Genomic DNA, 72,089 nt, shown 5'->3' with positions numbered 1-72,089 from the left:
TGGATGAGATAGACTGAGAGTTAGAGTACTCACTAGATGTTTGCTGTTGGTATGCGATTCCACCAGAGAAGTTGTAGAAGGTACAGGCACCGAGGCAGGGAGAGCAGGCCCTCGAGGAGCGAGTACCTGATCCCTGTAGGGCACCTGAAATAAAGCAGAGGGCCCCCGAGGAGCGGGTACCCAGGTTAGCAGTTACCCCGAAGGGCAGAGAGAGAGAGCTTCCTGCGGCAGCACGGAAGTGGCAGAGTAGCGTAGACAGGAACGGATTCGAGTCCTTGCTAACTCGGGGAGCTAGCAAATGAATGAAGGTAATATACCCGGATGGTGAGAGTCAGCATGAGGGAACACCCTCGACGTTCGCGCCAAGGGTGTAACAAAGACGTGGGTTGCACGCGCACCCTAGTAGGTACCTGGGAGGAGCAATGGCAGGAGGCTGCACCATAGCTGTTCCAGGGATGCCAGAGAGGTTGGCTAGTAGATGCAGCGGTAGCCATCTTGCCCAGGTAAGCGGGAGGAGCCGAGATTAAGGTGAGGCAAGTGGGGCAAAGCCGTCGAAGACCGACGGACGCAACACCACACTACCTTATTTTCTTTTAGGACAGCGTATTCAATACTTGCTTTAACAAGTATTGTTATTACTGTTACTACTAACAGTTACTCTGCCATGCGACAGTATGTGTAACAACTCCTCAGGATAGGGTGTGTCTCTTTCATGTGATCTCCACTGCCTTTCATGAAGCGCTCTGAATTCTCAATTTTAACAAGTATTGTTATTACTGTTACTACTAACAGTTACTCTGCCATGCGACAGTATGTGTAACAACTCCTCAGGATAGGGTGTGTCTCTTTCATGTGATCTCCACTTCCTTTCATGAAGCGCTCTGAATTCTCAATTTTAACAAGTATTGTTATTACTGTTACTACTAACAGTTACTCTGCCATGCGACAGTATGTGTAACAACTCCTCAGGATAGGGTGTGTCTCTTTCATGTGATCTCCACTTCCTTTCATGAAGCGCTCTGAATTCTCAATTTTAACAAGTATTGTTATTACTGTTACTACTAACAGTTACTCTGCCATGCGACAGTATGTGTAACAACTCCTCAGGATAGGGTGCGTCTCTTTCATGTGATCTCCACTTCCTTTCATGAAGCGCTCTGAATTCTCAATTTTAACAAGTATTGTTATTACTGTTACTACTAACAGTTACTCTGTCATGCGACAGTATGTGTAACAACTCCTCAGGATAGGGTGCGTCTCTTTCATGTGATCTCCACTTCCTTTCATGAAGCGCTCTGAATTCTCAATTTTAACAAGTATTGTTATTACTGTTACTACTAACAGTTACTCTGCCATGCGACAGTATGTGTAACAACTCCTCAGGATAGGGTGCGTCTCTTTCATGTGATCTCCACTTCCTTTCATGAAGCGCTCTGAATTCTCAATTTTAACAAGTATTGTTATTACTGTTACTACTAACAGTTACTCTGTCATGAGACAGTATGTGTAACAACTCCTCAGGATAGGGTGTGTCTCTTTCATGTGATCTCCACTTCCTTTCATGAAGCGCTCTGAATTCTCAATTTTAACAAGTATTGTTATTACTGTTACTACTAACAGTTACTCTGCCATGCGACAGTATGTGTAACAACTCCTCAGGATAGGGTGTGTCTCTTTCATGTGATCTCCACTTCCTTTCATGAAGCGCTCTGAATTCTCAATTTTAACAAGTATTGTTATTACTGTTACTACTAACAGTTACTCTGTCATGCGACAGTATGTGTAACAACTCCTTAGGATAGGGTGTGTCTCTTTCATGTGATCTCCACTACCTTTCATGAAGCGCTCTGAATTCTCAATTTTAACAAGTATTGTTATTACTGTTACAATTAACAGTTACTCTGTCATGGGACAGTATGTGTAACAACTCCTCAGGATAGGGTGTGTCTCTTTCATGTGATCTCCACTTCCTTTCATGAAGCGCTCTGAATTCTCAATTTTAACAAGTATTGTTATTACTGTTACTACTAACAGTTACTCTGCCATGCGACAGTATGTGTAACAACTCCTTAGGATAGGGTGTGTCTCTTTCATGTGATCTCCACTACCTTTCATGAAGCGCTCTGAATTCTCAATTTTAACAAGTATTGTTATTACTGTTACAATTAACAGTTACTCTGTCATTCGACAGTATGTGTAACAACTCCTCAGGATAGGGTGTGTCTCTTTCATGTGATCTCCACTTCCTTAGATGAAAGGCTCTGAATTCTCAATTTTAACAAGTATTGTTATTACTGTTACTACTAACAGTTACTCTGTTATGTGACAGTATGTGTAACAACTCCTCAGGATAGGGTGTGTCTCTTTCATGTGATCTCCACTTCCTTTCATGAAGCGCTCTGAAGTCTCAATTTAACAAGTATTGTTATTACTATTACTACTAACAGTTACTCTGTCATGCGACAGTATGTGTAACAACTCCACAGGATAGGGTGTGTCTCTTTCATGTAATCTCCACTTCCTTTCATGAAGTGCTCTGCAGTCTCAATTTTAACAAGTATTGTTATTACTGTTACTACTAACAGTTACTCTGTCATGCGACAGTATGTGTAACAACTCCTCAGGATAGTGTGTGTTTCTTTCATGTGATCTCCACTTCCTTTCATGAAGCGCTCTGAATTCTCAATTTTAACAAGTATTGTTATTACTGTTACTACTAACAGTTACTCTGTCATGGGACAGTATGTGTAACAACTCCTCAGGATAGGGTGTGTCTCTTTCATGTGATCTCCACTTCCTTTCATGAAGCGCTCTGAATTCTCAATTTTAACAAGTATTGTTATTACTGTTACTACTAACAGTTACTCTGCCATGCGACAGTATGTGTAACAACTCCTCAGGATAGGGTGTGTCTCTTTCATGTGATCTCCACTTCCTTTCATGAAGCGCTATGAATTCTCAATTTTAACAAGTATTGTTATTACTGTTACTACTAACAGTTACTCTGTCATGCGACAGTATGTGTAACAACTCCTTAGGATAGGGTGTGTCTCTTTCATGTGATCTCCACTACCTTTCATGAAGCGCTCTGAATTCTCAATTTTAACAAGTATTGTTATTACTGTTACTACTAACAGTTACTCTGCCATGCGACAGTATGTGTAACAACTCCTCAGGATAGGGTGTGTCTCTTTCATGTGATCTCCACTACCTTTCATGAAGCGCTCTGAATTCTCAATTTTAACAAGTATTGTTATTACTGTTACAATTAACAGTTACTCTGTCATGCGACAGTATGTGTAACAACTCCTCAGGATAGGGTGTGTCTCTTCCATGTGATCTCCACTTCCTTTCATGAAGCGCTCTGAAGTCTCAATTTTAACAAGTATTGTTATTACTATTACTACTAACAGTTACTCTGTCATGCGACAGTATGTGTAACAACTCCTCAGGATAGGGTGTGTCTCTTTCATGTGATCTCCACTTCCTTTCATGAAGCGCTCTGAAGTCTCAATTTTAACAAGTATTGTTATTACTGTTACTACTAACAGTTACTCTGCCATGCGACAGTATGTGTAACAACTCCTCAGGATAGGGTGTGTCTCTTTCATGTGATCTCCACTTCCTTTCATGAAGCGCTCTGAATTCTCAATTTTAACAAGTATTGTTATTACTGTTACTACTAACAGTTACTCTGCCATGCGACAGTATGTGTAACAACTCCTCAGGATAGGGTGTGTCTCTTTCATGTGATCTCCACTTCCTTTCATGAAGCGCTCTGAATTCTCAATTTTAACAAGTATTGTTATTACTGTTACTACTAACAGTTACTCTGCCATGCGACAGTATGTGTAACAACTCCTCAGGATAGGGTGTGTCTCTTTCATGTGATCTCCACTTCCTTTCATGAAGCGCTCTGAATTCTCAATTTTAACAAGTATTGTTATTACTGTTACTACTAACAGTTACTCTGCCATGCGACAGTATGTGTAACAACTCCTCAGGATAGGGTGCGTCTATTTCATGTGATCTCCACTTCCTTTCATGAAGCGCTCTGAATTCTCAATTTTAACAAGTATTGTTATTACTGTTACTACTAACAGTTACTCTGCCATGCGACAGTATGTGTAACAACTCCTCAGGATAGGGTGTGTCTCTTTCATGTGATCTCCACTTCCTTTCATGAAGCGCTCTGAATTCTCAATTTTAACAAGTATTGTTATTACTGTTACTACTAACAGTTACTCTGCCATGCGACAGTATGTGTAACAACTCCTCAGGATAGGGTGCGTCTATTTCATGTGATCTCCACTTCCTTTCATGAAGCGCTCTGAATTCTCAATTTTAACAAGTATTGTTATTACTGTTACTACTAACAGTTACTCTGTCATGCGACAGTATGTGTAACAACTCCTCAGGATAGGGTGCGTCTCTTTCATGTGATCTCCACTTCCTTTCATAAAGCGCTCTGAATTCTCAATTTTAACAAGTATTGTTATTACTGTTACTACTAACAGTTACTCTGCCATGCGACAGTATGTGTAACAACTCCTCAGGATAGGGTGTGTCTCTTTCATGTGATCTCCACTTCCTTTCATGAAGCGCTCTGAATTCTCAATTTTAACAAGTATTGTTATTACTATTACTACTAACAGTTACTCTGTCATGAGACAGTATGTGTAACAACTCCTCAGGATAGGGTGCGTCTCTTTCATGTGATCTCCACTTCCTTTCATGAAGCGCTCTGAATTCTCAATTTTTACAAGTATTGTTATTACTGTTACTACTAACAGTTACTCTGCCATGCGACAGTATGTGTAACAACTCCTCAGGATAGGGTGCGTCTCTTTCATGTGATCTCCACTTCCTTTCATGAAGCGCTCTGAATTCTCAATTTTAACAAGTATTGTTATTACTGTTACTACTAACAGTTACTCTGCCATGCGACAGTATGTGTAACAACTCCTCAGGATAGGGTGTGTCTCTTTCATGTGATCTCCACTTCCTTTCATGAAGCGCTCTGAATTCTCAATTTTAACAAGTATTGTTATTACTGTTACTACTAACAGTTACTCTGCCATGCGACAGTATGTGTAACAACTCCTCAGGATAGGGTGTGTCTCTTTCATGTGATCTCCACTTCCTTTCATGAAGCGCTCTGAATTCTCAATTTTAACAAGTATTGTTATTACTGTTACTACTAACAGTTACTCTGCCATGCGACAGTATGTGTAACAACTCCTCAGGATAGGGTGTGTCTCTTTCATGTGATCTCCACTTCCTTTCATGAAGCGCTCTGAATTCTCAATTTTAACAAGTATTGTTATTACTGTTACTACTAACAGTTACTCTGTCATGCGACAGTATGTGTAACAACTCCTTAGGATAGGGTGTGTCTCTTTCATGTGATCTCCACTTCCTTTCATGAAGCGCTCTGAATTCTCAATTTTAACAAGTATTGTTATTACTATTACTACTAACAGTTACTCTGTCATGTGACAGTATGTGTAACAACTCCTCAGGATAGGGTGCGTCTCTTTCATGAAGCGCTCTGAATTCTCAATTTCTCAGAGTTCATCAATAATCACAATCACGATCACTCACAATCGAGTATTGAGTCTAATAATTGCTGTAACACGCGGTGCAGCAATAAAGTTTATATTTAAACTTCCCTAAATTACATTTTAGCTTTAGCAGGACCTACAGACACTCACTCTCTCACTCACTCATTCCTTCTTTCCTATCAGTGTGAGTGCTCTTTCATTACTTAGAAGTACTTATTACACTTTATATAGGCCCCTGAAGTCAGAGCACAGTTACAGCACTTCTGATACATTTGGCTTCAGGCTCTTACCTGATGCCTCAGATCCTGAAATTATAAACTGTCCTTCAGCTGTCACTGACCACTGCACTTGTAAGCAGGGAAGCCAGACGCACGCTAGCCCTGGGTACAGCTATAGCCTCCCCTCTTGGAGTTACGGGTGCCCTGCTGCTGTCACCTCTGACATCAGCACAGAGTCCCAGACATTTTACTTCTCCATCAGGGCCTTTCATAGCTCCGCCGTCAATTTCCCTTCTCTTCTTTAAATAAACAAGGTGGCAGCAGGGTCAGAGAGGAACATCAGGGACCCACCCACTCCCTGCCGTCAGCATCAGAGCAAGGAGCGCCCTGCTTCAGTCCCAGGTAACTATTTATTATTATTATTTTATTATCATTTATTTATCTTTTTAATACCTCTATTACAGCCGTGTCCCATTAAACCATGTCTTTCTATGTGCTCAGTGATTTTGATCTTTAGAACACTTCTAAAGATCAAAATCAATAATAAATAGTTACCTGGGACTGAAGCAGGGCGCTCCTTGCTCTGATGCTGACGGCAGGGAGTGGGTAGGTCCCTGATGTTCCTCTCTGACCCTGCTGCCACCTTGTTTATCGAAAGAAGAGAAGGGAAATTGACGGCGGAGCTATGAAAGGCCCTGATGGAGAAGTAAAATGTCTGGGACTCTGTGCTGATGTCAGAGGTGACATCAGCAGGGGACCCCTAACTCCAAGAGGGGAGGCTATAGCTGTACCCAGGGCTAGCGTGCGTCTGGCTTCCCTGCTTACAGGTGCAGTGGTCAGTGACAGCTGAAGGACAGTTTATAATTTCAGCAGATCTGAGGCATGAGTTAAGAGCCTGAAGCCAAATGTATCAGAAGTGCTGTAAATGTCTTCTGATACAGGAAAAATAGTGGAAACACTTTCCACTATTTTTCCTGGCACTGAAGTCAGGCTAACCGGTCTGTAGTTTCCCGGATCTCCCCTGGAGCCCTTTTTAAATATTGGGGTTACATTTGCTATCCTCCAGTCTTCAGGTACAATGGATGATTTTAATGATAGGTTACACATTTTTACTAATAGGTCTGGATGCATCTGGCAGGATAAAAAGGCACGAATCCATCTCTAACAGTTATGGATACCTAAATGGCAAGGGGGCGGCAAGATTGATGTTGCCATTTCTCCCAGTAGCCTCTTTACTCCTATCTTGGCGCGCACTCTAAAAGGTGTGGACTCAGGTGCAGAAATTTCTGAATATTCAGGGTGAAGCTTTGTCCCCTATAATCCCCTATCTATGGGAATGCTCAACTCCTCTAGAGAATTTTCCTGCAAAAGCTCCATCAAGGCTGGGTCAGAACGGCCAGGGCGGGCCAACCAGAACCAACACATTGCCAATATTGCCCAACTATGGGGATGAGGATGGTCTTTTAACTTGTAGTGACTTCCAGGAGGAGTTTGAAATACCAGCTCAAGCACGTGTTAAATACCTACAATTACGAGAGGCACTGGTGAGCCGTTCCAATATCTCCAAGGCTTTGCGGCCCTTGAACAAAATGGAGATCTATCTGAAGGACCCAGATGCATCCTTAATATTGGGATATTTTGCTCAGTAAATTTGGGGCAACAACTCCCTCTCACCTGACTAATCAGTGCAATATGGATCTTAATACCAACTACGATTATAAGGTCTGGAAATGATCTGGGAGGCGGATCATCTTAGCTCCATATGCACTGAACATACCAAACTTATGGATAGATTGCTACATAACTTATTGCACCCCGGTGTTTTATTATACTATTCATTTAACCCAGATAACAGATGCTGGAGGGGGTGCGGGGAAATAGGCACACACTACCATATGTGATAGAAGTGCTGGGGAGTTCGCTTTTTCTGGCAGCTTGTCACGCAAGAAACAGCCGATATATAGGGTTTTCAGGTACAAATTCTGCCATTTACACATCTCCTTGGGAGATGGGCTCGGTCATTGATACTGACAAAATTCAGGCCACAAATGGGTCAGCTTTTGCTGGCAGCCCGGTTTACGATCGCCACGTTTTAGAAGAATAATCTACTCCCAGGAGCTTACAGTCTAAGTTAATAGCACTCATCCTTACTCCTTCTCCAGACTATAAAGTGTATAGAGTGTGCCCTGTGATAGCAAGACCCCCCCCCCCCCCCCGAGAAATGTACAGGAGATGAGGGAGGAGCAAACGGAAAACAGATTTTATTAATTTTATTATTAATATTCCTCTTATCATTGCTGCAGTATCACAGACATCATTTACCACCAATTACATACAAGTACAATGAGTCCCTGCCTGAGAGAGCTTACTAAGTTATTAATACTCATCCCTATCCCTTCCTAGAGTTCAGTGCTTTATAAGTACAGAAGAAAGGCAGGAGAGAGCGAGTGAGGGTGTGGGAGAAGGTGTAGAGATGAGATTTATTCTCTGCATTGTAAAATGAAACTTCCCCTGCCTCATAGTCCAGGAGAATCCCCACTGCCCGGGGGCTCTCACTCCCAGCCTGGCACTGGGAGGATCCTCAGAGCTGCTTTATAAGTACAGAAGAAAGGCAGGAGAGTGCCAGTGAGGGTGTGGGAGAAGGTGTAGAGATGAGATTTATTCTCTGCATTGTAAAATGAAACTTCCCCTGCCTCATAGTCCAGGAGAATCCCCACTGCCCGGGGTCTCTCACTCCCAGCCTGGCACTGGGAGGATAAGTACAGAAGAAAGGCAGGAGAGTGCCAGTGAGGGTGTGGGAGAAGGTGCAGAGATGAGATTTATTCTCTGCATTGTAAAATGAAACTTCCCCTGCCTCATAGTCCAGGAGAATCCCCACTGCCCGGGGTCTCTCACTCCCAGCCTGGCACTGGGAGGATCCTCAGAGCTGCTTTATAAGTACAGAAGAAAGGCAGGAGAGAGGGAGTGAGGGTGTGGGAGAAGGTGTAGAGATTAGGGATGTGAATCATGTGCCCTATCGTCTTAACGATCGAAATCATCTGGCAGGAGAAGAAAATCGTGTTTGGCACGATTTTTTAGTTAAAAAATCGTTAAAAATCGTTTTTTCCGATTAGTGCGCACTAACGGGAGTTAGTGCGCACTAACTCCCGGTTAGTGCGCACTAACAGAAAATGATACAATTTGACACTTTTCAGGTCAGTTAAGGTCAGTTTAGGAATGAATATGTATTCCTATTGGCTGCCCTCTTATTTATTCATGTTACCAAGGTTCCCACTGACAGTATATGGGGGATGGGAAATGGAAACAGTTGGTAGCTTGACAAAAAAAGTAATGTGATCAGTCAATGTGACTAGAACTTGTGCCCTAACCCTGATACCAGGGGTGTTGTGATCTTCCTGCACACAGTGCCCTAACCCTGGCACCAGGGGTGTTGTGATCTTCATGTACACAGTGCCCTATCCCTATTAATACTAGGAGTGTTGTGATCTTCCTGCACACAGTGCCCTAACCCTGATACCAGGGGTGTTGTGATCTTCTTGCACACAGTGCCCTATCCCTATTAATACCAGGAGTGTTGTGTGCAGTAAAGGAGATCTGCCTTATCCCCAAGCTGGAGTCAATGTGTGCAGGAAAGGAGACCTGCCTTGTACCCAAGCTGGAGTCAATGTGTGCAGTAAAGGAGACCTGCCTTGTCCCCAAGCTGGAGTCAATGTGTGCAATAAAGGAGACCTGCCTTTTCTACAAGCTGGAGTCAATGTGTGCAGTAAAGGGGATCTGCCTTATCCCCAAGCTGGAGTCAATGGGTGCAGTAAAGGAGACCTGCCTTGTCCCCAAGCTGGAGTCAATGTGTGCAATAAAGGAGACCTGCCTTTTCTACAAGCTGGAGTCAATGTGTGCAGTAAAGGGGATCTGCCTTATCCACAAGCTGGAGTCAATGTGTGCAGTAAAGGAGACCTGCCTTATCCCCAAGCTGGAGTCAATGTGTGCAGGAAAGGAGACCTGCCTTGTACCCAAGCTGGAGTCAATGTGTGCAGGAAAGGAGACCTGCCTTGTACCCAAGCTGGAGTCAGTGTGGAGTAAAGGAGACCTGCCTTTTCCACAAGCTGGAGTCAATGTGTGGAGTAAAGGAGACCTGCCTTTTCCACAAGCTGGAGGCAATGTGTGCAGGAAAGGAGACCTGCCTTTTCCACAAGCTGGAGTCATTGTGTGCAGTAAAGGAGACCTGCCTTATCCCCAAGCTGGAATCAATGTGTGCAGTAAAGTAGACCTGCCTTTTCCACAAGCTGGAGTCAATGTGTGGAGTAAAGGAGACCTGCCTTTTCCACATGCTGGAGTCAATGTGTGGAGTAAAGGAGACCTGCCTTTTCCACAAGCTGGAGTCAATGTGTGGAGTAAAGGAGACCTGCCTTTTCCACAAGCTGGAGTCAATGTGTGAAGTAAAGGAGACCTGCGTTTTCCACAAGCTGGAATCAATGTGTGCAGTAAAGGAGACCTGCCTTTTCCCCAAGCTGGAGTCAGTGTGCTGTAAAGGAGACCTGCCTTTTCCCCAAGCTGGAGTCAATGTGTGCAGTAAAGGAGACCTGCCATTTTCCCCAAGCTGGAGTCAATGTGTGCAGTAAAGGAGACCTGCCTTGTCCCCAAGCTGGAGTCAATGTGTGCAGGAAAAGAGACCTGCCTTGTCCCCAAGCTGGAGTCAATGTGTGCAGTAAAGGAGACCTGCCTTGTCCCCAAGCTGGAGTCAATGTGTGCACATAATGCAATGCACAGGAAGCAATGATGTGACTGCTGGAGTGGTGCACTGCCTGCCTACCTAGGCTTGAATATATTAATGCTGCAGTACTAATAAAAATAAATTATAATTCAGCTAAAATGCCACTAGCCTCACCAGTGACACTAGGCTAGTAGCCTAGTCAGTCATTCACCACCACCTAATAATAATTAATTATTAATTCAGTGATATAATAAATCATTTTAAAAAAATTGAGTAGGTTAATATAATAGATGACTGTAGTAGATTGAATAAAGATCTGATGTTTCTCCCCTCCTCACACCAAACAAAAGCAACACACAAGCAGAGAAGCCCTTCTTATAAAGCTGAGCTAGTGAGTTAAGTAGGAGGAAAAGTAAACATACTGGTGCCAGTGTGGCTACTTAAAAAATACACTTACCAACAATCAATTACCACATATATTTGAACTGTGTAGTTCCAGCCAGGACCACCTTTCTAAAATGCACAGTGATTGGCAAATTCAACATGCACTAGCATTTCACGTGCCTGCTAACAAAAATAATAAACAAACAAGTTCTAGTCACATGAGTGATGATCATCACATTACTTTTTTTGTCAAGCTTCCAACTGTTTCCATTTCACATCCCCCCAACCATTACCTCAGTGGGAACCTTGGTAACATCAATAAATAAGAGCACAGCCAGCCAATAGGAATACATATTCATTCCTAAGTGACCTTTACTGACCTGGGAAGTGTCAACAATTTGTATCATTTTCTGTTGGTGTTCATGAGTTTCCAGTTCCATTTCCCATCCCCCATCACCTCAGTGGGAACCTTGGTAACATCAATAGATAAGAGGGCAGCCAGCCAATAGGAATACATATTCATTCCTAACTGACCTTCACTGACCTGGAAAGTGTCAATTTGTATCATTTTCTGTTAGTGCGCACTAACGGGCCGTTAGTGCGCACTAACACGATTTAACGATTTTTAACGATAAATCGTTAGAATTTCTATTGTATTGTGTTCTATAATGATTTAAGACGATATTAAAATTATCAGACGATAATTTTAATCGTTGAAAAACGATTCACATCCCTAGTAGAGATGAGATTTATTCTCTGCATTGTAAAATGAAACTTCCCCTGCCTCATAGTCCAGGAGAATCCCCACTGCCCGGGGTCTCTCACTCCCAGCCTGGCACTGGGAGGATCCTCAGAGCTGCTTTATATGTACAGAAGAAAGGCAGGAGAGTGCAAGTGAGGGCATGGGAGAAGGTGTAGAGATGAGATTTATTCTCTGCATTGTAAAATGAAACTTCCCCTGCCTCATAGTCCAGGAGAATCCCCACTGCCCGGGGTCTCTCACTCCCAGCCTGGCACTGGGAGGATCCTCAGAGCTGCTTTATAAGTACAGAAGAAAGGCAGGAGAGAGGGAGTGAGGGTGTGGGAGAAGGTGTAGAGATGAGATTTATTCTCTGCATTGTAAAATGAAACTTCCCCTGCCTCATAGTCCAGGAGAATCCCCACTGCCCGGGGTCTCTCACTCCCAGCCTGGCACTGGGAGGATCCTCAGAGCTGCTTTATAAGTACAGAAGAAAGGCAGGAGAGAGCCAGTGAGGATGTGGGAGAAGGTGTAGAGATGAGATTTATTCTCTGCAATGTAAAATGAAACTTCCCCTGCCTCATAGTCCAGGAGAATCCCCACTGCCCGGGGTCTCTCACTCCCAGCCTGGCACTGGGAGGATCCTCAGAGCTGCTTTATAAGTACAGAAGAAAGGCAGGAGAGTGCCAGTGAGGGTGTGGGAGAAGGTGTAGAGATGAGATTTATTCTCTGCATTGTAAAATGAAACTTCCCCTGCCTCATAGTCCAGGAGAATCCCCACTGCCCGGGGTCTCTCACTCCCAGCCTGGCACTGGGAGGATCCTCAGAGCTGCTAGAAAAGTAGAGAAGAAAGGCAGGAGAGTGCCAGTGAGGGTGTGGGAGAAGGTGTAGAGATGAGATTTATTGTCTGCATTGTAAAATGAAACTTCCCCTGCCTCATAGTCCAGGAGAATCCCCACTGCCCGGGGTCTCTCACTCAGGGGGAGCAGGGTCCAGGGGCAGGTGAGGGCCCAGCATTTACCTCCATACTCCAGCTCCACTCCCCAGTATCCCTCCTCAGGTGTTCGTGAGATCCCCCCCTTCCTCCTCACAGTGTTTCTGCACACCCCCAGCGCACAGTAACCCCCCTCCCCCACCCCCACCTCCCAGTAATGTCTCCCCGAGGTGAAGCCCTTACGCCCCAGCACACAGTGCTCAGTATCAAATCTCCGGGGACTGTCAGGGAGGCTCTGCCTTGTCCCTCCCCATCTGACACTTTTCCCATCCTCAGACAGGAGGAGCTCAGGATGCGCAGTTTCAGGATCCAGAGTCACAGGCACTGCAGAGAGGAGGAGACATTAATAAACATGAGCACACACTCCTCATTGGCTCCTCACACACCTCTAACCCCCATTAGTTCCCTATACACCCGGCTCTAACTCTCATTGGCTCCTCACTCTCCCACCCCCTAAACCTCATTGGCTGCTCCCTGAGTCAGTTCCTTAGTCTATGAGAGGAGCTCTGTTATTGGCTGCCACTCACTGACAGGGCTCATCATACCAGCGATCCTATTGGCTGGCTGCTCTCCAGGATCTCCCATTGGACTGATTCCCCTGACATCATCAGTGAAAGGGAGTTTCTAATTGGCTAATTCACTGCTGGGCTTCCTATAACTCACAGCCCCATTAGCCTCCTCTTCCCATTTATATTTCTTTTCCCTGAAACCCCTCCCCCTGTGACCCCCCTCCATTAAAGCCAGGGGCAGTCCTTAGTTTAAGGGGTGGGGTCTGTGTCACTCCCTGCATCCGCTCCTCTGACAGGAAGTGCAGTAATTGCCCCGTGCGGCAGAAGGGAGCGGTGCTGGCTCTGGGGTCTGTACTGGGAGAAGCTGCACCGGCCACGCAGGCAGGAAGGAGACGCAGAGAGCGGAAAGAGCGGGGCCAGCACAGAGCAAGGGGCAGAGGAGAGTGAAGGCTGCAGGGGTGGCAGATTCACAGCTGAGAGAGGGGAGAGGGCAGGGGGATGCAGAGGTGGAGGGGGAGGATGATTTTAGACAGAAGGTGGGTGAGGGGCAGGGAATGGAGGGACGGTGATAGTGATGGAGGAAGAGCCAGGGGAGCTCAGGAGGCTGTAGGGGCAGCAGATTCACAGCTCAGAAAGGGAAGGGGAGAGGACTGGGGATAGAGAGAGGGGAGTGTATAGATAGTGATTTAATGGAGGATATTCCCAGGATTGCTGTAGAAGGGGAGGTGCTGTGTTAGGGGATTTTAATCTTCCAGATGTTGAGTGGGACATCCGAGCTGCAGTATCTTCCAGATGCAGGGAGATCCTGATTCTCTGCAAGGAGAACTGTTCTGTCAATTGGTAACAGAACCCACACGGGAGGGGGAGATACTGGACCTGCTGATCACTGGATGGCGAGCTTCAGTATTAGAGCTCAGGAGATGAAGGTTCATTGTAAGGCGAGGGTCCTAAACCTCAGCAAAACTAAACTTTCTCAAAATGAGGGGAGAACCTCAAGGATTTCTTAGCTGGATGGGAAAATCTAGGGGGAAGTAGAAGGAGAGTGGGCAAAACTAAAAGGAGATATCATAAGGGCAGGTAAGCTGCTTGTCAGGAAAGCAAATAAAGGGAAAAGAGGCTGCCATTGTTGTGGTCCCGACCACTCCCCTCCTGATAGGGCTCAGGCCCGCCTACCTCCGCTTCAGTGATCACCGCATTCCGCCCGCTCCGGACCCCGGGGGCTTCTTTCACTCCACATGGCGGCCGCCATTACGGGCCTGCTTCCCTCCGGTCTCGCGGGTGCGCGACGACGTCCGTCTTGAGCGACCAGCTCCCAGAAGCCCAGCCCCGCCCTCGCGGCTGACGTCACAGCCGATTCCCGATACAACCGGTGTTCAGACTCTCTCTCAACGCCTTGCAACGAGGTTCACAACTTCTTAGTTGCTTCCAGTTGCGTTCCAGTTGATCTCCACATTGCCTGCTTCTGACTCCGGTTTGCTTCTGACTCCGCTTCAGCCTGCTGCCTGCCTCTGACTCCGGTTTGCTTCCAACTCCGCTTCAGCCTGCAGCCTGCCTCTGACCCCGGTTTGCCTCTTGTGGGAATTATAAGCTTTGCCAGCAAGCCATTTCATCAGGGTTTAAACACTAACTTCCCTTCTCCCTGACCTTTGCCTGAATAAAAGCATCACTTGTGCTTAAGCCTCTCTGCCTAGGAAAGGATACCTGACTATCATGTATTTCTCTGGCTTGTGCTTGGCCCTGAATTCCTGGGGGAGGGGCTGGGTGTTCCCTAGTCAGAGGCAGGACAAAGTCAGGAGGTATAGATTTCAGCAGCCAATGAAATGATCCGTGCACACCCCCTGAGCCAAAGCCAATAATGTAGAGACATGTCTGTTGCTATGGGGAAAGTAGCCAATCATGTGATGACACATCATCTGCCTTTGTATGAATGTACAATAAAGGAGGACTCTGAGGTGTGCTCAGGAGTCCAGGTGTGCTCAGGAGTCCAGGAAATGCAATAACCGTAAAGAGAGTACCTGGAAGGCTATGACCACAAATGCTCATAGTTTGGGAAATAAAATCCCAGATCTGCAGGCCCTAATGGCTGAGGCAGAATTGGACATTGTTGCTATCACAGAAACATGGTTCACAGAATCTCATGAATGGGATACAACAATACCAGGCTACAACTTGTTAAGGAAGGACAGAGAGGATAGAAAAGGGGGAGGTGTGGCTCTTTATGTCAGAAACAACATCCAAGCAACTGAGCTACAAGGAAGTTGGGGTATTGAAGAAGCTCTATGGGTCGACCTAAAAAACGATGACGGAGCATCCATTTATATTGGAGTGGTTTACAGGCCTCCAAACCAAAAGGAAGAGCTGGACAGAGATCTAGTTAAAGACATCCATAAGATAGGTAAGAAGGGAGAAGTGGTGATCGTGGGTGACTTTAATATGCCAGATGTAGACTGGAAAATCCCATCTGCAGAAACTAAAAATAGTAGAGCGATAGTGGATGCCATGCAAGTATCTTTGTTCAAACAAATGGTGTTGGAACCCACGAGAGAAGGAGCTATACTCGACTTAGTGCTCACTAATGCAGATAATGTCTCAGATGTCCAGGTGGGCGCCCACCTCAGCAGCAGTGATCATCAAACGGTATGGTTTAATATCACTAAAATAATAGGGAAAAGAACCACAAAGACCCGAGTTTTACAGTTCAAAAACACAGACTTTGAGGAAATGGGGAACTACCTGGAGGAAGAACTTAAAGGATGGGAGAACGAGAGAGATGTGGATCAGCAGTGGACCAATCTAAAAGGAGCAATCACCAAGGCAACTGCTCTATATGTTAGAAATGTAAAGAAAAGCAAAAGAAAACTGAAACCTATCTGGTTCTCAATGGAGGTGGCTGACAAAATTAAAGCTAAAAGAACAGCATTCAAGAAATATAAAGGATCCCAAAGGGAGGAGCACAAAGAAGAATATTTGTATCAACTGAGGGAGACAAAGAAATTAATCAAGTTGGCAAAGAGTCAAGCGGAAGAGAGGATTGCCAAGGAGATAAAAAATGGTGACAAAACATTTTTCAGATACATCAGCGAAAAGAGAAAGGTCCAAAATGGTATAGTGAAATTGAAAGGTGGTAATGATCAATGTGTAGAGAGAGACGAAGAAATGGCAGAAATATTAAACGAATACTTCAGCTCTGTGTTCACTAAAGAAGACCCTGGAGAAGGACCATCTCTAAACAACAAGAAACTGGAGGGAAGGGGAATAGATGAAAATCCTTTTACAGTAGAAAATGTGTGGGAAGAACTAAAGAACCTGAAAGTGGACAAAGCCATGGGGCCTGATGGGATTCATCCAAGGATATTGAGGGAGCTCAGAGATGTTCTGGCGGGTCCGCTGTGTGACCTGTTCAATAGATCCCTAGAAACGGGAGTGGTGCCGAGTGATTGGAGAAGAGCGGTGGTGGTCCCGCTTCACAAGAGTGGGAACAGGGAAGAGGCAGGCAACTACAGACCGGTTAGCCTCACTTCGGTGGTGGGAAAAGTAATGGAGTCACTGCTGAAAGAGAGAATAGTCAACTATCTACAGTCTGGAGAATTGATGGACCAGAGGCAGCATGGATTCACCAGGGGAAGATCCTGTCAGACAAATTTGATTGACTTTTTTGACTGGGTAACCAAGGAATTGGATCAAGGAAGAGCACTAGATGTCATCTACTTGGATTTCAGCAAAGCTTTTGATACGGTTCCGCACAGGAGACTGGTGAATAAAACGAGAAGCTTGGGAGTGAGTGCCGATGTGGTGACCTGGATTGCAAATTGGTTGACGGACAGAAAACAATGTGTGATGGTAAATGGAGCCTTCTCTGAAGAGAGAGCGGTTTTAAGTGGTGTGCCGCAAGGATCGGTGTTGGGACCGGTCCTGTTCAATATCTTTGTGAGCGACATTGCGGACGGGATAGAAGGTAAGGTTTGTCTTTTTGCGGATGACACTAAGATCTGCAACAGAGTGGACACGCCGGAAGGAGTGGAGAGAATGAGACGGGATCTAAGGAAACTGGAAGAGTGGTCGAAGATATGGCAGCTGAGATTCAATGCCAAGAAGTGCAAAGTCATGCATATGGGGAGTGGAAATCCGAATGAACTGTACTCGATGGGGGGGGAAAGGCTGATGTGCACGGAGCAGGAGAGGGACCTTGGGGTGATAGTGTCTAATGATGTGAAGACAGCGAAACAATGCGACAAGGCGATAGCAAAAGCCAGAAGAATGCTGGGCTGCATAGAGAGAGGAATATCGAGTAAGAAAAGGGAAGTGATTATTCCCTTGTACAGGTCCTTGGTGAGGCCTCACCTGGAGTACTGTGTTCAGTTCTGGAGACCGTATCTACAAAAAGACAAAGACAAGATGGAAGCAGTACAGAGAAGGGCGACCAGGAAGGTGGAGGATCTTCATAGGATGACGTACGAGGAGAGATTGAAGAATCTAAATATGTACACCCTGGAGGAGAGGAGGAGCAGAGGTGATATGATACAGACTTTCAGATACTTGAAAGGTTTTAATGATCCAAAAACAACGACAAACCTCTTCCGTAGGAAAATAATCAGCAGAACCAGGGGTCACGATTTGAGGCTCCAGGGAGGAAGATTCAGAACCAATGTCAGGAAGTATTTCTTCATGGAGAGGGTGGTGGATGCCTGGAATGCCCTTCCGGAGGAAGTGGTGCAGACCAGAACTGTGAAAGACTTCAAAGGGGCGTGGGATAAACACTGCGGATCCATAAAGTCAAGAGGCCACCAATGAAGAGTGGGTGACTCGCCAGAATGATGGCTATTGACACAATACCCTTATTAAATAAACATACACATGCTTACTGTGACTCCTACATCGCTCTAAGCTTCAACAGCAAGAGGTAATGGAAAAAAGGATTTGCACTCATAAAGAGGGGAGTAGCTGGCTTGTTACGGCGGTTACTACCCCAAACCAAATATGCCTGATACTTCACTTTCAATGCATATACAGCATAGCTCTCTGCTTCAATGACAGGGGAGAAGAATAACTGATACTTCACACATCCAGCAGAGCTCTCTGCTACAACGGCAAAGGAGAAGAAAAAGGGTTCGCACTCAAAACGCGGGGAGTAGCTGGCTTGTTACGGCAGTTACTACCCCAAACCAAATGTGCCTGATACTTCACTTTCCATGCATATCCAGCATGGTTCTCTGCTGCATCGGCATGGGAGAAAGACTGATACATCACGCATTTCCAGCATAGCTCTCTGCTTCAACGGCAGGGGAAAAAAAAAAAAAAAAAAACAAAAACAAAAAACTGATGCTTCACGCATATCCTGCATAGCTTCAACGACAGGGGTGAAGAAAAAAAAGGATTCGCAATCACAAAGCGAGGAGTAGCTGGCTTGTTACGGCGGTTACTACCCCAACCAAATGCGCCTGATACTTCACTTTCAATGCATATCCAGCATGGCTCTCTGCTTCTACAGCAGGGGAGAAGAAAAAAAAAAAAAAAAAACCAACAAGAGCTGTACAACATAGTCTAGGTAAAACAAATAAGCATGGGTGTAGCTTGCTTATCGCGGCGGTTACTGCCCCTACTACCCCTAACTAATCAAGCTAGATATTTCACTTGCATGCAGCTCCATCACTGCTCTCTACATTAATGGTGGGGGTGGAAGGGGAATAGAACAGGGAGCTAAGAGTAACAGATAAGAATGAGAGAAAAAATGTGTGAGGCTTGCTGGGCAGACTGGATGGGCCATTCGGTCTTCTTCTGCCGTCATTTCTATGTTTCTATGTTTTTACCTGCCTGCCATGAAAGCTGCCTGATGCGTCTTCATTACTGCTACATCTGGTGACCCCGACGTGATGATATACTCCCTGCTCATTCGGCTGGACATAGCTTAGGTACGTACCGTTCAACAGATTTGCAATCGTAAGTATTTTAAAAGTACTTTTTAGTATTTTTCAGTAAATTTGTTCCCCACATTCGTGAGCATGGGAAGTGATTTATCTGTACAGCAAAGGCTACATGCCAGGGAGCTGCAGAAAATCATCAAGAATCATTATTTCATCACCAGAAGAAAAAGCACAAGTCAGCCTGGGGGACTTAGAAAAATTAATAAGTGAAATAGCTTGCCGTTGCCCTTGGTATTCAATGGAGGCTGGAACTCTGAATATCCAGGACTGGATTTTAATAGGCAAGAGTCTTCATATGGCTCCCAGAGCTCCCATAAAGCAAATATTAATCTGGCAAAAATGTACAGAGGCCATAGAACACATAGAAAAAAAAAGTTTCAAGACAGCATTTTCAAACCATGTGCTTTTAGAAGCAGGCAGACTCAATCAGAATGAGCACAATTGAACCACAACCTGGCCTGGGTGGGGCGATTAGCATTGAATTTCAGCAGAAACAGCAGAAAGAAAACCTTACAGAAAAAGAATTATTAGGGCTTCAAGCTGTGGCTTCCTCTGCGTCCACCTCAGAGAAAAGGCCCCAGGAAACTGAAAACACTGAGGTCAGAAAAACTATCCTCCCTCCATCTTGCCTGCAAGCCCTTCCCCCACCAACCACCGACTCCCTGTACCCCCATTTGCCATTGCCTGAGACAGTCATTGATTCTGCATCACCAATTTGTCCAGGTAAATTACCATCTCAAACCGCTGCTCCCGGTAACAATTTATGTGCCGCGGTCAGCATGGGATTTCACCTAGAACATGGAAATCTCACAAGGGAGGAATTATTGAAAGGGATTCAAGCCTCTCCTATTACAAAAGGGATTAAAGAGCTGGGTGTGGCAGCAATATAGTTGAGTGCCGCCCGGAGTGCCATGAGCAGTGGCTATGCCCCCAGGTCTTCAAAGAAATCAGCGTATAAGACCTTGGGCCAGGCAGCTGCACTCCTGCGTTACAAGCAAAGAAAATATCACTATGAAAAAAATGATTTAATTAGACTCCTGCGTTACAAGCAAAGAAAAAATCACTATGAAAAAAAATGATTTAATTATACACTTCAATGACCTATTGCAGTCCAGATTAAACAGAGTAATTGAACAGACAGTACAGATTTGGAAAAAATGGTTTCTCTTGGTCTTCGATGTTCAGTTGCAGAGGGACTGCATGCTTAAGGAGTAGTTTCTCTTTGAATTCAGTTACAAAAAATCTGCATACTTTGAGAGTATTTTCCCCCACAAAGTGAATGCAGAGCCTTATGTTAAAACTGTACTGATATTTGAACAATATACTGTGTAAATTACATGTGAAATGCTCACTTCTTGCAAAATTAATTTGGCTCACATTTAAAATGACTCCATTTCTCTGAGATTTAAGTTTATAAGCAATTGCTTGAATTGCCAGCGCACAGATTCTTATTGTAATTTTCCCTACAGGAGAAAGATAGAATCTGTCTGCAAGAAATCAGCAAGTCCTTGCCAGCCATTGTTTCTGGTTGATGTTATCTAAATTGTTAAACAATGCTATCTTTCAGTTCCTATTGACTGAAGGATTAACTCCTTGGGTACAGTTCTTTTCTTTTGAGAAACACTGCTCCTCCCCCCCTTTTCTGTCTTTCTGTTAACTCTTGCTTGCCACTCATGGGGGAGGGAGGGAGAACTTTTGAAAAGAAAAAAAAAACTGGACTTAGTCCTGCAGTTTCTCTCTCTAGTTTCTATATGTTATAACTCAGCATTCCTGTATTAGCCCTTCCTCGTCTCACTCTCTTTCTGTTAATCTTTTAATACTTTCAAACTTTAGCATGCAGCAGACAGAGCTGAGCGAACAGCGTGTTTAATTTCCTATTCTAATAATTATGTGAAGAAACTGTATTCTGATATTCCACATTGAAAGTAAGCTCAGAGTATTATTGATTGCAACCTGGAACAATAGTTGCAATCTATAAAGTAATGATGGGGTCTCCACTAGGAGGCGCTATGTTATTCTACCAGTTATATTATCTTATTGTTTTAATAATTCTGTTGTATAATAGTTTTTATTTTTCAGGCCTACAGACCTTCTGTATTAAAGAAACTTCAGTTTTATTTTCTTTTTCACAAAATTTTATACAGAATTCTGAACCTTAAAATTTTTACTGATAGAGGTTGCTACATCTAAAGCAATCCCTCCCAAGCCTTTTCTTGCAAATCCAAATTGATTTTATTAAATTGCATGATAGAATTGATTTCTCCAAGGTTAAAAAAGTAAAAAGCTCACTTTAATCCTTACCTTAGTAAATTTTTTGCTGTATGCCAGTTTTTGATATTTTCCAGATTTACAGCCTTCCTGCCATGAGAGATGTGAAGATGAACACTTTGCAGTTTATTTTAACATTTTTCTAACGCCTTTTGACTTTTGACTTTTGATCCTTGATCTAATTTTGTTTTTGATACTTTTTTATAAGATTTTTAGCTTAAATTATGTGTTATCTGTTGCCTGTCTTGATGTCAAGAAGACTATGAATGAACAATTGCAGGATGGATGAATGTGTCAGTTTTGTGTAAATTAATATTTGCAGGATGAATGAATATATGTCAGTCTTGTGTAACATATGTTTAATGTAATGTCTAATATACTTGTCATTTGTGATTCAGCTTACTACAAATGACTTTTCCTTTAAACGATTAATTTACATTTATGCTAATTTACTGAATGAAAATTGATCACTGCATAAAAACTTTCTTGATAATGGGGTTACCCTCTGTTCTGAAAACTGATAATGGCTCTATTTACTGCAGCCATTCCTTTGCATGAATTTTGTCAATAATTGAACATTAAATACTTTTGGCATCCCCTACAACACCACAGGGCAAGCCATTGTGGAGAGAGCCAATCATACCCTTAAGAGCTCTTGACAAAACAAAAAGGAGGGAATGCCCCTGGATTTTCCCCTAAGCAGGACTGGCTGAAGTATTGTTTACTTTAAATCATCTAAACATATCAAATTTAAGACCACAGCCATGAGTAATCATTATGGGACTAGGGTTAGTCACCCACAGCCATCAGTTTTGTATAGAATATTTAATGTCTGGTACGGTCCCGTCCCCTTATCATAGGGACGAGGATATGTTTCTCTGCTTGCTTCCACAGGTATCAAGCTGTGGAAAGATGGAAAGGTGTCCAGGTCTACAGGACCCGATCCCCAACTTCTCCATGAGCCTCCACAGCCCTCAGAAGGACAGAGACCGGACTCCTTGCAAAAAGCAGCACCACATGACCTGGGAACAGATCAAGGCCCTATCCAACCAATCTGCACAACTCTTAGAACAGCAAGGCCTTGAGAAAACTCCAGAGAACTTATTAGCTGCCTTTTCTTGCCTGAATGCCAACTCATTAACAATTGTGTTCTGCATCCTCCTCCTTTGCCTTATTTCTCCAGCTATGGCGATTTCAGAACAAGGACTCTGACAGGACAACATGTACATCCTCGATGCACAGAACTTTTCACACCTGTTGAATCGAACAGACTGTTGGATCAGCGCACACATGCCAACCCAAGCCTGCGGAGAACTACTGATGCATGCTGTACCATTTAACCTTACAGTATGGACTAATTATCCTTTACAGAGAGGTGTTTTCATTAACTCTCCAGTTAATAATACCATACTACACATTGGTAGCCGTATTCAAGAGACTGCCGCTCTTTGTTGGGACTATGATACAGGGGATGGGAAGGGGATTCAGGTGGGAAATATCCATATTGTAACTGAACCTTTGTATTAATCACTGAACACTTACATAATTATACCACATATATGTGCAATTGGCAGATTTCAGGATGTGCAGTGGGAGACCCAAGCAGGTGCAGAGAGTATAGAGGGGATGAAGGATTTTCCCAAAGCAAGGCTCCATAACAAAAGGGAGGTGATAAATAATCCCATAGATATGTATACAGAAACTCAGATAGCTAGAAGCCTGTTTCCCCCAATGGGGACAGCTATGAATTACAGAGACTTACACATCCTAGCTAACTGGACGACTGCCCTATTTAATCAGACAGTCCATGCATTAAAACTACTCACAACAGAAGTTTCTCAGATTAGAGAAGTAGCATTACAGAACAGCTATGCCTTAGAAACCATTTTAGCTTTTAAGGGTGGTGTTTGTGCATTAATTGGATCTCATTGCTGTGTGTACATATCAGACTATAAAGCAAACCTCACACATACCATAGAGCAGATAGAAACCATGGTTGCTGATGCACCACTTTCAGACAGAATACCAATTTCTCCATGGGACTGGCTATGGTCCTGGCTCCCTGATATTTCTGGTCTCAAAAGGGTGATTTCTATTATTATTACTGTAATTGTCTTAATTATTTGCCTGTGCTGCTGTATTCAGTGCATACCCAACCTCATATCCATATTGAAACCTTGCTCTCAGCCCGAATACAAAGATGTCTTGTAAGATGCCTAATAGGGAATCCTGAGCTCTGCAGCCGTTGGCACACCACGCTGCACCAGCTCTGGGTGATATGGAGATTCAGGAGCTCATCGGCAGCTGGCACACCATGCCGAATCAGCTTTCTTCCCTCCATATCCCCCTTTTCCTATTTCCAGCCCATACCAAGACATAACAGAATTCCGTAGGGGTCTAAAGCTTTATTGAGCTGCCTAAACAAAAACAGAAAGGGTGAGATGTGGGAAATATGCGCTTGCCAGCAAGCCATTTCATCAGGGTTTAAACACTAACTTCCCTTCTCCCTGACCTTTGCCTGAATAAAAGCATCACTTGTGCTTAAGCCTCTCTGCCTAGGAAAGGATACCTGACTTCATGTATTTCTCTGGCTTGTGCTTGGCCCTGAATTCCTGGGGGAGGGGCTGGGTGTTCCCTAGTCAGAGGCAGGACAAAGTCAGGAGGTATAGATTTCAGCAGCCAATGAAATGATCCGTGCACACCCCCTGAGCCAAAGCCAATAATGTAGAGACATGTCTGTTGCTATGGGGAAAGTAGCCAATCATGTGATGACACATCATCTGCCTTTGTATGAATGTACAATAAAGGAGGACTCTGAGGTGTGCTCAGGTCTCTTTTACCTGCCTGCCATGAAAGCTGCCTGATGCATCTTCATTACTGCTACAGCCTCTGACTCCGCTTCAGCCCACTGCCTGCCTCTGACTCCGGTTTGCCTCTGACTCCGCTTCAGCCCGCTGCCTGCCTCTGACTCCGGTTTGCTTCCGACTCCGCTTCAGCCTGCTGCCTGCCTCTGACCCCGGTTTGCCTCTGACTCCGCTTCAGCCTGCTGCCTGCCTCTGACCCCGGTTTGCCTCTGACTCCGCTTCAGCCTGCAGCCTGCCTCCGACTCCGGTTCGCTTCTGACTCCGCTTCAGCCTGCAGCCTGCCTCCGACTCCGGTTTGCTTCTGACTCCGCTTCAGCCCACTGCTTGCCTCTGACTCCGGTTTGCTACAGACGCCGCAGCCGCCCGCTGTCCTGCCTTCAGCCGTCCCTCGGCTCTGCGCAGCCGGTCCCCAGCCTTCCGGGTACCTTGGACTTCCTTTTCACTCTGCCTGCTCCAGTCCTGGCCTACGCCCCACCACAGCCTTCTGGACAGTCTGTAATCAGCTCCCAGTCCCAAGGACCCGGGACCCTACGGGCTCCTCCCGGGGGGTCCCTGGTTCCTGGGTGAACCCTTCTGGCTTGTGGCTACGCCTCCCGGCCTACCCTGTCTCCCTAGGTAGGACGGCTCAAGGGTCCACTATCCTCTCCAGCAGCATCAAACCGCAACAACCATTGTATTCTAAAGAAGTGGCTGAAAGGGTGAGGGAGAAAAGGTCACCGTTCATAACCTACAAGAGATCACAGAAAGAGGAAGACAGGGGACAGTATCTAGGAAAGCTAAGAGAAGCTGGTGCCGGAGGAGGGCCCACCTTCGGTCCCTCCTCCGGCACCAGTACCCAGTTCGGCATCAGTGACTCAGTTACCCACACCGACCCGCTATGCCGGGGATATCAAGACATGCCGTGGCTTTTTGAATCAATGCTACGTGCGCTTTGCCCTTCTGCCTGCGCATTTTCCCTCAGACGCAGTTAAAGTGGCATATATATATTCTCATTACTGGATGGTAAAGCACTTGACTGGGCTTCTCCCATGTGGGAGCATCAGGACCCCTTGTTACAGAATCTACAGGAATTCGTCCTCAACTTTCGTCTCGCTTTTGATGATCCTGCACGCCAGACCACCGCGGCCTCGGAGCTCTTGCACCTCAGGCAAGGGACACGCTCGGTGGCAGATTACACTATAGACTTTCGCACACTGGCCATGGAAGTTGGCTGGCGGGATGATTGCCTTAGGGCGATCTTCCTGGAGGGGCTTGCCAGCCGCATCAAGGATGAGTTAGCAGGCCGAGATCTCCCAGAGGACTTAAATGACATAATTGACATCGCCGGCAGGGTGGATCGCCGCTTTCAGCAGCGGGATAAGGAGACCCGTTCCTAACATAAAACACCACAACTGTCGTCTGCTGCCACCAGAACCCCGGCACCCAAGGGACTTCCTGCCTCTGCCAACAGTGGAGAACCCATGCAGTTGGGCAGATCTCCACTAACTCCCGAGGAAAGGAGGAGGCGCCGCTCGCATGGCCTCTGTCTCTACTGCGGAGGCAAGGGTCACTTTCTCGCCAATTGCCCGGAACGTCCGGGAAACGACCATGCCTAGGTTATACTGAGGAACTACACCTAGGCTTTAAAGGATCAGCTCCTCAATGCACTTTACCAGTGACTCTTAAATACCCCGGTGGGGAACTTCAGATCCGGGCTTTCATTGACTCTGGTGCCGAGGGAAATTTAGTGAACCAACTGTCTCTTCCCACGCAGCAAAAGGTTCCTCCGCTGCGTATTTCCTCCATCCAGGGCACGCTGCTCCCTGGAACCATTACCTGCTCCACGGCCCCCTTGACCCTTCAGACAGGGCTGTTCCATTCGGAAGAAATCTCCCTGCTAGTTTTGGAACGAGCTGTGCACCCCCTGGTCCTTGGACTTCTGTGGTTACGACGGCATTCACCCGTCATTCAATGGGATACCTTTCAACTAACCCAATGGAGACCCTTTTGTTTTGAGCATTGTTTACACCTTCCACATCCACCGAAAACCTTGCACCTCTGTTCGTCCCTCCTTCTGCCCGAGCCATATCGGGAGTTCGCCGACGTCTTCTCCAAGGAGATAGCTGAAATTCTTCCACAACACCGGCCTTTTGATTGCCCGATCGACTTGCTACCAGGCTCCACGCCTCCCCGTGGCCGGGTGTATCCTTTGTCCTTGCCAGAGACTGCTGCCATGTCTCAGTATGTGACTGAGAACCTTGCCAAAGGCTTCATTCGCCCCTCTTGTTCTCCCGCCAGAGCCGGCTTCTTCTTTGTAGCCAAGAAGGACGGCTCCCTCCGTCCTTGTATAGACTATCGTGGCTTGAATGCCATCACCAAGCGGGATCGTTATCCGCTTCCCCTGATACCTGAACTTTTGGATCGCCTTCAGGGAGCACGCGTCTTCACCAAGCTAGACCTCCAAGTGGCCTATAACCTCGTCCGTATTCGCCCAGGGGATGAGTGGAAGACGGCCTTTAACACCAGGGATGGGCATTACGAGTACCTAGTAATGCCCTTTGGACTCTACAACGCCCCGGCCATCTTCCAGAATCTCATGAACGAGGTCCTACGCGACATGCTCCACTCTCATGTTATTGTCCATCTTGATGACGTGCTTATCTTCTCCAGGAAGTTTTCCCCTGCCGAGGCAAATTACTCCATCAGCGACAAAGAGTTGTTGGCAATCAAGCTCGCGTTTGAAGAATGGAGACAATGGCTCGAGGGCGCAAGACACACAACCACCGTATATACGGACCACAAAAACTTAGAGTTTTTGTCCCAGGCCCAACGGTTAAACCCCCGCCAAGCTCGGTGGGCCATGTTCTTTAGCCGCTTTGACTTTATCCTACAATACCGGCTGGCGGCCAAGAATCTCCGAGCTGATGCTCTCTCACGGACCTCCCTATCCGAAGAAGACCAAGAGCCTCCACAGTACATCCTAGACCCTAGTAAGGTTCGCCTGTCCTCCCTGACGGTCCTCTCCCAGGGAAGGACCGTGGTTCCCCGACGAGATCGTCTAAAGACATTGCGCTGGGCCCATGACTCCCTCACTGGAGAGCACGCAGGACAAGAGAGAACATTGGAGCTTCTTAACCGTTATTACTGGTGGCCCAACATTCGACAGGATGTTCGCGTCTATGTAAGTTCTTGCCCCACCTGTGCTCAACAAAATCCCAGTCCTGGACCCCCATGCGGTCTTCTACAGCCTCTGCCTGTTCCCACAGAGCCCTGGACCCATCTCGCTACAGACTTTATGGTTGACTTGCCTCCGTCTCGCGGTCAGACGGTTATCTGGGTCACCGTCGACCGTTTCTCCAAGATGGTGCACCTTGTTCCATTGACTAAGTTACCCTCTGCAACCGAACTAGCTCTCCTCTTCGCCCAGCATATATTTCGGCTGCACGGTCTCCCGCAAGATATAGTTTCCGACCGTGGGCCACAATTCATCGCACGTTACTGGAGGGCTCTCTGTAAGTGCTTCAAAGTGCAACTCAGCTTTTCTACGGCTTTCCACCCGCAGAGTAATTGGCAGTCCGAAAGGATGAATCGATCCCTGAAAACCTACCTTCGAGCCTTCGCCAATGAGAGGCAAGACAACTGGTCCGAACTGCTGCCCTGGGCCGAGTTTGCCTATAACAACCAAGTTCATGCCGCCACCAGGCTCTCCCCTTTCCAGCTAGTATACGGGAAACAGCTGAGACCTCCGCTTCCCATCGCTACACCCAGTGCCTCTCCAGCCGCCCAGCTAACGGCTCAACAGCTACAGACCCTGTGGCAGAAGACCCAGAACAAATTGTCCCGCTCAGCATCTGCCGCCAAACAGACGGCTGATCGCCATCAACGACCGGCTCCCACCTATCAGCCAGGAGACAGAGTTTGGCTCAGCACAAAAAACATTCGTCTCCGCCTCCCCTCACAGAGATTTGCACCCAGGTTCTGTGGCCCGTTCCGGATCGCCGAGAGAGTGGGCTCGGTCTCATATCGGCTGAGGTCGCCGTCCTCTCTTCGAGTCCACAATGTTTTCCACGTGTCCCTGCTAAAACCCGTAGTTCTCTCTCGCTACCATCGAAGACCTCTGGACCCATCACCCACTTCCATCGATGATGATCCTACTTACCAGGTACGCGAGGTCCTAGATGTTCGATTCTACAACCGAAGGTGGGAATATCTTCTCGCATGGGAAGGTTGCGGCGACGAGGACAACACCTGGGAGCCCAGCCGTAATATCCTGGACAAATCCATATTGCAACAGTTCCACCGTGACCACCCGGAGAAACCCGGTCCTGTCAAGAGGGGCCATAAAGGGGGGGATACTGTTGCGGTCCCGACCGCTTCCCTTCTGTTAGGGCTCAGGCCCGCCTACCTCCGCTTCAGTAGTCACTGCATTCCGCCCGCTCTGGACCCCTGGGGCTTCTCTCACTCCACGTGGCGGCCACCATTACGGGCCTGCTTCCCTCCGGTCTCGCGCGCGCGCGTGCGTGCGAGGACGTCCGTCTTGAGCGCCCAGCTCCCGGAAGCCCGGCCCCGCCCTCGTGGCTGACGTCACGCCCGAGTCCCGATATAACCGGCGTTCAGACTCTCTCTCAACGCCTTGCAACGAGGTTCACAACTTCTTAGTTGCTTCCAGTTGCGTTCCAGTTGATCTCCACGTTGCCTGCTTCTGACTCCGGTTTGCTTCTGACTCCGCTTCAGCCCGCTGCCTGCCTCTGACTCCAGTTTGCTTCTGACTCCGCTTTAGCTCGCTGCCAGCCTCTGACTCCGGTTTGCCTCTGACTCCACTTCAGCCTTACAGCCTGCCTCTGACTCCGGTTTGCCTCTGACTCCGCTTCAGCCTACAGCCTGCCTCTGACTCCGGTTCGCTTCTGACTCCGCTTCAGCCTGCAGCCTGCTTCCGACTCCGGTTTGCTTCTGACTCCGCTTCAGCCTGCAGCCTGCTTCAGACTCCGGTTTGCTTCTGACCCTGCTTCAGCCCACTGCTTGCCTCTGACTCCGGTTTGCTACAGACGCCGCAGCCGCCCGCTGTCCTGCCTTCAGCCACCCTCGGCTCTGCGCAGCCGGTCCCCAGCCTTCCGGGTACCTTGGACTTCCTTTTCACTCTGCCTGCTCCAGTCCCGGCCTACGCCCCACCACAGCCTTCTGGACAGTCTGTAATCAGCTACCAGTCCCAGGGACCCGGGTCCTTACGGGCTCCTCCCGGGGTGTCACTGGTTCCTGGGTGAACCCTTCTGGCTTGTGGCTACGCCTCCCGGCCTACCCTGTCTCCCTAGGTAGGTCCGCCCAAGGGTCCACTATCCTCTCCTGCAGCATCAAACCGCAACAACCATTGTATTCTAAAGAAGTGGCTGAAAGGGTGAGGGAGAAAAGGTCACCGTTCATAACCTACAAGAGATCACAGAAAGAGGAAGACAGGGGATAGTATCTAGGAAAGCTAAGAGAAGCTGGGAAAGCAGTCAGGAGGAATGACCCTGCCAGTAAGGTCAGGCAGCAGGGAACAGGAGGTGTAAGGCAGGCTCCCACCGTTTCCTGCAGCAGCTCAGGCAGAGATTCTGTGGCAAAACCTGACAACATCTGAAGCACATGGGCCAACATCTCCACTATTCATATCACAAAATCTGTATCTGTATAATTTACTATTTCTAATTGGGTGATGAAATGGGATCTTAAGTATCAGTACAGGAAGGAGATCTCAAGGTGGGGCAGAAGAAAAGAGGAGGCTGAGAGAATCAGGAAAGGAGGCAGGAGAGAATGAGGATTAGTAAGAGGGAGAGGGTGGAAGGGGGAGACTCAGGAGTAATCTTAGGAAATATTTCTTACAGAGAGGGTGGTGGAGAGAGAGAGTGAGGATTAGTAGGAGGGAGAGGGTGGAAGGGGGAGACTCAGGAGTAATGTTAGGAAATATTTCTTTACAGAGAGGGAGGTGGGGAGAGAGAGAGTGAGGATTAGTAGGAGGGAGAGGGCGGAAGGGGGAGACTCAGGAGTAATGTTAGGAAATATTTCTTTATAGAGAGGGTGGTGGAGAGAGAGAGAGTGAGGATTAGTAGGAGGGAGAGGGTGGAAGGGGGAGACTCAAGTAATCTTAGGAAATATTTCTTTACAGAGAGGGTGGTGGAGAGAGAGAGTGAGGATTAGTAGGAGGGAGAGGGTGGAAGGGGGAGACTCAGGAGTAATCTTAGGAAATATTTCTTTACAGAGAGGGTGGTGGGGAGAGAGAGTGAGGATTAGTAGGAGGGAGAGGGTGGAAGAAGGAGACTCAGGAGTAATCTTAGGAAATATTTCTTTACAGAGAGGGTGGTGGAGAGAGTGAGGATTAGTAGGAGGGAGAGGGTGGAAGGGGGGAGACTCAGGAGTAATCTTAGGAAATATTTCTTTACAGAGAGGGTGGTGGAGAGAGAGAGTGAGGATTAGTAGGAGGGAGAGGGTGGAAGGGGGGGGAGACTCAGGAGTAATCTTAGGAAATATTTCTTTACAGAGAGGGTGGTGGAGAGAGAGAGTGAGGATTAGTAGGAGGGAGAGGGTGGAAGGGGGAGACTCAGGAGTAATCTTAGGAAATATTTCTTTACAGAGAGGGTGGTGGAGAGAGAGAGTGAGGATTAGTAGGAGGGAGAGGGTGGAAGGGGGAGACTCAGGAGTAATCTTAGGAAATATTTCTTTACAGAGAGGGTGGTGGAGAGAGAGAGTGAGGATTAGTAGGAGGGAGAGGGTGGAAGGGGGGAGACTCAGGAGTAATCTTAGGAAATATTTCTTTACAGAGAGGGTGGTGGAGAGAGAGAGAGTGAGGATTAGTAGGAGGGAGAGGGTGGAAGGGGGGAGACTCAGGAGTAATCTTAGGAAATATTTCTTTACAGAGAGGGTGGTGGGGAGAGAGAGTGAGGATTAGTAGGAGGGAGAGGGTGGAAGAAGGAGACTCAGGAGTAATCTTAGGAAATATTTCTTTACAGAGAGGGTGGTGGAGAGAGTGAGGATTAGTAGGAGGGAGAGGGTGGAAGGGGGGAGACTCAGGAGTAATCTTAGGAAATATTTCTTTACAGAGAGGGTGGTGGAGAGAGAGAGAGTGAGGATTAGTAGGAGGGAGAGGTATGCTTTCCAGTCTTTTGCCTCGAGTGTCACATGTATGATTTTTTACCCACCAGTGAGAGATTGTATGTGTGCACTCTGTGCAAAGAGCTCCTGGCTCTCGGGGAACGAGTCCGATCTCTGGAGGCTAGAGGAGCAGACTTGGAGGAGCTGATGAGACCTTCTGGGATATAGTAGCCAAGTCCCAAATCTAGTCTGGCAGCCCCAGTGCTGCCTTGGATCAGAAAGGTCTCCCAGTAGGAGAACATCACCCTGGTGTAGCAGGAAGTGATCCTGCAGCAAGGACCTGCTCGCCATGTGATTTATTGTCCTCTCGCATGGAGGACAAGTCTCCCAGGACTACTGCCCAGGAGGGAAGGGTTAGGTCGGCCATCATAGTTGGTGATTCGATTATTAGAAATGTAGATACAGGGTGGCTGGTGGATGTGAAAACCGCCTGTAACTTGCCTACCTGGTGCGAAGGTGGCGGACCTCACGCATCACCTAGATAGGATTTTAGACAGTGCTGGGGAGGAGCCGGCTGTCGTGGTACATGTGGGCACCATTGACATAGGAAAATGTGGGAGGGAGGTTCTGGAAGCCAAATTTAGGCTCTTAGGTAGAAAGATTAAATCCAGAACCTCCAGGGTAGCATTCTCTGAAATGCTCCCTGTTCCACGCGCAGGTCCCCAGAGGCAGGCAGAGCTCCGGAGTCTCAATGCGTGGATGAGACGATGGTGCAAGGAAGAGGGATTCAGTTTTGTTAGGAACTGGGGAACCTTTTGGGGAAGGGGGAGTCTCTTCCGAAGGGATGGGCTCCACCTTAACCAGAGTGGAACCAAGCTGCTGGCGCTAACCTTTAAAAAGGAGATAGAGCAGCTTTTAAACTAGAACAAAGGGGAAAGCCAACAGTCGCTCAGCAGCGCATGGTTCAGAGGAATGTATCCTTGAAGGATACTAATGAAACAGGAGAGTTAGGGCATCCCGACAGTGAGGTTCCAATAAATGCAAACATAGTCCACGTGCCTAGAAGTAAAGAATCATCTGAACTAAAGATTTCCAAATTATCCCTAACAACTGAAAAGCAGGTTGTTAATACAAACAAAAACCACACTTTGAAATGTCTGTATGCCAATGCCAGAAGTCTAAGAAGTAAGATGGGAGAGTTAGAGTGTATAGCAGCAAATGATGAGATTGACATAATTGGTATCACAGAGACCTGGTGGAAGGAGGATAACCAATGGGACAGTGCTATATCAGGGTACAAATTATATCGCAATGATAGGGAGGATCAACTTGGTGGGGGTGAGGCACCTTATGTCTGGGAGGATATAGAGTCCAACAGGATAAAGATCATACAAGAGACTAAATGCTCAGTAGAATCTATATGGGTAGAAATCCCATGTGTGTTGGGTAAGAGTATAGTGATAGGAGTATACTACAGTCCACCTGGTCAAAATGGGCAGACAGATGATGAAAAGCTAAGAGAAATCAGGGAAGCAAACCAATTTGGCAGTGCAATAATAATGGGAGATTTCAATTACCTCAATATTGGCTGGGTAAAAGTAACATCAGGACTTGCTAGAGACATATAGGGGTAGATTTTAAGAGGCGCGCGAACAGCCTACTTTTGCTTGCGCATCAGACTCAAGCAAAAGTACGCTGGATTTTAGTAGATACGCGCGGAGCCGCGCGTATCCACTAAAATCCTGGATCGGCGCGCGCAAGGCTATCGATTTTGTATAGCCTGCGCGCGCCGAGCCGCGCTGCCTCCCCCCGTTCCCTCCAAGGCCGCTCCGAAATCGGAGCGGCCTCGGAGGGAACTTTCCTTTGCCCTCCCCTCACCTTACCCTCCCTTCCCCTACCTAACCCACCCACCCGGCCCTGTCTACACCCCCCCCTTACCGTTGTCGGGGGATTTACGCCTCCCGGAGGGAGACGTAAATCCCCGCGCGCCAGCGGGCCTGCTGCGCGCCGGGCCGCGACCTGGGGGCGGGTACGGAGGGCGCGGCCACGCCCCCGGGCCGTAGCCACGCCCCGTACCCGCCCCCAAAACGCGGCCGACACGCCCCCGACACGCCCCCCTCCGAAAACCCCGGGACGTACGCGAGTCCCGGGGTCTGCGCGCGCCGGTAGGCCTATGTAAAATAGGCTTACCGGCGCGCAGGGCCCTGCTCGCCTAAATCCGCCCGGTTTTGGGCGGATTTAGGCGAGCAGGGCGCTGAAAATCCGCCCCAAAGTTCCTGGATATAATAAACGACTGCTTCATGGAGCAATTGGTTCAGGAACCAACAAAAGAGGGAGCTATTTTAGATTTAATTCTTAGTGGAACGCAGGATTTGGTGAGAGAGATAACGGTGGTGGGGCCTCTTGGCAATAGTAATCATAACATGATCAAATTTAAACTAATAACTGGAAGGGGGACAATAAGTAAATCTACAGCTCTAACACTACATTTTCAAAAGGGAAACTTTGATAAAATGAGGAAAATTGAAAAAAACTGAAAGGTGCAGCTGCAAATTTTAAAAGTGTTCAACAGGCATGGACATTGTTTAAAAATACAATCCTAGATGCACAGTCCAGATGTATTCCACATATTAAGAAAGTTGGAAGGAAGGCAAAACGATTACCGTCATGGTTAAAAGGTGAGGTGAAAGAGGCTATTTTAGCCAAAAAAACATCCTTCAAAATTGGAAGAAGGATCCATCTGAAGAAAATAGGATAAAACATAAGCATTGTCTAGTTAAGTGTAAAACATTGATAAGACAGGCGAAGAGAGAATTTGAAATGAAGTTGGCCATAGAGGTAAAAACTCATAATAAAATCTTTAAAAAATATATCCAAAGCAAGAAACCTGTGAGGAAGTTGGTTGGACCGTTAGATGACAGAGGGGTTAAAGGGGCTCTTAGGGAAGATAAGGCCATTGCAGAAAGACTAAATTAATTCTTTGCTTCCGTGTTTACTAATGAGGATGTTGGGGAGATACCAATTCCAGAGATGATTTTCAAGGGTGATGAGTCAGATGAACTGAACCAAATCACTGTGAAGCTGGAAGATGTAGTAGGCCAGATTCACAAACTAAAGAGTAGCAAATCATCTGGACCAGATGGTATGCATCCTAGGGTACTGAAGGAACTCAATGTTATGCCCGTTGGTCACAGACGGCTGTGCCCTTTCTGTCTCACCTCTCTCTTTTCTCCTTCTCCGCTCCTCTGGGCAAGATGGCTCCTCCACCTCTCCACGCCGACCTCCCGGTGTCCCTGGTCCGGCATGGGCGATTGCGTTTGTCATTTTCCTACTGAGGTCACCTAGGGCACGCGTGCATGCGTCGCCCCTCCTTTTGAATACATCATGGCGGGAACCTTGGGGGCTTCCCCACCGCATGAAGTCACTACCTCCGGTTACTTAGACTCCGCTCTCCATTCCAGCAATGAGTTAGCAAGGATTCTGATTCTGCTAATTTTGCCTTGCATTCAGACTCTTTCCACTCTGAGTACTCACTCCTACCTTCCGGGGTTACTCTGCTCCAGGAGGGAGGTTCAAGGTACTCACTCCTCGGGGGCCTTGCCTTGCTCCTACCGACCCTCCAGGGTTTTCGCTGTTCCAACACGGAAGCTCAAGGCACCCGCTCCTCGGGGGTCTTGCCTCGCTTCTACCTACTCTCCGGAGTTGCCCTGCTTCAGCAAGGATGCCCAAGTTACCCACTTCTCGGGGGCCTTGCTTTGCTTCTATCTACTTCCAGGGTCTACTTGATCCAGCAAGGCCGTCAAGGCGCCAGCGCTCTGGGCCTTCTCTCATCTCTACTTTCGCACTGCGGAAGTCATCTCATCAACAGCATATCAGCCCTGTGAATACTCCTGTGACTGGGTTCTCGGCCTACCCCACTTCGCAGACCACTACCGGACCTCTCACTCTCCAGCATTGGGTGAGGCTTCATCTGTACTTACAACATCTATCTGCCTGGACTGAGCACCACCATCTGAGACTCACTTCTTCGGCTGAAGAGAGCTACCCGCTCCTCGAGTATTGCCTATTACAGTACAATATAGACTTATTCTCTCAGTGTCTGTTACTCTAGAGCCAGCCAATCGCTACAAGTCCCTGCAGGGCTCCGCCCTGTGGGAGGAGTCACCTCTTGTAGCGACCAAGAGTCCACGACTATGTCAAAACCACAACACTCAAAAATGAAATTTCTGATCTATTAGTTAAAATTTGTAACCTATCATTAAAACCATCCATTGTACCTGAAGACTGGAGGGTGGCCCATGTAACCCCAATATTTAAAAAGGGTTCCAGGGGCGATCTGGGAAACTATAGACCAGTGAGCCTGACTTCAGTGCCGGGAAAAATAATGGAAACTATTCTTAAGATCAAAATCACAGAACATATAGAAAGACATGGTTTAAAGGAACACAGTCAAGATGGATTTACCCAAGGGAAGTCTTGCTTAACAAATCTGCTTCATTTTTTTGAAGGAGTTAATAAACATGTGGATAAAGGTGAACCGGTAGATGTAGTGTATTTGGATTTTCAGAAGGCGTTTGAAAAAGTTCCTAATGAGAGGCTAAGAAAACTAAAAAGTCATGGGATAGGAGGCAATGTCCTTTCGTGGATTACAAACTGGTTAAAAGACAGGAAACAGAGAGTAGGATTAAATGGTCAATTTTCTCAGTGAAAAGGGTAAACAGTGGAGTGCCTCAGGGCTCTGTACTTGGACCGGTGCTTTTCAATATATTTATAAATGATCTGGAAAGAAATATGACGAGTGAGGTTATCAAATTTGTGGATGATACAAAATTATTCAGAGTAGTTAAATCACAAGCAGACTGAGATACATTACAGGAGGACCTTGCAAGACTGGAAGATTGGGCATCCAAATGGCAGATGAAATTTAATGTGGACAAGTGCAAGGTGTTGCATATAGGGAAAAATAACCCTTGCTGTAGCATCTCAAAAAAGATATAGTTGCGATGAAGAAGGTACAGAGAAGGGCTACCAAAATGATAAGGGGAATGGAACAGCTCCCCTATGAGGAAAGACTAAAGAGGTTAGGACTTTTCAGCTTGGAGAAGAGACGACTGAGGGGGGATATGATAGAGGTGTTTAAAATCATGAGAGGTCTAGAACGGGTAGATGTGAATTGGTTATTTACTCTTTCGGATAGTAGAAAGACTAGGGGGCACTCCATGAAGTTAGCATGGGGCACATTTAAAACTAATCGGAGAAAGTTCTTTTTTACTCAACGCACAATTAAACTCTGGAATTTGTTGCCAGAGGGTGTGGTTAGTGCAGTTAGTATAGCTGTGTTTAAAAAAGGATTGGATAAGTTCTTGGAGAAGTCCATTACCTGCTATTAAGTTCACTTAGAGAATAGCCACTGCCATCAGCAATGGTAACATGGAATAGACTTAGTTTTTGGGTACTTGCCAGGTTCTTATGGCCTGGATTGGCCACTGTTGGAAACAGGATGCTGGGCTTGATGGACCCTTGGTCTGACCCAGTATGGCATATTCTTATGTTCTTATGTTACACAATGTTAGGTTCCATATTAGGAGCTACCACCCAGGAAAAATATCTAGGCATCATAGTGGATAATACTTTAAAATAGTCGGTTCAGTGTGCTGCAGCAGTCAAAAAAGCAAACAGAATGTTAGGAATTATTAGGAAGGGAATGGTTAATAAAACGTAAAATGTCATAATGCCTCTGTATCACTCCATGGTGAGACCGCACCTTGAATACTGTGTACAATCCTGGTTGCCGTATCTCAAAAAAGATATAGTTGCATTGGAGAAGGTACAGAGAAGGGCAACCAAAATGATAAAGGGGATGGAACAGCTCCCCTATGAGGAAAGACTAAAGAGGTTAGGGCTGTTCAGAATGGAAAAGAGAGGGCTGAGGGGAGATATGATAGAGGTCTTTAAGTTCATGAGAGGTCTTTGAACGAGTAGATGTGAATTGGTTATTAACACTTTCGGATAATAGAAGGACTAGGGGACATTCCATGAAGTTAGCAAGTAGCACATTGAAGACTAATCAGAGAAAATTGTTTTTCACTCAAGGCACAATTAAGCTCTGGAATTGGTTGCAAGAAGATGAGGTTAGTGAGTTAGTGTAGTTGGGTTAAAAAATGGTTGGTCCATTAGCTGCTATTAATCATGTTGACTTAGGGATTGGCCTCTTCTATTACTGGCATCAGTAGCATGGGATCATCTTGGTGTTTGGGTACAGGATGCTGGGCTTGATGGACACTTGGCAATTTCTTATGTTCTTATGCTCAGAAGATGGTGCTTGAGAGAGACAGAGAGAGAGAGAGAGAGGATTAGTAGGAGGGAGAAGGTGGAAGGGGGTAGGCTCAGGAGTAATCTTAGGAAATATTTCTTTACAGAGAGGGTGGTGGAGAGAGAGAGAGTGAGGATTAGTAGGAGGGAGAGGGTGGAAGGGGGAGACTCAGGAGTAATCTTAGGAAATATTTCTTTACAGAGAGGGTGGTGGGGAGAGAGAGAGAGTGAGGATTAGTAGGAGGGAGAGGGCAGAAGGGGGGAGACTCAGGAGTAATCTTAGGAAATATTTCTTTACAGAGAGGGTGGAGAGAGAGAGAGTGAGGATTAGTAGGAGGGAGAGGGTGGAAGGGGGAGACTCAGGAGTAATCTTAGGAAATATTTCTTTACAGAGAGGGTGGTGGAGAGAGAGAGTGAGGATTAGTAGGAGGGAGAGGATGGAAGGGGGAGACTCAGGAGTAATCTTAGGAAATATTTCTTTACAGAGAGGGTGGAGAGAGAGAGAGTGAGGATTAGTAGGGGGGAGAGGGTGGAAGGGGGGAGACTCAGGAGTAATCTTAGGAAATATTTCTTACAGAGAGGGTGGTGGAGAGAGAGAGTGAGGATTAGTAGGAGGGAGAGGGTGGAAGGGGGGAGACTCAGGAGTAATCTTAGGAAATATTTCTTTACAGAGAGGGTGGAGAGAGAGAGAGTGAGGATTAGTAGGAGGGAGAGGGTGGAAGGGGGAGACTCAGGAGTAATCTTAGGAAATATTTCTTTACAGAGAGGGTGGTGGAGAGAGAAAGTGAGGATTAGTAGGAGGGAGAGGATGGAAGGGGGAGACTCAGGAGTAATCTTAGGAAATATTTCTTTACAGAGAGGGTGGAGAGAGAGAGAGTGAGGATTAGTAGGGGGGAGAGGGTGGAAGGGGGGAGACTCAGGAGTAATCTTAGGAAATATTTCTTACAGAGAGGGTGGTGGAGAGAGAGAGTGAGGATTAGTAGGAGGGAGAGGGTGGAAGGGGGGAGACTCAGGAGTAATCTTAGGAAATATTTCTTTACAGAGAGGGTGGTGGAGAGAGAGAGTGATCATTAGTAGGAGGGAGATGGTGGAAGGGGGAGACTCAGGAGTAATCTTAGGAAATATTTCTTTACAGAGAGGGTGGTGGAGAGAGAAAGTGAGGATTAGTAGGAGGGAGAGGATGGAAGGGGGAGACTCAGGAGTAATCTTAGGAAATATTTCTTTACAGAGAGGGTGGAGAGAGAGAGAGTGAGGATTAGTAGGAGGGAGAGGGTGGAAGGGGGGAGACTCAGGAGTAATCTTAGGAAATATTTCTTCACAGAGAGGGTGGTGGAGAGAGAGAGTGAGGATTAGTAGGAGGGAGAGGGTGGAAGGGGGGAGACTCAGGAGTAATCTTAGGAAATATTTCTTTACAGAGAGGGTGGTGGAGAGAGAGAGTGATCATTAGTAGGAGGGAGATGGTGGAAGGGGGAGACTCAGGAGTAATCTTAGGAAATATTTCTTACAGAGAGGGTGGTGGAGAGAGAGAGTGAGGATTAGTAGGAGGGAGAGGGTGGAAGGGGGGAGACTCAGGAGTAATCTTAGGAAATATTTCTTTACAGAGAGGGTGGAGGAGAGAGAGAGTGAGGATTAGTAGGAGGGAGAGGGTGGAAGGGGGGAGACTCTGGAGTAATCTTAGGAAATATTTCTTTACAGAGAGGGTGGAGGGGAGAGAGAGAGTGAGGATTAGTAGGAGGGAGAGGGTGGAAGGGGGAGACTCAGGAGTAATCTTAGGGAATATTTCTTTACAGAGAGTGTGGAGAGAGAGAGAGAGAGTGAGGATTAGTAGGAGGGAGAGGGCGGAAGAGGGAGACTCAGGAGTAATCTTAGGAAATATTTCTTTACAGAGAGGGTGGGGAGAGAGAGTGAGGATTAGTAGGAGGGAGAGGGTGGAAGGGGGAGACTCAGGAGTAATCTTAGGAAATATTTCTTACAGAGAGGGTGGGGAGAGAGAGTGAGGATTAGTAGGAGGGAGAGGGTGGAAGGGGGAGACTCAGGAGTAATCTTAGGAAATATTTCTTTACAGAGAGGGTGGAGGGGAGAGAGAGAGTGAGGATTAGTAGGAGGGAGAGGGTGGAAGGGGGAGACTCAGGAGTAATCTTAGGAAATATTTCTTTACAGAGAGGGTGGAGAGAGAGAGAGAGAGTGAGGATTAGTAGGAGGGAGAGGGCGGAAGGGGGAGACTCAGGAGTAATCTTAGGAAATATTTCTTTACAGAGAGGGTGGGGAGAGAGAGTGAGGATTAGTAGGAGGGAGAGGGTGGAAGGGGGAGACTCAGGAGTAATCTTAGGAAATATTTCTTTACAGAGAGGGTAGGGAGAGAGAGTGAGGATTAGTAGGAGGGAGAGGGTGGAAGGGGGAGACTCAGGAGTAATCTTAGGAAATATTTCTTTTCAGAGAGGGTAGTGGAGAGAGAGAGAGAGTGAGGATTAGTAGGAGGGAGAAGGGTGGAAGGGGGAGACTCAGGAGTAATCTTAGGAAATATTTCTTACAGAGAGGGTGGGGAGAGAGAGAGAGAGTGAGGATTAGTAGGAGGGAGAAGGGTGGAAGGGGGAGACTCAGGAGTAATCTTAGGAAATATTTCTTACAGAGAGGGTGGGGAGAGAGAGAGAGAGTGAGGATTAGTAGGAGGGAGAGGGCGGAAGGGGGAGACTCAGGAGTAATCTTAGGAAATATTTCTTTACAGAGAGGGTGGTGGGGAGAGAGAGTGAGGATTAGTAGGAGGGAGAGGGTGGAAGGGGGAGACTCAGGAGTAATCTTAGGAAATATTTCTTTACAGAGAGGGTGGTGGAGAGAGAGAGAGAGTGAGGATTAGTAGGAGGGAGAGGGCGGAAGGGGGGGAGACTCAGGAGTAATCTTAGGAAATATTTCTTCACAGAGAGGGTGGTGGTTACATGGAACAGCCTCCCAGTGGAGGTGTTGGAGACAATAATAGTATCTGAATTTAAGATAGCCTGGGATACATACAGGGGATCTCTAGGGAAGTGATGAGAGTTATTGTGCTAAATTAATTGGGTGGATGGGCCATACGGTCTTTTTCTGCTGTCATATTTATATGTTTCTATGCTGAGGTTGGAAGGGGAACAGGAGGAGAATGTTTAGATCAGGCTTGGAGGGGAGAGGGATGAAGAGGGTAAAGATACTGCTGGTGTGTGAGGGAGGAGAGTGCTGGGGTTACCTATGCCCTGACTCTGCCTAGCAGGGGACCCATTGCATGAGCACCCAGTCCTCTGCCCCGTGCCCTGAATCTCAGGTGACAGAGAACTGCCCTCTGCTTCCTGCCCCAACCCCTCCCCTCCCAGGAAGCATGCAGGGGGCAGGAGGAGAAGGCTGAGGCTGGAGGAGACCCTGTAGCAGCTCTCATTCATAGACTGGATCATTTGTATAATTAGTTATATCAGAAGCACTTACCTGCATATCTGGCACATCCCATCCACCACTCTGAATTAAAACAAAGAGAAACACGGATCAGAGGTCAGAGAAGAGAAATAAATACAGTGCCAGGCAGAAATATATTTATCAGACTGTGAATAAACTTATCCAGTCCTGCAGGGTGGGAAGAAACAGTAAGAAATAGAGAAATGTTAGAGCTTCCAGTTTATAAAACGTCCATCAGAGAACTTGTGACATTTCCTCTGTTATAAAGAAAGAACTTGGCATTTTATATGCGCTAGAATAGGATCATAAACAGATATTTATACAAATGATAATTCTCTGTTTTTATCCCAGGACAAGCAGGATGTAGTCCTCACATATGAGTGACGTCAGTAACGGAGCCCTAGTGCGGGAAAATTTTTTGTCAAAGTTTCTAGAAACTTTTGACTGGCAGCCTGAGGCTACTGAGCATGCCGGCATGCCATGATATTCTCTGCCACAGGGGTCTCACTTCAGTCTTCGTTTTTCCGCGCTGCCATCGACATCGTGGTTATAGGAGCCCTGTGAGTTTCCCTCACAACTTTGACTAAAAAAAAGTCATTGATTTCTCAAAAAATTTTCCCCATTTGGGGTCTCCCTGTGTTTATCACCGGACGGTGACAGAAAAATTCTTCTCCGATTTCACATTTTTCACATTTTCTCTCAAGTTTCCATCGACGGCTGTCGATGCAAACATGGCCTCGGGCTTCAAAAAATGCCCAGCCTGTAACCGAACAATGTCCATAACGGATCCCCATTTAGAATGTATTCGGTGCCTCGGAGAACAACATGAAATCGCTTCGTGTCAAAAATGCCAAGAGATGACTCCAAAAGGCAGAAAACTCAGGCAAGAGAAAATGGCACAACTTTTTCAAATTCAATCCGTGCCTTCCCCTTCAACTTCCACAAAATCTTCACCGGTGGGCGTCACGAAGAAAATTCTTATTAAAAAACGACTACCGGAGGGTTCCGGCGATGCCTCTTCACCAGCACCCTCCACTTCATTGACAAGGTCAGTCACTGAGTAGAGACCCAAGCATAAGCATCAACGGCATCGTTCCACGGTGTCCCCGTCGCTTCCTCCGCCGGAAGAACAGCTAGCTAAGCGACAAAAACCGACTTCGGTTCCGTCGACTTCCGTCTCCTCGGTTCCATCATCAACACCATCGACGTCAACGCAGTCATCGACATCGATACCGGATTTGACTACATTGATTAAACAAATTGTCACCGAGGCTTTAAAACAGCAAGTTCTGGCACAACCGCCGATGCTGACACCCATGTCGATGCCGGCGGCAACACCGATGATGGAGGTTTCATCGATACCGGCTTCACAGCTGATGCAGACGGTTACGTTGATGCCGGCGTATATGCCTACACCTCTCTCGATGCTATCGATGCCATCTGGACCTATATAAGAACATAAGAACATAAGAAAATGCCATACTGGGTCAGACCAAGGGTCCATCAAGCCCAGCATCCTGTTTCCAACAGTGGCCAATCCAGGCCATAAGAACCTGACAAGTACCCAAAAACTAAGTTTATTCCATGTTACCATTGCTAATGACAGTGGCTATTCTCTAAGTGAACTTAATAGCAGGTAATGGACTTCTCCTCCAAGAACTTATCCAATCCTTTTTTAAACACAGCTATACTAACTGCACTAACCACATCCTCTGGCAACAAATTCCAGAGTTTAATTGTGCGTTGAGTAAAAAAGAACTTTCTCCGATTGGTTTAAATGTGCCCCATGCTAACTTCATGGAGTGCCCCCTAGTCTTTCTACTATCCGAAAGAGTAAATAACCGATTCACATCTACCCGTTCTAGACCTCTCATGATTTTAAACACCTCTATCATATCCCCCCTCAGTCGTCTCTTCTCCAAGCTGAAAAGTCCTAACCTCTTTAGTCTTTCCTCATAGGGGAGTTGTTCCATTCCCCTTATCATTTTGGTAACCCTTCTCTGTACCTTCTCCATCGCAATTATATCTTTTTTGAGATGCGGCGACCAGAATTGTACACAATATTCAAGGTGCGGTCTCACCATGGAGCGATACAGAGGCATTACGACATTTTCCGTTTTATTCACCATTCCCTTTCTAATAATTCCCAACATTCTGTTTGCTTTTTTGACTGCCGCAGCACACTGTACCGATGATTTCAATGTGTTATCCACTATGACACCTAGATCTCTTTCTTGGGTTGTAGCACCTAATATGGAACCCAACATTGTGTAATTATAGCATGGGTTATTTTTCCCTATATGCATCACCTTGCACTTATCCACATTAAATTTCATCTGCCATTTGGATGACCAATTTTCCAGTCTCACAAGGTCTTCCTGCAATTTATCACAATCTGCTTGTGATTTAACTACTCTGAACAATTTTGTGTCATCTGCAAATTTGATTATCTCACTCGTCGTATTTCTTTCCAGATCATTTATAAATATATTGAAAAGTAAGGGTCCCAATACAGATCCCTGAGGCACTCCACTGTCCACTCCCTTCCACTGAGAAAATTGCCCATTTAATCCTGCTCTCTGTTTCCTGTCTTTTAGCCAGTTTGCAATCCACGAAAGGACATCGCCACCTATCTCATGACTTTTTACTTTTCCTAGAAGCCTCTCATGAGGAACTTTGTCAAACGCCTTCTGAAAATCCAAGTATACTATATCTACTGGTTCACCTTTATCCACATGTTTGTTAACTCCTTCGAAAAAGTGAAGCAGATTTGTGAGGCAAGACTTGCCCTGGGTAAAGCCATGCTGACTTTGTTCCATTAAACCATGTCTTTCTATATGTTCTGTGATTTTGATGTTTAGAACACTTTCCACTATTTTTCCTGGCACTGAAGTCAGGCTAACCGGTCTGTAGTTTCCCGGATCGCCCCTGGAGCCCTTTTTAAATATTGGGGTTACATTTGCTATCCTCCAGTCTTCAGGTACAATGGATGATTTTAATGATAAGTTACAAATTTTTACTAATAGGTCTGAAATTTCATTTTTTAGTTCCTTCAGAATTCTGGGGTGTATACCATCCGGTCCAGGTGATTTACTACTCTTCAGTTTGTCAATCAGGCCTACCACATCTTCTAGGTTCACCGTGATTTGATTCAGTCCATCTGAATCATTACCCATGAAAACCTTCTCCATTACGGGTACCTCCCCAACATCCTCTTCAGTAAACACCGAAGCAAAGAAATCATTTAATCTCTCTGCGATGGCCTTATCCTCTCTAAGTGCCCCTTTAACCCCTCGATCATCTAACGGTCCAACTGACTCCCTCACAGGCTTTCTGCTTCGGATATATTTTAAAAAGTTTTTACTGTGAGTTTTTGCCTCTACAGCCAACTTCTTTTCAAATTCTCTCTTAGCCTGTCTTATCAATGTCTTACATTTAACTTGCCAATGTTTATGCTTTATCCTATTTTCTTCTGTTGGATCCTTCTTCCAATTTTTGAATGAAGATCTTTTGGCTAAAATAGCTTCTTTCACCTCCCCTTTTAACCATGCCGGTAATTGTTTTGCCTTCTTTCCACCTTTCTTAATGTGTGGAATACATCTGGACTGTGCTTCTAGAATGGTATTTTTTAACAATGACCACGCCTCTTGGACATTTTTTACTTTTGTAGCTGCTCCTTTCACTTTTTTTCTAACAATTTTTCTCATTTTATCAAAGTTTCCCTTTTGAAAGTTTAGCACGAGAGCCATCCATCAGTACATCGATGATTCCTATCTCGATGTTTTCTTTTCTTACATCGATCATGCCATCTGCTACACAGTCGATGTCTCTTTACACAATGGCACCATCCATACCTCCTTTCCAAAAGCCATCCACATTGATGCACAAGTCATCGGGAAAATTTAAGCATACATTGCCAAGACCTTCAACTGCAGCCACTGAAACTACTGGTTCAGAAGCAGCACTGCATAACCTTCTCACTAAGAGATACCAGGAGCTGTTGGCTTCCTTGCCTACCATTCCAGGGCAAGAGGAGGAGGAACAGGAAATTTCACCTGACCCACTGCAGGGACCTTCTGGTACACACCCACCTCAGAAGCCTACACCTGCTCCATACCAAACTCCAACTTCTGATACTTGGTCTGACACCGCATCTGAGCCCTCATCAGAGGAATTTATGTCCGACCATTCACCACCTCAGTCCAGAAAGCAGTCACCTCCAGAAGACCTCTCTTTTTCATCATTTCTACAGGAAATGGCAGAGTCTATACCGTTTCAATTACAAGCTGAGAAAGATGAGAGACAACAGACCCTGGAAATACTACAGTTTGTAGATCCCCCTAAGCACAATCTGGCTATTCCCATCCATGAAGTGCTACTGCAACTCCAGCAGCGGATTTGGGAGCATCCCTGCGCAACTCCTGCAGTAAACAAAAGGGTAGATTCCACGTATCTCGTACAACCTGCACCAGGGTATCACAAAACTCAACTTCCTCACCATTCATTTGTAGTTGAATCTGCACAAAAGAAGTCTTGGAGGACAAGAACCCATGCCTCAATTCCTTCAGGAAAGGACAATAGGTTCTTAGATCAGATGGGTCGGAAAATATATCAAGGAGCAATGCTGAACTCAAAGATCTCAGCATACCAACTTTACATGACAACACCAGAGAAATCTCTGGAAACAGATTGAAGAATTTGTACCATCCCTGCCTCCACAACACCAAGAGGCAGCACAAAATATTATTCAAAAAGGTTTAGAAGCAGGGAAGCACGAGGTCAGAGCCGCCTACGATGCATTTGAAACATCTTCAAGAATAGCTGCATCGGGCATTAGCGCAAGGAGGTGGGCCTGGCTCAAGGCCTCTGATTTAAGACCAGAGGTCCAGGACAAACTTGTTGACCTTCCCTGCCAGGGAGATAATTTGTTTGGTACCAAAGTGCAGGATGCTGTTGCTCAATTACGAGAGCACTCAGAAACCCTGAAGCAACTATCAACTCTCCCTCATGATTCTGCAACACATACAAGTCGCAGACCCCCACGTAGGGAGACAAAACGTCCTTTTTACAGGCCAAGAAGATACTATCCTCCCACATATCGGCCAAGGCCTCCTAGGTCTCAACAAAGACCTCAAAAGAGACAGCAAAGGTCGACTAGGCCCCAACCAGCTCCTCAGACAGGACCTGCATCAGGCTTTTGAAATTCAATCCAGGGAACAGGGCCTATACTCCAATCCCCAATCCACCTTACCAGTTGGCGGAAGAATATCCCAATTTTACAAAGAGTGGATGTCAATAACATCCGATCAATGGGTCCTCTCAATAATACATCAAGGATATCGCCTCAATTTCACATCACTCCCTCAGGATTTTCCACCGAAGTATTCTCATCTCAACAAAAATCACATACTCCATTTACAAATAGAATTATCCGCTCTTCTGAAAGCCAGGGCTGTGGCGCACGTGCCACAAAGTCAGAAGGGCAGAGGATTCTACTCCCGGTATTTCCTCATTCCAAAGAAAACTGGAGGTCTACATCCCATCCTAGATCTCAGAAATCTCAACAAATTCTTAAAAAAAGAAAAGTTCAGGATGGTTTCTCTAGGAACCATGCTTCCACTTCTGCAAAAGGGAGATTGGCTTTGTTCTCTGGATCTTCAAGATGCTTATACACACATTCCAATATTTCCTCTCATCGCAAGTACCTGCGCTTCACAGTAGGCCATCAGCATTTCCAATACAGAGTGCTGCCATTCGGCCTCGCTTCTGCTCCCAGAGTATTCACCAAATGTCTGGCAGTAATAGCAGCACACTTACACAAGCAAGGTGTTCATGTCTTCCCTTATCTAGGAGCTGTCACTTCTCTACATCACACAATTGCTGTACTTCAAAAAATGGGTTTTCTGATCAATTATCAAAAATCCCACACTACTCCTTCTCATCTACTCCAGTTCATAGGAGCAGAATTGAACACCATCATTGCAAAGGCCTTTCTACCTGAAGATCGTGCAGAAACACTGTCCCTGTTGGCAAACTCAATTTATTCACGACAACAAGCAACAGCGCATCAGTTTCTCACCTTACTAGGCCACATGGCCTCCACAGTTCATGTCACTCCTATGGCAAGGCTAGCCATGCGAGTAACCCAATGGACTCTAAGATCACAATGGAGCCAAGCCATTCAACCACTGTCCTCTCCAATTCAGGTAACCCACCAACTACGTTCATCCCTACGATGGTGGACGACCAAGGACAATATACGCAAGGGCCTACCCTTCCAAAAACCAGTTCCACAGATAACGTTAACTACAGATGCATCCACCTTGGGTTGGGGAGCTCACATAGACAATCTCCAAACTCAAGGGACTTGGACAAAACTCGAAGCAACATTTCAAATCAATTTTCTGGAACTTCGAGCTATACGTTATGCGCTGCATGCGTTCAAGGACTGCCTTTCACACAAGACTGTTCTCATCCAAACAGACAACACAGTAGCCATGTGGTACATCAACAAACAAGGAGGTATGGGCTCGTATGTCCTTTGTCAAGAAGCTGCACAGATTTGGGCCTGGGCCTTGAACCACTCAATGTTCCTCCAGGCTACTTATCTGGCAGGCATACACAATGTAGTGGCAGATCAACTCAGTCGTCAGTTCCAACCACACGAGTGGGCCCTGGATCCCTCAGTAGCGACCAGGATATTCCAAAGTTGGGGACAACCAACCATAGACCTCTTTGCGTCACATCTGAATCACAAAGTGGACAACTTCTGCTCTTTACACAAACAGAAGAACCAGCCAGCCAAGGACGCCTTTGCTCGCCCTTGGAACTCAGGCCTACTATATGCGTATCCCCCGATACCGCTCATACCAAAACCCTAGTGAAGCTACAACAGGACAAGGGAACCATGATACTCATAGCCCCATATTGGCCTCGACAGGTATGGTTTCCCAAACTTCTAGACCTCTCGGTCAGGGATCCAATTCGCCTGGGAGTAGCTCCTACTCTCTTAACTCAAAATCAGGGTCGGTTGCGCTATCCCAACCTTCAATCCCTATCTCTGACGGCATGGATGTTGAAAGCTTGATTTTACAAACCACTCAGTCTTTCAACCAATGTATCTCAAGTGCTTATAGCTTCATGTAAACCTTCCACACGAAAGAATTATTCTTCCAAATGGAAAAGATTTACTTTGTGGTGCAGACAAAACCATATTGATCCTTTCACTTGCCCCACTACTTCTCTTCTAGACTACTTATACCATCTTTCAGACTCTGGTCTTCAGACTTCATCCATAAGAGTACATTTGAGTGCAATCTCAGCTTACCATAACAAAATGGGAGATGCACCTATATCCACACAACCTCTTGTCAGTAGGTTTATGAGAGGTTTAACTCACCTTAAACCACCAATTCAGCCTCCAGTCACTGAATGGGACCTGAATCTGGTTTTAACAGGATTAATGCATTCTCCTTTCGAACCCATAGATTCCTGTGACTTTAAATTTCTCACATGGAAGACTATCTTCCTCATAGCCATTACATCAGCTAGGAGAGTGAGTGAGTTACAAGCACTTGTCACATACGAACCTTATACAAAGTTCCTACATGACAGAGTGGTACTCCGTACACATCCAAAATTCCTTCCCAAGGTAGTTACGGAATTCCACTTGAATCAACCCATAGTTTTACCCACATTCTTTCCAAGGCCTCATTCTCACCAAGGAGAAAGAGCTTTACACACTCTGGACTGTAAACGTGCATTGTCCTTTTATTTAAACCGCACTTCAGCCCTCAGGAAATCCAATCAACTCTTTGTTTCCTATGATCCAAACAAACCGGGTAAAGCAGTGGGAAAACATACTCTATCCAACTGGCTAGCAGATTGCATACAGTTTTGCTATGAAAAAGCAGGCCTTCCTCTCCAGGGGCGAGTAAAGGCACACTCAGTACGAGCAATGTCAACCTCGGTAGCACACTATCATTCAGTGCCAATCCTTGACATCTGTAAAGCAGCAACATGGAGTTCTCTTCACACTTTTGCAGCTCATTACTGTCTGGACAAACAAGGACGACAAGATTCAGCCTATGGACAATCTGTCTTAAAGAACTTGTTTCCAGTCTAATCCCAACTCCTTCTACAACCAATCCACTGTGATCTTCGTCTGACTCATTTCCACAACAACACATCACTGTTGCTTCACTACAAAATGACTCAGCCTCTAGCTTGCTAATCACCCATATGTGAGGACTAGCATCCTGCTTGTCCTGGGATAAAGCAAAATTGCTTACCTTGTAATAGGTGTTATCCCAGGACAGCAGGATGTAGTCCTCACGAAACCCACCCGCCACCCCGCGGAGTTGGGCCTCATACCTTTTATTATTTTATTTTTTGCTAAAGCTTATTGCTACATACGAGACTGAAGTGAGACACCTGTGGCAGAGAATATCATGGCATGCTGGGCATGCTCAGTGGCCTCACTGGGCCAGTCAAAAGTTTCTAGAAACTTTGACAGAAAGACTTCCCGAGCTGGGCTCCATCGGTGACGTCACCCATATGTGAGGACTACATCCTGCTGTCCTGGGATAACTCCTATTACAAGGTAAGCAATTTTGCTTTATGTGCATCAGACGTATAACAGAAATCCCTGACAAATTCAAGTTGTTATTTGACAGATAATTCAGAATTGTCAGAGGTTCCTCTTTGGGATTTTATTGATTTCTGAGCCAGGAAGTTCTCTCTGAACTGATTCTACATTTTGACTCCTGTTCTAAGGCTGATGCTGAGGATAAAATTGTTGGGACCTTATAGGGAAATTATCAAAGAGATTTCTAGGGGTAAAAAGCATTAATTGTGTCCCCCCTCAGTGTGGCTGAGTGGAGAGGTTTGCCAGGGTTGGGGGCAGAGAGGTGATACAGTTGAATACGTTGAATGGAGCCATTCTTGGGGTGAGACGTTAAAGCTAAAAACTCTTCCTGTGCTGCTGGGTAACCCTGGTGATGTCAGGGTAAGTCCAAAAATTTTTTTTTTCCCCAAATATTTTTTATTATCATTTTCAGGGGTTCACAGTCAGAAACAGCAGCCCCAGCGCAGCTGAGATAGTACATAGTTCTTCCACAAAGAGTACATCAGCAAGCTAGGACTCAGTAGCACAATAGCGCCAGTACAACACAAGTGCAGTAATATGTGCTATTCCCAACGCGAACCACCCTTTATAACTAAAGTACCCACCACTCACCTTCATACTATAGAGCCACACACACAACCATGCATTCCACCCCCACCCAGGAGACCGAGCCGAATCCCACATCTCAGGAACACGAAGGATACGATGCATTCAGTTCTAGAACTAATGCCAGTCCAAGGTGTATCCAGCAGGACGTAGGCTGTTTTGCATGTGTTGGGGCAAAAGACCAAAAAAGAGGACCCAGCAAGCACAGTAGATTTTGTCAGGTTTACGATGGCCGACAACAAAGTCCAGCCTTTCAAGGTGCATGAGCGACGCCATCCTCTGATACCAGGCTGTAATAGGCGGTTGCATAGTCGGTTCTACCCACATGGATAGAATGGTGCGGCAAGCCAGCAGAACAGCACATCTGCCAAACCGATCCAGGGAGGGGCGATGTGGGTGGGAGCCATGAAGAAGAACTGCGCCAGCTTTTGTGACCGGTGCTCCAGTACATTTTTGATAACCTCCAGCACTGAAGACCAAAACCCATCCAGGGTCGGGCAGTCCAGCAGGCGGTGTAACAAATGTCCGTCATGAGACGCACACTTTATGTAGGATGGGGAAGGTAAACATTTCATGTGGAACCGCCAGACGTCATCACAGATAGTTGTTGCAGTCCCGGTCGCTAGGCTAGCGACCGGGTCCTTACCTTTCTCCTGCCTCCCCCGGTCTCGCTGCAATCCGTTGCTCCTGGGGCCTGCAGGGCCGCATGGCAGCGTCTCTCTCCACGTGGAGACGCTGCCGAAGGACGATTCTGACTCCTCCCACTGCCAGGCAACGCGCGCGCGTGAGCAGGGGGCTCTTAAAGGTCCAGCACCCGGAAGTGCTGAACTGCCCTGTTCCTGACGTCAGACGCTGGCTGGCTATTTAAACCATCGTCTGACTTCCTTGCTTTGCCTTTGCAACGAGGTCGCTCTCCTGAGTGCTTAGTTGCTTCCCAGCGTTGCTTCCAGCTCTGGTTCCTGCTTGTTCCAGCCGTGCCTTGCTTCCAGCTCTGGTTCCTGCTTGTTCCAGCCGTGCCTTGCTTCCAGCTCTGGTTCCTGCTTGTTCCAGCCGTGCCTTGCTTCCAGCTCTGGTTCCTGCTTGTTCCAGCCGTGCCTTGCTTCCAGCTCTGGTTCCTGCTTGTTCCAGCCGTGCCTTGCTTCCAGCTCCGGTTCCTGCTTGTTCCAGCCGTGCCTTGCTTCCAGCTCCGGTTCCAGCTTGTTCCAGCCGTGCCTTGCTTCCAGCTCCGGTTCCAGCTTGTTCCAGCCGTGCCTTGCTTCCAGGTCAGGTTCGGTTTGGTCCTGCTGTGCCTTGGCTCCAGCTCTGGGCTCCACTTGCTGTCTACATATCCTGACTCCAGCTCCGGTTCCTGATTCTCCTTTGTCTTCAGCCAGCCACGAACCTTGGTCTTCTTCACGATTCTCCTTTGTCTTCAGCCAGCCACGAACCTTGGTCTTCTTCACGATTCTCCTTTGTCTTCAGCCAGCCACGAACCTTGGTCTTCTTCACGATTCTCCTTTGTCTTCAGCCAGCCACGAACCTTGGTCTTCTTCACGATTCTCCTTTGTCTTCAGCCAGCCACGAACCTTGGTCTTCTTCACGATTCTCCTAAGTCCCAGCGACTCGGACCCCTACGGGCTCCTCCTGGGGGGGTCTCGGGTTTCCAGGGTGAAGACGCCACCAGTCCGCTCCAGCTGAGTGCCGCCTCCCGGCTTATTAACTCCTGTGGACGCTGTCCACCTCAGCCGGCCCAAGGGTCCACTATTGACTTTACTCATAACATAACAGTTTGCAAAGGCCATGGACTCGGCGGACTCCGCTCCTATGCAGGCCATCCCTGGCATGGCCCAAAGAATCCAGCAGCAACAGCAATGTCTGGAAGTCTTGGCTGCTACGGTGGATCGCCTAGCCAGTCGCTTGGACGCCAATCCTCCACCGCTGGCACCACCCCCGCCTCCACTGGCGGTTCAAGCTCCCGCACAGACTCAGCTTCCAGCGCCTACTCGATACTCCGGGGATGCCAGATCGTGCAGGGCATTTTTGAATCAGTGCTTCATCCGCTTCACGTTGCTACCAGGGCAGTTCCCGTCTGATGCCGTCAAGGTAGCATATATTTTGTCTCTGCTCGATGGGAGGGCTATGCTATGGGCCTCTCCCATGTGGGAGAAACAGGACGCTATGCTGCACAACTTGCAGGATTTCGTGACTCACTTCAAACAGACTTTTGATGAGCCAGCTCGTGCTACCACTGCTACCACTGAAATTCTACAGCTACGACAAGGATCCTGCTCTTTGGCGGAGTACGCTATTGAATTTCGTACTCTGGCGATGGAACTCGGCTGGCAGGATGACTGTTTGCGAGGTATTTTCCTGGAAGGTCTTGCAGGTCGTATCAAAGACGAGCTGATGGCTCGCGACCTGCCCCTCACTCTGAACGGGGTGATAGACTTGGCCGGGAGGATTGACCGGCGATTGCAGCAACGAGCTAAGGAGGGTCGAGTTCCTCGTCGGCCTGTCTCATTGGCACCCTCCTTCTCCAGGTCTCTGACTGTACCTCACAAGACACCATCAGCCTCCCACAGCTCCTCAGAGGAACTTATGCAGCTTGGACGGGCACCCCTAACCGAGGAGGAGAAGACACGACGCCGCACTCTGGGCCTGTGCTTATACTGCGGCACTAAGGGTCATTTCCTGGGTCAATGTCCTGCGAGACCGGGAAATGCTCGAGTCTAGGGAGAGATGAGGAGGTTCCCCTAGGCTATGTTCATGCTACTCCTCAATGTACAGTTCCTATAACGCTGGAATATCCAGGTGGCTCCTTGCAGACTCTAGCTTTCATTGATTCCGGAGCCGGAGGGAACTTTATCTGGAGAGAACTGGTACACCAATTAGGACTACCTACTAAGCGCCGGATACCTCCGTTACGGGTTACCTCTATCCGGGGAACCCCTCTACCTGGATCCATTTCTGAAACCACGATGCCTCTCACTTTACGGACGGGAGTGCTTCACACTGAGACAATCTCCTTTTTGCTACTGGATAAATCGGTGCACCCTGTGGTCCTGGGACTCCCTTGGTTGCAACAACATGCTCCGGTGATCCATTGGGACTCTCTCCAAATTGCGCAATGGAGTCCTTCCTGTTTCCAGAATTGCCTGGATCCCGTTCCTAGACCGGAGATATTACTCTCTCACTCTGCCCTGGACCTTCCTTTGCCGTACCAGGATTACGCTGACGTGTTCTCCAAACAAAAAGCTGAACTGCTTCCATGCCATCGGCCCTTCGACTGTGCCATTGATTTACTACCTGGTTCCACTCCCCCGCGGGGTAGGGTATACCCTCTTTCTCTGCCAGAAACCCATGCAATGTCAGACTACATTACGGAGAATCTTGCCAAAGGGTTCATTCGCCCTTCGCACTCTCCTGCAGGAGCAGGATTCTTTTTTGTGTCCAAAAAAGATGGCTCCCTTCGGCCGTGCATAGACTATCGAGGTCTGAACTCCATCACTAAGAAAGATCGCTATCCCTTGCCTCTGATCCCAGAACTGCTCGATAGACTTCAGGGGGCCAAGATCTTTACAAAATTGGATTTACGTGGAGCATACAATTTGGTTCGTATTCGTCCCGGTGACGAGTGGAAGACAGCGTTCAACACGCGAGATGGACATTACGAATACTTAGTAATGCCTTTCGGCTTATGTAATGCCCCTGCTGTCTTCCAGAATCTGATGAATGAGGTACTCCGAGAGATGCTTCATTCTTTCGTCATAGTGTACCTTGATGACGTTCTGATCTATTCCCAAGATCTCTCCTCCCATCGCCAACACGTCAAACAGGTCTTACAGGCTCTAAGAGACAATCATCTATACGCTAAATTTGAAAAATGTCAGTTTGAGCGCGAGTCGCTTCCGTTCTTGGGATATATTGTTTCCTCGTCCGGTTTCCAGATGGACCCAGAGAAGGTGGCGGCCATTGTCAAATGGCCTCGCCCGTCTGGCCTGAAGGCGCTACAGCGATTCCTTGGATTCGCCAATTTTTACAGGCATTTTATACCACATTACTCCCAGAAGGTAGCTCCTCTCACGGCGCTTACTCGCAAAGGGGTTAACGCTCACGATTGGTCCACCATCGCCTCGGCTGCCTTTGAAGACTTAAAACAAGCATTCCTAGACGCTTCCTGCCTACGACACCCAGATCCACAACGACCCTTCATCCTGGAGGTCGATGCCTCGAATCTGGCTGTTGGAGCGGTGCTCAGTCAACACGATACTTCGGGCAAATTGATGCCATGTTCTTACTTCTCTAAAAAGTTTTCGCCTGCTGAATGTAACTATGGCATCGGAGACAAAGAACTCTTAGCCATCAAGTTGGCCTTCGAGGAGTGGAGGCAATGGCTGGAGGGGGCTAATCATCCGGTGACAGTGTACACTGATCACAAAAATTTATTGTACTTGGCCCAAGCTCAACGACTAAACTCGCGGCAAGCAAGATGGTCACTCTTCTTCAGTCGTTTCAATTTCATCCTCAAGTTTCGACCAGCTGAGAAGAACGTTCGAGCCGATGCTCTATCTCGTACCTATCAGCCGGAAGAAGAGGACGACTCTCCACGAACCATCCTGGATCCTGCCTGTGTTCAAATAGCTACCACTTCCATTGCTTCCTCAAATAAGACTACCGTTCCTAAGAGGCTTCGGAGGAAAGTCTTGTCTTGGGGCCATGACTCCTTGACCGGGGGACATGCTGGTAGACTAAGAACATTGGATCTTATAAATCGTTTCTATTGGTGGCCTGGTCTTCGACGTGATGTTTCCCTTTACGTGAATTCTTGCCCCACTTGCGCCCTGCAGAAACCGCTTAATGGCCCTCCGAGAGGGCTTCTACAACCGTTACCTATACCCACGGAACCCTGGACACATATTGCTACTGATTTTATGGTGGAACTCCCGCCTTCGCAAGGCAAGACTGTGGTATGGGTCACGGTGGACCGCTTCTCTAAAATGGCTCACTTTGTGCCTTTGCCCAAATTACCTTCCGCCACTGAACTGGCTTCTCTGTTCACACACCATGTATTCCGTATTCATGGTCTGCCTCAGGACATTGTATCTGACAGAGGCCCTCAATTCACAGCCAGGTATTGGAAAGCCTTATGCAAAAAATTTAAGATCCAGCTGAGTTTCTCCTCCGCTTTCCACCCGCAAAGTAATGGGCAAACCGAACGCATGAATCGTTCATTAAAATTGTTCCTACGAGCGTTCATTAACCACAAACAAGATAATTGGGTGGAGCTTTTGCCTTGGGCAGAATTCGCCTATAATAATCAAATACATACGGCGACGGGGAAATCCCCTTTTCAAATTGTGTACGGTAAACAGCTCAAACCACCGTTACCTCTACCAGTACCAACCTCCTCACCAGCTGCTCAATTGACCGCGGACCAATTGAGTAAACTTTGGTCCTCTACTCAACACCGACTTCAGAAAGTCGCACGCACTTCTAAACGCTACTATGATCGACACCGAAAACCGGCATTCGCTTTTTTCCCAGGCGATCGAGTGTGGCTTAGTACAAAGAACATTCATCTGAGGCAACCTTCCAAGAAGCTCTCACCCAAGTTCTGTGGCCCTTTCCGCGTTGCAGAGAGGGTAGGGCTGGTCTCTTACCGTCTACGACTCCCAACCACTTTACGCATTCATGATGTCTTTCACGTCTCCCTCTTAAAACCAGTGATTCTTTCCAGATTCCACCCCAGGCCTCTTGAAGACGCTTCCATCACTACGGATGAGGATCCTACGTTTCAGGTACGAGAGGTCCTGGATGCTCGCTTCGCCAACAGACGTTGGGAATATTTGCTAGCCTGGGAAGGTTGTGGAGACGAAGACAATACGTGGGAGCCTGCCCGCAACATCTTGGACAAGACTCTTCTGCAGCAATATCATCTGGACCATCCTGACAGGCCAAGCCCTCTGAAGAGGGGGCGTAAAGGGGGGGGTACTGTTGCAGTCCCCGGTCGCGAGGCTAGCGACCGGGTCCTTACCTTTCTCCTGCCTCCCCCGGTCTCGCTGCAATCCGTTGCTCCTGGGGCCTGCAGGGCCGCATGGCAGAGTCTCTCTCCACGTGGAGACGCTGCCGAAGGACGATTCTGACTCCTCCCACTGCCAGGCAACGCGCGCGCGTGAGCAGGGGCTCTTAAAGGTCCAGCACCCGGAAGTGCTGAACTGCCCTGTTCCTGACGTCAGACGCTGGCTGGCTATTTAAACCATCGTCTGACTTCCTTGCTTTGCCTTTGCAACGAGGTCGCTCTCCTGAGTGCTTAGTTGCTTCCCAGCGTTGCTTCCAGCTCTGGTTCCTGCTTGTTCCAGCCGTGCCTTGCTTCCAGCTCTGGTTCCTGCTTGTTCCAGCCGTGCCTTGCTTCCAGCTCTGGTTCCTGCTTGTTCCAGCCGTGCCTTGCTTCCAGCTCTGGTTCCTGCTTGTTCCAGCCGTGCCTTGCTTCCAGCTCTGGTTCCTGCTTGTTCCAGCCGTGCCTTGCTTCCAGCTCTGGTTCCTGCTTGTTCCAGCCGTGCCTTGCTTCCAGCTCCGGTTCCAGCTTGTTCCAGCCGTGCCTTGCTTCCAGCTCCGGTTCCAGCTTGTTCCAGCCGTGCCTTGCTTCCAGGTCAGGTTCGGTTTGGTCCTGCTGTGCCTTGGCTCCAGCTCTGGGCTCCACTTGCTGTCTACATATCCTGACTCCAGCTCCGGTTCCTGATTCTCCTTTGTCTTCAGCCAGCCACGAACCTTGGTCTTCTTCACGATTCTCCTTTGTCTTCAGCCAGCCACGAACCTTGGTCTTCTTCACGATTCTCCTTTGTCTTCAGCCAGCCACGAACCTTGGTCTTCTTCACGATTCTCCTTTGTCTTCAGCCAGCCACGAACCTTGGTCTTCTTCACGATTCTCCTTTGTCTTCAGCCAGCCACGAACCTTGGTCTTCTTCACGATTCTCCTAAGTCCCAGCGACTCGGACCCCTACGGGCTCCTCCTGGGGGGGTCTCGGGTTTCCAGGGTGAAGACGCCACCAGTCCGCTCCAGCTGAGTGCCGCCTCCCGGCTTATTAACTCCTGTGGACGCTGTCCACCTCAGCCGGCCCAAGGGTCCACTATTGACTTTACTCATAACATAACAATAGTATGGTGCAAAATACGAAATTGCAACTCCCTCAGTCCATGATCTGGGATATGAGAGTACGTGGTTTTGAAACAGGTTCAAAGTGCTCGGGTCATCAGTGGATAACCCAACAGAGCTATCCAATATCTGGCCTGCACTTCCAAATGGCGGTGGGAGCGAAAACGTTTACCCAATTTACTGTGTTAGTGACACATGAGGTATCGAAAAAAGGGTTGCAAACAAATGTTCCGAGCCAAAGGTTTCGGTCGTCCAATGAAATCCCTGTAAGTAGTGTCGAGCATGCAGGTAGGCAAAGAAGTGCAGGGGAGAAATCTAGAAAGTATGCAGCAGGGATTGAAATGCTCGTATGGAAAATAATCAGCAGAACCAGGGGTCACGATTTAGAACTCCAGGGGGAAGACTCAGAACCAATGTCAGGAAGTATTTCTTCACGGAGAGAGTGGTAGATGCCTGGAATGCCCTTCCGGAGGAAGTGGTGAAGACCAAAACTGTGAAGGATTTCAAAGTGGCGTGGGATAAACATTGTGGATCCATAAAGCCGGGAGGATGGGAATGAAGAGAAGAGGTATGGGGGTGGCTTGCGGGAATGACGGCTACTACCTGGTGATTAATACCCTTATTCAATAAACATTCACACGGTTAATGCAACTCCAACATTGCTCTATGCTTCAATGGCAAGAGGAAATGTGGAAAAGAAGATTTGCATTCAGGAAACAACCAACAAGATAGCACAGTCTGGGTAAACAAACAAGCGTGGAAGTAGCTTGCTTGTTGCGGCGGTTACTACCCCTAATAATTTAAGCCTGTTACTTCACTTGGAAAGCATATCCAGTGCAGCTCACTGCTTCAATGGCAGAGGAATGAAGAAATGAGGATTTATATTCAGACAACAACCAACAAGGACTGAATTGCATAGTGTAGATAAACAAATAAGCGTGGGAGTAGCTTGCTTATTGCGGCGGTTACTACCCCTAACAAATTAAGCCTGATACTTCACTTTGAATGCATATCCAGTGCAGCTCACTGCTTCAACGGCAGGGGGAAATGAAGAAATAGGATTTACATCCAGACAACATCTAACAAGGCATTGATCTGAGCAGTATGAGTAAACAAAACATCAGGGTAACTTGCTCGATACGACGGTTACTACCCTCAAACATTAAGCCTTATACTTCACTTTGATGCAGTTCCAACACTGCTCTCTGCATCAAAGGCAGAGGTGGAAGGAAATTAGAGTCAAAAAGTTACCAATAAGGGCCCTGTACTCAGCGGTTGGAGTAACAGATAAGTATGAGAAAATAAGAGTGAAAGCTTGCTGGGCAGACTTGATGAGCCTATTGATCTTCTTCTGCTGTCATTTCTATGTTTCTATGTTATCTATGCTTGTACATCCTCGACAAACAGATGAAACAAAAAGACGATGCCCTTCTGGGCCATTTCTTTTTTTTTTTTTTTTTTAATTTATATTTTATTGAATTTTTCATTATTACAAGAAAACAAAATTACAATATGACTTACAGATAAAAGATAAACAATAGGAAATTTCCAACAAATGTATCAACATTCAAAAAATACAAAGAAATTCTACCATATATCTGTAATCATATTGAATAACTCCCAAAGAATCTGTGGGGAGACCAAGGGGAAATTAGAGCAATATCACTAAGAAATATTTATATCAATTATATGCCAAAATTAACTGAACAATGAGTGACACCATCCATTTCTTTCCCAACTACTATTCATAGTTTCTCTAGGATTGAGAATAAGAATCTAAATACAAACGTAATTGCTCAGGTTCATTGAAAACATACTTTGACTCTCTGAAATTTACTATACATCTACAAGGAAAACGTAAAAAATACTTTGCTCCACGCTCTATAGCTTCCTCCCTCATTGCGAGAAACTTTTTTCTTTTCAATTGGGAACTCTTTGCAATATCTGGGAAAATCTGTATTGTATATCCGTAAAACTTCAATTTCTGAAATCTAAAATATGATCTTAGCACTGTATCTCTATCAATTACACTTGCAAATTGAATCAAAAGTGTTGCTCTAGTTTTTTATTTCAGATTCAAAAGATTTCTCTAGAAATTCAGTAATATTTAAGTCCGAATTCACATCTTCATCTAGTTGATTCACATCTTGATTACTCTTATTAACCATTGAGGTACGTTGAGGCAAATAGTAAATCCTCGATAATAATGGTAAATTATCTTGGGAGTATTTCAAAATATTTATCAAATAACTTGAGAATAAATCTTTCGCTGTCATCATCCTGGTCTTTGGGAAGTTTAATATTCTCAGGTTAGCTCTTTTTATCTGGTTTTCAAGCAGTTCCATTTTACTCTCTTGCATTTTCTCCGATGTTATCAAATTCACTTGAATCTTAGCCATATTGTCTACTTTACCCTCCAACAGGGTTATACGTTTTACCAATTTTTCATTCTGCTCCTCCATTTTCCGAGAATTCAATATTGCTTCTTGTACTGTCATAGTCAGTGCATTTATAGATTTCTGCACAGAGAAGAGTATATTTCTAATTTCTTCCAAGGAAGGAGCTAATGTGGGTGTAGAACAAGTAAGCAGTAAAGATCCATTCTGATTTTCTACCTCTGCTGCTGCGCCTTTTTCTCGTTGGTCTATGCGGCGTGCGGTTTCCTCTCCTAACTTGCTGGAGCCCGGTAACACCGGGCTCTCCGAAGAAGCAGAAATATCGTCTGCTCTTCTCTGCAAGTTAGGGGTATGTAGTTCTTGAAGTAGGAACAACTCTCCACCCGCAGGAGCTTCGGGCGTTGTTGGAGCCCCCGGGCTCAAAGTTGTTTCTAAGGTCTGGGAGCCTGGCAACTGCTCATTACCAGCTGCAGCGACTCCTCCCCCGGGGTTCCTCAATGGCGTCTTAGTAAAGGCTGCAACGATACTCGGCTGTCGGATATCTTCAACAGTAGGTAAGCCTTCTCTTACTTTAGCTTTTCTTTTTGTATGCGGCATGTTGCTCAAGCAGGAAAGTCCAAGGAAATTGTACAGAAAAGCAAGAAACATTCAACAAGTCAGGAGCTGCTACCTTCACGTCCTCATTGATCGGCGGCCATCTTGGTCTCTGGGCTCATTTCTTAAAGTGAAGACTACAATCTTGTCCCGGAGGGAAATCGGTGTTGCCCAATAGAGGGAGCAGCAAAGTCGCTGTGCCCCATAGTCCGCAGGCGGCGCACAGCCAACGCCAAGCTTTTATACACGGGTAAAGCAGTTGTCCTAGGAAAGTTCAGAGTGCACAGCATGGCTGGGTTTGCCTTTAGAAGGAACAGGGGCGACCAGGAGAACGTCATGGAAGCAAGCAAGCCTTTGCACAGTAAATATAAGTATCGGTGAGCCACTCTCCCACAAATCGCAGCTGGCAGGCGGCATTATACAATCTGAAATCAGGGAGGCCGAGACCGCCCTGGTCCCTGGTACTCTCTAAGGTGGTGTACGGTATCCGCCTGTCTGTTGGTAAAACACAATATTCACAGTAAAGTGATGACTTATCTGTAAGTTTCAATGCGTGGATGAGACGATGGTGCAGGGAAGAGGGATTCAGCTTTGTAAGGAACTGGGGAAACTTTGGGGGAAAGGGGAGACTTTTCCGAAAGGACGGGCTCCACCTTAACCAGAGTGGAACCAAGCTGCTGGCACTAACTTTCAAAAAGGAGATAGAGCAGCTTTTAAACTAGAACAAGGGGGAAAGCTGACAGTCACTCAGCAGTGCATGGTTCGGAGAAATGTATCCTTGAAGGATACTAATGAAACAGGAGAGTTAGGGCATCCCAACAGAGAGGTTCCATCAAAAGCAAACATAGTTAATATGCCTATATGTAAAACATCACCAAAGCTAATGATTACCGAATTATCCCAAACAACTGAAAAGCAGGTTGTTAAAACAAGTAAAAACCACACTTTGAAATGTCTGTATGCCAATGCCAGAAGTCTAAGAAGTAAGATGGGAGAGTTAGAGTGTTTAGCAGCAAATGATGAGATTGACATAATTGGCATCACAGAGACTTGGTGGAAGGAGGATATAGGGATGTGAATCGTTTTTTGACGATTTAAAATATCGTCCGATATATTTTAAATCGTCAAAAATCGTTAGGGCCACGATACAATACCAATTCCCCCGATTTATCGTCAAAAAATCGTAAATCGGGGGAAGGGGGAGGGCAGGAAAACCGGCACACTAAAACACCCTAAAACCCACCCCCGACCCTTTAAATTAAATCCCCCACCCTCCCGAACCCCCCCCCCCCAAATGCCTTAAATTACCTGGGGGTCCAGCGGCGGTCCGGAACGGTCTCCTGCAATTGAATCGTGTTGTCTTCAGCCGGTGCCATTCTGCAGTCGATCCATTCAGCCGGCGCCATTTTCCGTACGGAAAAAGATTCGCGGCAGGAGATCGCTCCCGGACCCCCGCTGGACCCCCAGGGACTTTTGGCCAGCTTGGGGGGGCCTCCTGACCCCCACAAGACTTACCAAAAGTCCAGCGGGGGTCCGGAACGACCTCCTGCAGTCGAATCGTGTTAGTCTATGGCCGCCGCCATTTTGCGCCGCGATTTTGCAAAATGGCGGCGCAGAATGGCGGCGCAGATTTGTTAGGCAAGTCTTGCCTAACAAATCTGCTTCATTTTTTTGAAGGGGTTAATAAACATGTGGATAAAGGTGAACCGGTAGATGTAGTGTATTTGGATTTTCAGAAGGCGTTTGACAAAGTCCCTCATGAGAGGCTTCTACGAAAACTAAAAAGTCATGGGATAGGAGGCGATGTCCTTTCGTGGATTACAAACTGGTTAAAAGACAGGAAACAGAGAGTAGGATTAAATGGTCAATATTCTCAGTGGAAAAGGGTAAACAGTGGAGTACCTCAGAGATCTGTATTGGGACCGGTGCTTTTCAATATATATATAAATGATCTGGAAAGGAATACGACGAGTGAGGTTATCAAATTTGCGGATGATACAAAATTATTCAGAGTAGTTAAATCACAAGCAGACTGTGATACATTACAGGAGGACCTTGCAAGACTGGAAGATTGGGCATCCAAATGACAGATGAAATTTAGGGGCGGATTTTCAGAGCCCTGCTCGCGTAAATCCGCCCAAAACCGGGCGGATTTACGCAAGCAGGGCCCTGCGCGCCGGTGAGCCTATTTTACATAGGCTCACCGGCGCGCGCAGAACCCCGGGACTCGCGTAAGTCCCGGGGTTTTCGGAGTGGGCGTGTCGGGAGGCGTGTCGGGGGCGGGGCCGGAGCGCACGGCGTTGCGGGGGTGTGTCGGCAGCGTTTTGGGGGCGGGTACGGGGGCGTGGCTACGGCCCGGGGCGGTCTGGGGGCGTGGCCGCGCCTTCCGTACCGGCCCCCAGGTCGCGGCCCGGCGCGCAGGAGTCCCACTCGCGCGCGGGGATTTACGCCTCCCTCCGGGAGGCGTAAATCCCCCAACAAAGGTAAGGGGGGGGTTTAGACAGGGCCGGGCGGGTGGGTTAGGTAGGGGAAGGGAGGGGAAGGTGAGGGGAGGGCAAAGGAAAGTTCCCTCCTAGGCCGCTCCGATTTCGGAGCGGCCTAGGAGGGAACGGGGGTAGGCTGCGCGGCTCGGCGCGCGCAGGCTATACGAAATCGATAGCCTTGCGCGCGCCGATCCAGGTTTTTTAGTAGATACGCGCAGCTCCGCGCGTATCTACTAAAATCCAGCGTACTTTTGTTTGCGCCTGGAGCGCAAACAAAAGTAGGCTATTCGCGCGCCTCTTAAAATCTACCCCTTAATGTGGACAAGTGCAAGGTGATGCACATAGGGAAAAATAACCCTTGCTGTAGTTACACGATGTTAGGTTCCATGTTAGGAGCTACCACCCAGGAAAAAGATCTAGGCATCATAGTGGATAATACTTTAAAATCGTCGGCTCAGTGTGCTGCAGCAGTCAAAAAAGCAAATAGAATGTTAGGAATTATTAGGAAGGGAATGGTTAATAAAACGGAAAATGTCATAATGCCTCTGTATCGCTCCATGGTGAGACCGCACCTTGAATACTGTGTACAATTCTGGTTGCCCGCATCTCAAAAAAGATATAGTTGCGATGGAGAAGTTACAGAGAAGGGCAACCAAAATGATAAAGGGGATGGAACAGCTCCCCTATGAGGAAAGGCTGAAGAGGTTAGGGCTGTTCAGCTTGGAGAAGAGACAGCTGAGGGGGGATATGATAGAGGTCTTTAAGATCATGAGAGGTCTTGAACGAGTAGATGTGACTCGGTTATTTACACTTTTGAATAATAGAAGGACTAGGGGGCACTCCATGAAGTTAGCAAGTAGCACATTTAAGACTAATCGGAGAAAATTCTTTTTCACTCAACGCACAATAAAGCTCTGGAATTTGTTGCCAGTGGATGTGGTTAGTGCAGTTAGTGTAGCTGGGTTCAAAAAAGGTTTGGATAAGTTCTTGGAGGAGAAGTCCATTAATGGCTATTAATCAATTATACTTAGGGAATAGCCACTGCTATTAATTGCATTAGTAGCATGGGTTCTTCTTAGTGTTTGGGTAATTGCCAGGTTCTTGTGGCCTGGTTTTTGGCCTCTGTTGGAAACAGGATGCTGGGCTTGATGGACCCTTGGTCTGTCCCAGCATGGCAATTTCTTATGTTCTTATGTATATAAAGTTAAATATTACATGGGGTCATATTCAGTAGGAAGTGAGTGACAGATGGACTGAGCTGCTCCCTCTCTTGGTAAAACACAATATTCACAGTAAAGTGAGGACTTATCTGTATATAAATCAATATTACATGGGGGTCATATTCAGTAGGACGTGAGTGACAGATGGACTGAGCTGCTATCTCTGTTGGTAAAACACAATATTCACAGAAAGTGAGGACTTATCTGTATATAAAGTTAAATATTACATGGGGGTCATATTCAGTAGGAAGTGAGTGACAGATGGACTGAGCTGCTCTCTCTGTTGGTAAAACACAATATTCACAGTAAAGTGATGACTTATCTGCATATAAAGTTAAATTTTACATGGGGTCATATTCAGTAGGCAGTGAGTGACAGATGGACTGAGCTGCTCTCTCTGTTGGTAAAACACAATATTCACAGTAAAGTGATGACTTATCTGCATATTTAGTTAAATATTACATGGGGTCATATTCAGTAGGAAGTGAGTGACAGATGGACTGAGCTGCTCTCTCTGTTGGTAAAACACAATATTCACAGTAAAGTGAGGACTTATCTGTATATAAAGTTAAATATTACATGGGGGACATATTCAGTAGGAAGTGAGTGACAGATGGACTGAGCTGCTCTCTCTGTTGGTAAAACACACTATTCACATAAAGTGAGGACTTATCTGTATATAAAGTTAAATATTACATGGGGTCATATTCAGTAGGAATTGAGTGATAGATGGAGTGAGCTGCTTTCTCAGTTGGTAAAACACAATATTCACAGTAAAGTGATGACTTATCTATATTATAAAGTTAAATATTACATGGGGGTCATATTCAGTAGGAAGTGAGTGACAGATGGACTGAGCTGCTCTCTCTGTTGGTAAAACACAATATTCACAGTAAAGTGATGACTTATCTGTGTATAAAGTGAAATATTACATGGGTGTCATATTCAGTAGGAAGTGAGTGACAGATGGACTGAGCTGCTCTCTCTGTTGGTAAAACACAATATTCACAGTAAAGTGAGGACTTATCTGTATATAAAGTTAAATATTACATGGGGGTCATATTCATAGGAAGTGAGTGACATGGACTGAGCTGCTCTCTCTGTTGGTAAAAGACAATATTCACAGTAAAGTGAGGACTTATCTGTACTTAGGCGGGCCTCAAGATAGAACAATGTAAGTGAGTAGTTCAGCCCAGAGTCAGCAGCCAGCAGGTGGCGTAAGTCTATCCAAGACCAGTCACGGGACTGAAACCCAATCACCGAGGAACCAGGAGAGACAGAAGGTGCTTGAGCAAGAAAAGGCCAAAGCCTTAAGAGTCCACGTCCAGAAGATAGAGACAGGAGCTTCACTGTCAAGCTCGGATGGAAGCTGACGGCCAATGGTAGATGTGGAAGTATCATAGAACTCTGGACAAGAAAGGGTCTATAGTGAGGTCGTCCGTAGCAATGGTCAAGGCACGGAGAAGGCAGGCATAGTCAAACTTAGCAGTGGTCAAGGCACGGAGAAGGCAGGCCTCAGACGTAGCAATGGTCAAGGCACGGAGAAGGCAGGCGTAGTCAGACGTACCAATGGTCAAGGCACAGAGAAGGCAACATGGTGAGGCAGGCAGAGGTCAGGCTTGGAGAAGGCAACGTGGTCAGGCAGGCAGAGGTCAGGCTTGGAGAAGGCAACGTGGTCAGGCAGGCAGAGGTGAAACTGGGTAGACAAAGCTGGAGATGAACAAGATGAATATGAGGACCAGGAATCAGGAAACACAGGAACAATGAGGAAACTGCAAATAGCTCTCGGAAATTGGAACAGGGAACCAAGGAGATTTGTTGCAAAGTTAACGCTTAGGAGCGCTATCCGAGCTTAAGTACGCTGAGAGCGATGACGTCAGTATCCAGGTCCGCAGCAAGATTCCCGCTGCAGGCCCTTTAAAAGCATCAGAGTTGCGTGCGTGCGTGCGCCTAGGAGGGGGTGCGACGACGCTGGCAGCGTCTCTCCGCAGAGCAAGCAGAGAGGCCCGCTTGGAGGAGGAATCCTGGCTGGAGATCCCAGGCAACACGGCAGGGCCAGGGACACTGGCAAGGGCCCGAGATCGGAGCCAGCAGCCGACTGCCGCCAGCGATTGAGAACTGAGCGCTGAGGTCTGTCAGAAAAGGTGAGAGGGCCGCGCTGTGGGTCTCCCACGGGGTGGCAAACGTAACACCCTGACACATTTTACTCAATGGGAGGGGGCTTGGCGGGGGTTGGGGGGTTTGCACGGCTCAGATTTTGAATATTGACCTGTACACTTCTATATATTTCTTTATAACAAAAACAAATTCCCTTCATCTTATACATAACTGAGAGTAGGAGAGTGTAAATGATATTTATTATTTCCATAAGAACATAAGAAGTGCCCTGCTGGGTCAGACGAGGTCCATCAAGTCCAGCATCCTGTCTGACAGTCACAGTCTGGGGCACAAGTACTAGTATTTCTTCACGGAGAGGGTGGTGGATGCCTGAAATGCCCTTCCGGAGGAAGTGGTGAAGACCAGAACTGTGAAGGACTTCAAAGGGGCGTGGGATAAACACTGTAGATCCATAAAGTCTAGAGGACGTGAATGAAGAGTGGGTGGCTCACGGGAATGACGGCTACTGCCTGGAGATAATGCCCTTATTCAATAAACATACACATGGTTAATGCGACTCCAACATTGCTCTAAGCTTCAACGGCAAGAGGAAATGTGGAAAAAGATTTGCATTCACAAAAAAGCAGGGAGTAACTGGCTTGTTACGGCGGTTACTACCCCAAACCAAATAAGCCTGGTACTTCACTTTTAATGCATATCCAGCATAGCTCTCTGCTTCAACAGCAGGGTAGAATGACTGATACATCACGCATATCCAGCATAGCTCTCTGCTTCAACGGCAGGGGAGAAAGTCTCATAGTTCACTTTCAATGCATATCCAGCATAACTCTCTGCTTCTACGGCAGGGGAGAAAGTCAGATACTTCACTTTCAATGCATATCCAGCATAACTATCTGCTTCAACGGTAGGGGGAATGAAGAAAGTAGATCTATATACAGACAACAACCAACAAGGTCTGAATTATTTAGTCTGGGTAAACAAATAAGCATGGGTATAGCTTGCTTATTGCGGCGGTTACTACCCCTAACTAATTAAGCTAGATATTTCACTTAGAGGCAGTTCCAACACTGCTCTCTACATTAATGGTGGGGGTGGAAGGGAAATAGAATCAAAAGGTTACTAAGAGCCAAGAGTAACAGATAAGAATGAGAAAAAAAAAAGTGCAAACCTTGCTGGGCAGACTGGGTGGGCCATTTGGTCTTCTTCTGCCGTCATTTCTATGTTTCTATAATAGTTGATCCATTTCTTGTATCTCACTCCCAGGGATAAGCGCCGGCTTTCCTGACTCCACCTGGCTAATAACTCTTTATGGACTTTTCCTTCAGGGGCTTCTCCAATCCTCTTCTGAACCCCCCATGCTACGTCCCTTAACCGCGTCCTCCTGCAACAGATTCCATCGCTTGATTGTGCTGCGAGTGGAAAATACTTCCTATGGTTGGAATTAAATCTGCCGCTTGCTACTATCATGGGATGTCCCCTAGTCCTATTGTTACTGAAAGGGTAAATAACCGTTCCCTATTTACCCGTTCCACCCCACTCCTGATTTATAAGTCCCAATCATATCCCCTTCTCTGCCTTCTCTTCCTCCACAAGTCTCTCTGTAGAATATACTGAGAGAGCTCAGAGATTTACATCTAAAATGTGTTGCATAGGGCAGGCTTTGCAATTTGAGATTTTGGCAAATGTAAGAGAAAGAATAAATAAGAGATCGGGGAAGACAGGAGAGAACGGGATCAGGACCACAAACAGAGGAAGGGGAAGGGGAAGGGGAAGAAAGGAGCAATCTCTTATCTGTACAGACAGATTGCAGATCTGCATCTGAGAAACTCCACATTCTGACCGCTAATGATTTATATGCAAACAAAGAAAGCAAAGCAAAAGAGAGAGATTCTTCTACCTGCAAAGCTTGTGATCACTTTCTTCAGTTGCTGAGGGTATCTCAGTGGGAAAACCAATCTCAGGTCAGTAGAAACAGCCTCTGGTTTTGGAAACTTTGTGTTCTGACACCTACAGGTAAGAGAGTCACTGGGATTATTCTGGGAGATGTTCAACCCAAGGAGATAGACATTTTATTTATTTATTTTTTTATATACTGACATTTGATCTGAGATATCACATCGGTTTACATTCAGGTACTGGAGGTGCTTCCCATCCCCAGAGGGCTTACAATCTAAGATTGTACCTGAGGCAGTGGAGGATAAAGCGACTTGCCCAAGGTCACAAGGAGCAACAGCTGGACTTGATTGCTGGCCTCTTGGTTCGTAGCCCACTGCTCTAACCACTAGGCTATTCCTCCTCCCTCCATGGGACAGGTGGAGAGAATGAGATATAACTACAGGTAAGAAGGTCACTGGGATTATTCTGGGAGATGTTCAACCCCAGGAGATGGACATGGGACAGGTGGAGAGAATGAGATATAACTACAGGTAAGCGAGTCACTGGGATTATTCTGGGAGATTTCAACCCAATGAGGTGGTCATTTATTTATTTAACAGTTTTTTGTTTTTTTTTTTATACCGACCTTCATAGTAAATAACCATATCGGATCGGTTTACATTTAACATAGGGTATAACTGAAGGAACAATTCAGGTAAACAATAAATAACCATAGATAGGAATAAGTCAAAGTTACAATCAACGGGAGTCAAGAACTTGGAAAGCTTAAAACAAGCTGGAAGGAAGATAAAGGCAAGTATTAATTATGAAAGATACGATAGAGAGAACGGGTTAAAGCTTGAAAGTGCTTTAACCTGGAGGTACCAGAGTCATGGGACAGGTGGACAGAATGAGATATAACTACAGGTAAGAGAGTCACTGGGATTATTCTGGGAGATGTTCAACCCCAGGAGATGGACATGGGACAGGTGGCGAGAATGAGATATAACTTCAGGTAAGAGAGTCACTGGGATTATTCTGGGAGATTTTCAACCCAATGAGGTGGACATGGGACAGGTGGACAGAATGAGATATAACTACAGGTAAGAGAGTCACTGGGATTATTCTGGGAGATGTTCAACCCCAGGGGATAGACATGGGAGAGGTGAAGAGAATGAGATATAGCTACAGGTAAGAGAGTCACTGGGATTATTCTGGGAGATGTTCAACAGAGAATGGACAGGAGGAGAGAATGAGATATAGCTACAGGTAAGAGAGTCACTAGGATTATTCTGGGAGATGTTCAACACAAGGAGATAGACATGGGACAGATTGAGAGAATGAGATATAACTACAGGTAAGAGAGTCACTGGGATTATTCTGGGAGATGTTCAACCCCAGGGATAGACATGGGAGAGGTGAAGAGAATGAGATATAGCTACAGGTAAGAGAGTCACTGGGATTATTCTGGGAGATGTTCAACAGAGAATGGACAGGAGGAGAGAATGAGATATAGCTACAGGTAAGAGAGTCACTAGGATTATTCTGGGAGATGTTCAACACAAGGAGATAGACATGGGACAGATTGAGAGAATGAGATATAACTACAGGTAAGAGAGTCACTGGGATTATTCTGGGAGATGTTCAACCCAGAAGATAGACATGGGACAGGTGGAGAGAATGAGATATAACTACAGATAAGAGAGTCACTGGGATTATTCTGGGAGATATTCAACCCCAGGAGATGGACATGGGACAGGTGGAGAGACTGAGATATAACTAAAGATAAGAGAGTCACTGGGATTATTTCTTGGAGATGTTCAACAGAGAATGGACAGGTGGAGAGAATGAGATATAACTACAGGTAAGAGAGTCACTGGGATTATTCTGGGAGATGTTCAACCCCAGGAGATGGACAATGGACAGGTGGAGAGAATGAGATATAATTACAGTTAAGAGAGTCACTGGGATTATTTGGAAGATGTTCAACTCCAGGAGATAGACATGGGACAGGTGGAGAGAATGAGATATAGCTATAGGTAAGAGAGTCACTGGGATTATTCTGGGAGATGTTCAACAGAGAATGGACAGGAGGAGAGAATGAGATATAGCTACAGGTAAGAGAGTCACTAGGATTATTCTGGGAGATGTTCAACACAAGGAGATAGACATGGGACAGATTGAGAGAATGAGATATAACTACAGGTAAGAGAGTCACTGGGATTATTCTGGGAGATGTTCAACCCCAGGGGATAGACATGGGAGAGGTGAAGAGAATGAGATATAGCTACAGGTAAGAGAGTCACTGGATTATTCTGGGAGATGTTCAACAGAGAATGGACAGGAGGAGAGAATGAGATATAGCTACAGATAAGAGACTCACTAGGATTATTCTGGGAGATGTTCAACACAAGGAGATAGACATGGGACAGATTGAGAGAATGAGATATAACTACAGGTAAGAGAGTCACTGGGATTATTCTGGAGATATTCACCCTCAGGGGACAGAGTTGGGACAGGTGGAGGGAGTGAGATTCACCTATAGGTAAGAGGGACACTAGGATTATTCCTGGAGATGTTCATCTCCAGGGCGTAGGAATGGAGAATGTGGAGGGAATGAAATATATTAAGGGCCCTGTTCTAATGATTATGCAGCTGCAGTTAGATCTGTAAATTCTGGTGATAATCCAGGCTAACCGGTCTGTAGTTTCCTGGATTCGCCCCTGGAGCCCTTTTTAATTATTGGGGTTACATTTGCTATCCCCCAGATTTCAGGTACAATGGATGATTATAATGATAGGTTACAAATTTTTACTAATAGGTCTGAAATTTCATTTTTTAGTTCCTTCAGAACTCTGGGGTGTATACCATCCGGTCCAGGTGATTTACTACTCTTCAGTTTGTCAATCAGGCCTACCACATCTTCTAGGTTCACCATAATTTGATTCAGTCCATCTGAATCATTGCCTATGAAAACCTTCTCCATTACGGGTACCTCCCCAACATCCTCTTCAGTAACACCGACGCAAAGAAATCATTTAATCTTTCCGCAATGGCCTTATCTTCTCTAAGTGCCCCCTTTAAACCCCTTGATCAACTAATGGTCCAACTAACTCCCTCACAGGCTTTTACTGTGAGTTTTTGCATCTACGGCCAACTTCTTTTCAAATTCTCTCTTAGCTTGTCTTATCAATGTTTTAAATTTAACTTGCCAACGTTATGCTTTATCCTATTTTCTTCTGTTGGATCCTTCTTTCCAATTTTTGAATGAAGATCTTTGGGCTAAAATAGCTTCTTTCACCTCCCCTTTTAACCATTTATTTATTTATTTATTTATTTTATTTATTTAAATTTTTTATATACCGACATTAGTGAACCACATCATACCGGTTTACAATTGAACTGACAGGTAGAAAAAAACAATGAACAGGGGTGGGGTAAGGGGGATCAAAACCAAAAGACATCAAGCTAGGTGTGAGAGAACCTTGCCCAAATCTCATCATGGAGTGAGTTTCCTCACTCCGAAGGCCATCAAATCTTCACAAGAGACCACTGTTCTCTTCGTAGGTATCTCGTAGAATGGTCAAAGTGGCCCCTAATCCCCTACACTCTTACCTAAAACCCACCTCGAGTTACTAGGTGGACCTACCATAGGGATACAAATACCTACCTATGGAATGACATTATGGTCTCTCTCTCTCTCTCTCTCTTTCTCACCTGAAATAGGCCTTACAGGAGACATCACAAAGGAGCAATGAAACCTTACCTAACACAATCCAAAGAGGTGTGGTTAACATTGGCATTATGGCTGTGTGATAGCTCTTCACAGGCTAACCCAGCCCACACTCCACCTAGTTTCTGAGTTTGCATCGCATCATACAATATGGTGGCAATTGCATACAAAAACACCTTATTGCATTTGATAAATGACCCCCTACATTTGTTCATAAATGTTTATATTCATCCTCTTATACGTAATGAAATACTATAGAATTAGATACTGTTTATTTATGGAAGGAACCTGTATGGCAGAATGAGTTGAAACATGCGGTTAGGTTCTGAGTGCCTTGCTCTTTGAACAAAGCAGATGTTTGTAG

The 72,089-nt window shown here is 46.5% G+C and overlaps 1 long non-coding RNA gene across 1 annotated transcript; it reads right to left on the bottom strand.

Annotated features, from left to right (window-relative positions):
• Positions 1-12,844: 12,844 nt before the first annotated feature.
• Positions 12,845-68,080, bottom strand: LOC115081401. Its single transcript, XR_003853789.1, has 3 exons — positions 68,015-68,080; positions 40,976-41,005; positions 12,845-12,934 (listed from the first exon to the last, which is right to left on the bottom strand). It is a non-coding gene; the product is annotated as an uncharacterized LOC115081401 (long non-coding RNA).
• Positions 68,081-72,089: the final 4,009 nt, after the last annotated feature.

Source organism: Rhinatrema bivittatum, unplaced genomic scaffold (assembly GCF_901001135.1).
Source record: "Rhinatrema bivittatum unplaced genomic scaffold, aRhiBiv1.1, whole genome shotgun sequence".
Taxonomy (NCBI): Eukaryota; Metazoa; Chordata; class Amphibia; order Gymnophiona; family Rhinatrematidae; genus Rhinatrema; species Rhinatrema bivittatum.
This window is presented reverse-complemented; position numbering and strand designations above follow the sequence as displayed.